Source organism: Triticum urartu, chromosome 3A (genome assembly GCF_056163025.1).
Source record: "Triticum urartu cultivar PI428250 chromosome 3A, HENAU_Tu73, whole genome shotgun sequence".
In the NCBI taxonomy this organism is placed as follows: domain Eukaryota; kingdom Viridiplantae; phylum Streptophyta; class Magnoliopsida; order Poales; family Poaceae; genus Triticum; species Triticum urartu.
In genome coordinates, this window is record NC_141875.1 from 155,342,393 (window position 1) to 155,414,481 (window position 72,089).

At 45.9% G+C, this 72,089-nt stretch overlaps 1 pseudogene; it reads right to left on the reverse strand.

Moving 5' to 3' along the window:
* Positions 1-5,345: 5,345 nt before the first annotated feature.
* Positions 5,346-39,310, reverse strand: LOC147979016 (uncharacterized; annotated as a pseudogene).
* Between the last annotated feature and the right edge of the window lie 32,779 nt (positions 39,311-72,089).

Below are 72,089 nucleotides of genomic sequence, written 5' to 3' on the forward strand. Positions count from 1 at the left end.
CAACTCTTTAGCATGTCATATTTTAATGAGTGCTCACAATCATAAAAGATGTCCAAGATAGTGTATCTATATGTGAAGACTTCTCTTTCTTTATTACTTCCTATTAATTGCAACGATGACCAAAACTATGTTTGTCAACCCTCAACAACTTGTATTCATCATATATACTTTGTCTATGTGAGCTCATTAGTCTCCGTAAGACTCACATGATCTCTTTGTTTCTTTTTATTTCTTTCTCTTTTCTTTTATTCCCTTAGGATCATAGCAAAATAATCAAGCCATTGACTCAACACTAATCTTTATTATATAGCTCACAGACTCCATTACATAGAAGGATAATAAAGCAAAACTCACAACTAGATCATACTAAGAACTTTTATTCTACTAGATCAAGATATTACCAAAAGGATCGAACTAAGAAAAATGGTAAAGATAAAAGTGATGGTGATACGATACCGGGGCACTCCCCCAAGCTTGGCAGTTGCCAAGGGGAGTGCCCATACCCATGTGATTATGTCTCCTTTGTCGATGAAGAAGGTGGAGTTGTTGATGATGGATAGTCGCACATCGAGCGTAGGAGGTCTTCTAACTTGCGGATAATGCCCTTGAGTGTGATGATATGCTCCTTCAACAAAATATTTTCACGTGTGAGATACTTATTTTGTATACGAGCTAACTCAATCATCTTGAAAGCTTCGATTTCTGTTGGGGTGAGAAGATTGTGATCTAGTTGAAGGGTGTCTTCTGTAGCCGGAACTTGGTCCTCCATGGCCTTCTTGATCCCTTCATCCTTGTTGATCTCCATGGGTTCTTCTCTCTTCAGCTCTATCTTCATTAGCCAGGCATCGTTGCCCTCATGGTTGGAAGAGGAGGGAGACGACATAGTACCTGTCCTTGACAACCCTGACAGAAAACAGCTCAAAACAAAGACAGGAGATTTTTGCGTGATACGGGAGTCAAAACCCCCGGGAGATTATATAATTAATTTTTGCCGACCAAAATACGTGTCGTGTATGAAAACGGAGTCCGGAGAGCACACGAGGTGCCTATGAGGTAGGGGGCGCGCCCAGGGGGGTGTCCTTCCCGGACTGCTTCTTATTTTTCTATTTTTCTAAATATTCCAAAACGGAGAAACGTTGCTTTAAAAACTGTTTTGGTGTTGGTTTACTTACTGTACCACATACCTATTCCTTTTCGGAGTCTGAAACGTTCCGAAAAGTGTCCCTTATGTATTCCTCCGGGGTTACAGTTTCAATAACATTGGTTTCAACATTTATGGGATTACCTGAGATATAATGTTTAATTCTTTGACCGTTTACCACCTTTGGATTTGTGCCTTTGAAGTTGTTGATTTTTATGGCACCGGAACGATAGACCTCCTCGATAACGTAAGGACCTTCCCATTTAGAGAGAAGTTTTCCTGCAAAAAATCTTAAATGAGAGTTGTATAGCAATACATAATCACCTACATTAAACTCACGCTTTTGTATCCTTTTATCATGCCATCTTTTAACTTTTTCTTTAAACAACTTGGCATTTTCGTAGGCTTGGGTTCTCCATTCATCAAGTGAGCTAACATCAAATAACCTCTTCTCACCAGCAAGTTTAAAATCATAATTGAGTTCTTTAATAGCCCAATAAGCCTTGTGTTCTAGTTCGAGAGGTAAGTGACATGATTTTCCATAGACCATTTTATACAGAGACATACCCATAGGATTTTTATATGCAGTTCTATAGGCCCATAATGCATCATCAAGTTTCGACCAATTCTTTCTAGACCTATTGATAGTCTTTTGCAAAATTAATTTGAGTTCTCTATTACTCAATTCTACTTGACCACTAGACTGAGGGTGATAAGGAGATGCAATTCTATGATTAACATCATATTTAGCAAGCATTTTACGGAAAGCACCATGAATAAAATGTGAACCACCATCAGTCATTAAATATCTAAGGACTCCAAATCTTGTAAAAATAACCTATTTAAGCATTTTAATAGAAGTGTTATGATTAGCACTACTATTTGGAATAGCTTCTACCCACTTAGTAATGTAATCAACAACAACTAAAATATGTGTATATCCATTAGAGGAAGGAAAGGGTCCCATATAATCAAAGCCCCAAACATCAAATGGTTCAATAACAAGTGAATAATTCATGGGCATTTCTTGACGTCTAATAATATTACCGATTCTTTGACATTCATCACAAAATAAAACAAACTTACGGGCATCCTTGAAGAGAGTAGGTCAATAAAAACCAGATTGCAATACCTTATGTGCAGTCCTATCTCCAGCATGGTGTCCTCCATAAGCTTCGGAGTGACACTTGCGTAGGATATGTCCCTGTTCATGCTTAGGTACACAAGTCTAATGACACCATCTACTCCTTCTTTATAAAGAGGTGGGTCATCCCAAAAGTAATGCCTCAAATCATCGAAGAACTTTTTCTTTTGCTGGTATGTGAAACTAGGTGGTATAAACTTAGCAACAATGTAATTAGCATAATCAGCATACCATGGAGCAGTATGAGAAGCATTTATAACATTTAATTGCTCATTAGGAAAACTCTCATAAATAGGTAGTGGGTCATCATGCACATTTTCTAACCTAGACAAGTTGTCTGCAACGGGGTTCTCAGCTCCCTTTCTATCAACAATATGTAAGTCAAATTCTTGTAGCAAGAGAACCCATCTAATAAGTCCAGGTTTAGCATCTTTATTTTCCATAAGATATTTAATAGCAGCATGATCAGTGTGAATAGTTACTTTAGAATCAACAATATAAGGTATGAACTTATCACAAGCAAATACAACCGCTAAGAATTCCTTTTCAGTAGTAGCATAATTTCTTTGAGCATTGTCTAGGGTTTTACTAACATATTGAATAACATTTAATTTCTTATCAACTCTTTGTCCTAGAACAGCACCTACAGCATAATCACTAGCATCACACATAATTTCAAAGGGTAAATTCCAATCAGGTGGCTAAACAATGGGTTCAAAGATCAATGCTTTCTTAAGTATTTCAAATGCTTCTACACAATCATCATAAAAAACAAACGGTATATCTTTTTGTAATAAATTAGTCAGAGGCTGAGAAATTTTTGAGAAGTCCTTAATAAACCTCCTATAAAATCCGGCATGGCCAAGGAAACTTCTTATACCTTTGATGTCCTTGGGACATGGCATCTTGTCAATAGCATCAACCTTGGCTTAATCAATTTCAATACCTCTTTCAGAAACTTTATGCCCCAAGACAATACCTTCATTAACCATAAATTGGCACTTTTCCCAATTCAAGACAAGATTAGTTTCTTCACATCTCTGCAAAACTCGATCAAGGTTGCTCAAGCAATCATCAAAAGAAGATCCATAGACGGAAAAGTCGTCCATGAAAACCTCACAAATCTTTTCACAAAAGTCAGAGAATATAGCCATCATGCATCTTTGAAAGGTAGCAGGTGCATTACATAAACCAAAAGGCATACGTCTATAAGAAAAATACCAAAAGGGCATGTGAAAGTAGTCTTTGATTGATCTTTGGCTGACACAGGTATTTGAGAGAAACCAAAATAACCATCTAGAAAGCAAAAATGTGTATGTTTGGATAATCTTTCTATCATTTGATTGATAAAAGGTAAGGGTTAATGATCCTTTTTAGTAGCCTAATTTAATTTGCGGAAATCAATTACCATCATATAACCTGTAATAGTTCTTTGAGGGATCAATTCATCTTTATCATTAGGAACGACAGTAATACCTCCCTTCTTAGGGACACAATGGATAGGACTTACCCACTGACTATCAGCAACAGGATAAATTATACCTGCCTCAAGGAGCTTTAGTATTTCCTTTCTTACCACTTCTTTCATTTTCGGATTCAGACGTCGTTGATGATCACGAACTGGTTTAGCATCTTCTTCCAAATTAATTTTATGCTGACATAGAGTGGGACTAATGCCTTAAGATCATCAAGAGTATACCCAATAGCGGCACCGTGCTTCTTTAGAGTTTTCAATAATCTCTCGTCCTCGTGTTCTGAAAGGTTAGCACTAATAATAACAGGATATATCTTTTTCTCATCAAGATAAGCATATTTAAGAGTATCAGGTAACGGTTTAAGCTCAAACACGGGATCACCCTTGGGTGGAGGAGGATCCCCTAGGATTTCAACAGGTAAATTGTTTTTCAGAATAGGTTCCTGTTTAAAGAATACTTCATCTAATTCCCTTCTTTCATTCATAAACATGTCATTTTCATGGTCTAGCAAGTATTGTTCTAAAGGATCATGTAATGCCCAGGCGGATCCCGATCTAGAATTGGGGATGAGGGAGGAGAGAGCAGAGTAGGTGAGAGACTTGGAGAAGGGGGAAAGGAGGACTCGATCAACACTCGCTGCCTCATTCGTCTTGTGAGCCGTACATATGTAGCTGCCCCACTGGGCCACCCTTACAAGGCCGCATCCCAATCACAAACCCACACACGCACTCGACCCAAGCCCAACAGTGGGTTGCAGGTTCAGATAACTGAACTGCACTTGTTAGTCCGCTGCAGGTGCATTAGCAGCATCTGCAGGCGTGACATTGCCTCCCTCTTGCGATGCAGACTCTTCCCAGATGCAAGCGGATGGGTACCGATGACGAAGGACGTCGTAGTCTTCCCAGGTTGTAGCCGATGGTGGCATGTGTGCCCATTGAACTTGCAGTTGCACCACCAGGGAATCCCCTTTCTTCATCATGCGCCGTTGTAGAATTGTCACTGGTTCGGTTTGCTCTCCGGCGAGGTCTGGTACTCGTGGCAGTTCAGAGAACACCGGAGTATAGTCAGGAGTAAATGGCTTCAATTGAGAGACGTGGAATACCGGGTGGATGCTGCTGTTTGGGGGAAGTTGTAGTCGATACGCCAGCGTGCCAATGCGTTCTGTCACCAAGAAGGGACCGAAGAACTTGTAGGCGAGCTTCTTGCAGGGGCGATTGGCGACAAAGGACTGTGCATATGGCTGCAGCTTGAGAAGGACTTGTTCGCCAACGTTGAAGGCTCGTTCTGCTTGGTGTCGATCCGCTTGTTTCTTGAAGCGAGCTTGGGAACGCACCAGCTATGCGCGCAGCAGGTCCGTGTGTGCAGTCCAGTACAGGTCGCCGGACGCCACGTCGCTGGGGAGCGCAGCGCTCAGGTGTGGTAACCCCCCCCCCAGGTTGGGCTCTCTGCCGTACAGCGCCTTGAAGGGAGAGCAATTCAGGGAGGCGTGATGTGCCAAATTGTACCAGAACTCCGCCACTTGTAGCCACTTGCGCCATTGCCGCGGCGTGTCGTGGACTGCACACCGCAGGTACATCTCCAGGCACTAGTTGACGCGCTCAGTTTGGCCGTCCGTCTGGGGGTGGTACGCGATGGAGTAGAGTAGTTTGGTTCCAGCGGCGGCGAGCAATTCGCGCCACATTGCGCTCGTGAAGATCTTGTCGCGGTCGAAGACGATCGAATGTGGTACGCCATGGAGCTTGATGATGTGCTCCCAGAAGGCACCAGCGACCTGAATGGCGGTGAAGGGGTGATGAAGCAGCACGAAGTGCGCGTACTTGGTCAGCCAATCGACGACGACCATGATTGTGTCGGAGCCTTCAGACTTCGGCAACCCTTCCACAAAATCCATGGTCAGCTCCTGCCATGGTTCCATGGGAATTGGAAGGGGTTGGAGCTTGCCGGCAGGGTGCGTGTGCTCGTGCTTGGCGTGTTGGCACACAGCGCACTGCCGGACGAAATCTTCCACGGCACGCTTCAGCCCGTGCCAGGCGAACAACTTGCGGATGCGGTGGTAGGTGGTCATGGCGCCGGAGTGACCACCCACTGCACTGTGATGGAGCGCGGCGATGAGTTTGGTATGCAACATAGAGTTTGCGCCAATCCAGAGCCGGCCGCGCTGCCTGATGACGTCGTTCTGCAATGTGCGGCCTTGGTCGTTGGTGGTGGTGACCGCGAGCTTGGCCAGCAGCTCTTGCGCGTCAGGATCAGTTTCGTAGGAGTTGGCCACCTCTTGGAGCCATTGGGGCTGGCACAGAGAGAGAGTGTCGAGCGCGAGAAGATGGCCCACGCGGGACAGCGGGTCCGCTACTCCATTGTCGACGCCTTTCTTGTAGCGGAAGGAGAACTGTAGCCCCACCAGCTTGCACATGGCTTTCCGCTGGAGGTCCGTAGCCAGCTGCTGATCTATAAGCGCACACAAGCTCTTGTGGTCAGTGACGATCTCGAACGGAGCGCGTTGCAAGTACGGCTGCCACTTGTCGATCGCCATCATCACCGCCAAGAACTCCTTCTCGTAGGTGGACAGCTTCTGATTCTTGACGCCGAATGCCTTGCGGAGGTATGTGACGGGGTGGCCGTTCTGTGTGAGCACCGCCCCCACACCCGTGTCACACGCATCGGACTCGATCGCGAATGGCTTGGCGAAGTCGGGGAGTGCCAACACGGGCGTGCTCACCATGGCTTGCTTCAGCAGCTCGAACGCTTGTTGCGTCTTGTCGTTCTAGGAGAAACCTTTATTCGTCAGGAGCTGGGTCAGCGGCTTCGCGATGATGACGTAGTGGGGAACGAATTTGCGGTAGTAGCCAGTCCGGCCGAGGAAGCCACGGAGCTCGATGGCCATCGTGGGCACGGGCCAGGCCTGCATGGCTCTGGTCTTGGTTGTGTTGGTGGCAACTCTGTCCTTGGAGATCACGTGCCCCAAGTACTCGATGTTGGTTTGCGCAAACGAGCACTTGGATTCCTTGGCGAAAAGCTGGTGTTCGTGGAGCAGTTGCAACGTGAGCCGCAGGTGCTCCTCATGTTCCTGCAAGTCAGTGCTGAAGACAAGAATATCATCAAGAAATATGATGATAAACTTATGAACGTATCGCCCGAAGACAGTGTTCATGAGGCACTGAAAAGTTGCAGGGGCGTTGCACAGACCAAATGGCACCACTCTGAAGTGATAGTGCCCGTGGTGAGTTTTGAAAGCGGTCTTCTCTTCATCCTCCTCGCGCATACAGATCTGATGATATCCAGCATGTAGATTGATCTTGGAGAAATAGGTGGCACCGGCCAGTTTGTCCAGCATCTCATCCATGACCGGCAGAGGAAATTTGTTTTTGACAGTTGCAGTATTCAATCGTCTGAAATCAACACAAAATCTCCAGCTACCGTATTTTTTCTTAACCAACAGAACTGGTGCAGCGTAGGGGCTCATGCTGTGCGCAATGACGCCAGTTTTTAGCATGTCCTGCACCTGCTTCTGAATCTCATCCTTCTGAACAGGTGAGTAGCGATATGGCTTTGTATTGATAGGAAGAGTGCCTGGTTCAAGGTGAATACCATAATCATACTGTCGACGAGGCGGTAATGTGGTGGGTTCGGCGAACACATCCTTGTATTCAGACAGCACTTTCTGAATATTTGGTGGAATTGGTTCCGGGAATGCTTTATCTGCCCGCTCAACTGTAACCAAGGCTGCAGTTCAGATGTCGTTAGCCACTTCCATGCGATGAAGTTCATATGCATCCAATTCTGTGATTGGTGGGAGATCTGCGGTTCTGACGCCCTGAAGGTGTACTGTCTTCCCTTCAGTTTGGAACATGATCGTCTTCAGTTGCCAATGGCAATTCATGGGACTGTGTGAGGCCAACCAATCCATGCCGAGGACTCCATCGTATGCTCCCAGTTGCAGTACTCTGAAATCCGTGTGAAATGTGTGTCCAGGCACCTGCCATCCCAGTTGCCGAACGATCTTGTTGCAGTGTAGCTGCTGCCCATTTGCCACTCGAACTGACACTGGTGGTAAGGCCTCTGTTTTTGCTGCCACGCGCTGCACAAAGGAGTCGCTGATGAAACTGTGTGAGCTGCCCGAATCCACTAACAACAGCATGTATTGATCTCCCACTTGTGTGCGCAGGCGAATGGTAGATGGGGCTTCTTCTCCTGAAACTGCATGTTGTGAAATTGCACAGCATTAAGGCTCGTGGGCGACAGGCGGGTCCAAGAGTTGCAGAGCATGCATTGTGTCGTCCGATAGGATCTCTCCAAAATCCCCTACTTCGATCATCAGTATTTGACCGGTGCGCTTGCACTGATGCTCGCATGAATACTTGTCTCCACAATGGAAATAGAGACCGTTGGCTCTTCTGAATTCTTTGAGCTGCCATTCTCGAGCATACCCGTCGCCTCTTGGACGAGGTTGAGTGGCTGTGCGAGCCTGTGTAGCTACTGCAGGTGCTGCTGGAGGTGGTCGCCCCACAACAACGATGCGGCTGCGTGGTGCTCTTTGTTTTTCTAGCTCTTCCTCTTGAATGCGTGCAAACACAGCAGCTCGGGTAATGCTGGTTGGGGCTTGTAACCTGACGCCCAACTACAGTTCATCCTTCAGTCCCAACAGAAACTGAGAAATGAAGAATTGGGTGCTCAGTGTTGGATCCAAGGAAAGTAGATGATACATTGAGGTTTCGAATTGCTGACGGTACTCCTGAACACTGCTAGTCTGACGCAGTTGAACAAGATGATGCATCTGCGCCTCAAACTCTTCGGGGCCAAATTCTGCTTCGACAGCGGTTATGAATGTTGTCCATGACATAGCAGGGTGTGTCTGTCGATATGCCTGTAGCCACATCGCTGCGATTCCATCCATGTACAGCCTCGCTGTTGTGACCCAATTGTGATGTGCCACTCAGTAGAGCTCGAAGTAGGAGGTGCACCGCTCGAGCCAGATGCGTGGCGCATCGCCGTCAAAACGGGGAAAATCATGCTTGGTCGGCTTGGTGTAGTGGTCGTTCCCGCGATGTTACTCGTACGCGGTTGGCGAGTGCTGGAGCAGGAGAGGGGGACCGTGGTTGACGAGGCGGGAAAACGGAAGCTGCGGGGCGCCCTCTATGTAGAGCGGTGGAGGTGGTGGTGGGCGAGTCGTTGGTGGTGGAGGGGCGGCACTTGACTAGAAGATCCAGAGGCCGACGTCGTTCCCGTCACGGATGTGCCTGGGTCGAGCGACGGAGGGGACTTGCGGGCCTCGTCCACATCTGCTTGCGTCAGATCTATCTGCTTGGCCAGATGCTTGAGCTCATTGGAGACCTAGTCGTTGTAGGCGACCTGGGCTTGGTGGCGCTCCTCCGCCGTCTTCTGGTTGGCGTCGAGGCGGCAGATGACGGACTCGAGCAGGGTCTAAAGCTTGTCTGTCGTCTCCATCATCGCATCCAGCACGCGGTGTGTCTGGGCGGAGGGTTTGGACGGCGCCGTGATCGCGCTCCGAATCGAGGCGAACCCCGAGTAGGATTTTGAGCGAGCTCGCCGGGGCGGCTCGCACCTAGCTCGGTGGATGTTACCGCTCGATCTGGAGGATTAGCGAGCAGCGGCGGCCGATCGGATAAAAATTTCTGGAGGATTTGTGGAGGCTCTGAGTACCACTGTAATGCCCAGGCGGATCCCGATCTAGAATTGGGGATGAGGGAGGAGAGAGCAGAGTAGGTGAGAGGCTTGGAGAAGGGGGAAAGGAGGACTCGATCAACACTCGTTGCCTCATTCGTCTTGTGAGCCGTACATATGTAGCTGCCCCACTGGGCCACCCTTACAAGGCAGCAGCCCAATCACAAACCCACACACGCACTCGACCCAAGCCCAACAGTGGGTTGCAGGTTCAGATAACTGAACTGCACTTGTTAGTCCGCTGCAGGTGCATTAGCAGCATCTGCAGGTGTGACAGATCACTAGGAGGTATGGCAATAGAAGCAAGACCAATAATTTCATCCTTACTAGGTAATTCTTCTTCACGGTGTTGTCTACTAAATTTAGAGAAATTAAATTCATGAGTCATATCATCTAAACCGATAGTAACAACATCCCTTTTGCAATCTATGGTAGCATTAACAGTATTTAAGAAGGGTCTACCAAATATCTCTACTCTTATAAAAAGTTGAGTTGGTGGTGATGGTGTGCCTGCCATCCTTCATTTACAACCATTCGATTTATATCCAACGCATCTGAGACAAACTATGTCAGTTTTGCAAAAAGACCCCCGCACTCCACACCTCATTTGTAGATACCCCCTGCCTCTCATGTTCAGCCATCTCTCCCTCTCACTTCATCTAGCCATCTCAGAAAAAAATAAGAAGGATCTGGAGAGGTCGCTGCTCTCGGCACCGTCTGCCCCCAACACCTCTGATGCCTTCTCTCAGGCCATATTGCCGACCACCACCACGACCCCATCCTCCTCGCCATCTCCTCCGCCCCCTTCCAAGTCATCCCGAGTTACATTCATGGTAGTCTTTAAAAAACAAACAAGATTGATACTCAAAAAATAATTCTTCAAGATCATTTTTCGCAAAGCACAACAAGTGTTATTTCTTCATGAAGTTTTGGATGTAGGTTGAACACTTGAACGCTTTTGTTTGCAAAAGATATATATTTTTTATCTATTTTGCCTACATTTACTATTCACCCGGATGCTTGTGAGCTCTAGAGAAGAATGAATATCTGAAGAAACATATCGATATTTGTTACACATGAGATGACCCCACATATTTTGTCAAATAAACAACTCCCGGATCAATGGATTTCGGTGCTCCGTGCAATGCACGGGCATCTTACTAGTAATGGGACAAAAGCTATCTTGTGGGGAACCAAGAACAAGAAAATCAGCAGGATATTTAGTTTTCCCACACAAGACTTCAACATCTCTAACAATTCCCATTGGTGAAATATTATCTCTATTGGCAAGTTTAATTGTGACATCAGTATCTTCCATCTCAGCAGGTGCAATATCATGCATAACTTCTTTGTATAAGGAATAAGGTATTGCGCTAGCACTAGCACCCATATCACATAAGCCATGATAACAATGATCTCCTATTTTAACAGAAATAACAGGCATGCCTACCACAGGTCTAGGTTTATCTTTATCACGGGGTTTAGCAATTCTAGCAGTTTCATCACAGAAATAAATAACATGCCCATCAATATTATCAGACAAGAGATCTTTAACAATAGCAATATTAGGTTCAACTTTAACTTGTTCAGGAGGTGTATATGTTTTAATATTGCATTTACGAACCACAGTTGAAGCTTTAGCATGATCCTTTATCCTAACAGGAAAAGGTGGTTTCTCAACATAAGCAGTATGAACAATAGGATCATTATAAGTGACAATCTTTTCTTCAACTTTAATAGGTGAAGCCACTTTTACTTCTATGGGAGGATGATATTTAAACCACTTCTCCTTGGGGAGATCAACATAAGTAGCAAAAGATTCATAGAAAGAAGCTACTATCTCGGAGTCAAGTCCATATTTAGTGCTAAATTTATGGAAAACATCGGTATCCATAAAAGATTTAACACAATCAAAACTAGGTGTCATACATGACTCCTTACCATTGTCGAGGTCCCAATCTTCAGAGTTGCGTTTAATTCTTTCCAATAAATCCCATTTGAATTCAATAGTCTTCATCATAAAAGAGCTAGCACAAGAAGTATCAAGCATGGTGGATTGTTATCAGAAAGCCGAGCATAAAATTTTTGAATAATCATTTCTCTTGAGAGCTCATGATTGGGGCATGAATATAACATTGATTTAAGCCTCCCCCAAGCTTGAGCGATGCTTTCTCCTTTGTGAGGCCAAAAATTATATATGTAATTGCGATCACGATGAACAAGATGCATAGGATAAAACTTCTGATGAAATTCCAATTTCAATCGTTTGTAATTCCAAGACCCCATATCATCACATAGCCTATACCATGTCGATGCATCTCCCTTCAAAGATAAAGGGAAGGCCTTCTTCTTAACAACATCTTCGGGTACACCTACAAGCTTAAATAATCCACAAACTTCATCCACATATATCAGATGCTCATCAGGATGTTTTGTTCCATCTCCTAAAAAGGATTAGATAGCAATTTTTCTATCATACCCGAAGGAATTTCAAAGCAGGCATTTTCATTTTCATTTTCATTTTCAATAGGTTGAGGAGCAACTCTTTGCTGTACTGGTCGGGGTGAAGATACCCCGAACAATCCCCTCAGAGGATTACTTTCCATAGTAACAAGTGACAGTAAATTTCAGCACACTATATAAAATTTTCCTTACCAAATTCCACCTACCAAAGGCGCTTCACTCCCCGGCAACGGCGCCATAAAAGAGTCTTGATGACCCACAAGTATAGGGGATCTATCATAGTACTTTCCATAAGTAAGAGTGTCGAACCCAACGAGGAGTAGAAGGAAATGATAAGTAGTTTCCAGCAAGGTATTCTCTGCAAGTACTGAAATAAGTGGTAATAGATAGTTTTGTGATAGGATAATTTGTAACGAGCAACAAGTAACAAAAGTAAATAAAGTGCAGCAAGGTGGCCCAATCCTTTTTGTAGCAAAGGACAAGCCTGGACAAACTCTTATATGATGTAAAGCGCTCCCGAGGACACATGGGAATATCGTCAAGCTAGGTTTCATCACGTTCATATGATTCGCGTTGGGTACTTTGATAATTTGGTATGTGGGTGGACCGGTGCTTGGGTGTTGCTCTTACTTGGACAAGAATCCCACTTATGATTAACCTCTATTGCAAGCATCCGCAACTACAACAAAAGTATTAAGGTAAACCTAACCATAGCATGAAACATATGGATCCAAATCGGCCCCTTACGAAGCAACACATAAATTAGGGTTTAAGCTTCTGTCACTCTAGCAACCCATCATCTACTTATTACTTTCCGATGCCTTCCTCTTGGCCCAAATAATGGTGAAGTGTCATGTAGTCGACGTTCACATAACACCACTAGAGGAGAGACAACATACATCTCATCAAAATATCGAACGAATACCAAATTCACATGACTACTAATAGCAAGACTTCTCCCATGTCCTCAGGAACAAAAGTAACTACTCACAAAGCATAAACATGTTCATAATCAGAGCGGTATTAATATGCATATAGGATCTGAACATATGATCTTCCACCAATTAAACCAACTAGCATAAACTACAAGGAGTAATTAACACTACTAGCAACCTACTAGCACCAATCCCAGACTTGGAGACAGGAATTGGATACAAGAGATGAACTAGGGTTTTGAGAGGAGATGGTGCTAATGAAGATGTTGATGGAGATTGCCCTCTCCCGATGAGAGGAGTGTTGGCGATGACGATGGCGATGATTTCCCCCTCCGGGAGGGAAGTTTCCCCGGCAGAACAGCTCCACCAGAGCCCTAGATTGGTTCTTCCAAGGTTCCGCCTCGTGATGGCAGACTTTTGTCCGAGAAGATGGCTTATGATTTTTTCCCATCGAAAGACTCCATATAGCAGAAGATGGCCACCGGAGGGCCACCAGGGGAACCACGAGGTAGGTGGCGCGCCCAGGGGGTAGGGCGCGCCCCCCACCCTTGTGGGCAGGGTGTGGCCCCCTGGTGAAGTTCTTGCTCTCAGTATTTTTTATATATTTCGAAAACGTCTTCCATGAAGTTTCAGGACTTTTGGAGATGTGCAGAATAGATCCCTAATATTTGCTCCTCTTCCGGCCCAGAATCCCAGCTGCCGGCATTCTCCCTCTTTATGTAAACCTTGTAAAATAAGAGAGAATAGGCATAAGTATTGTGACATAATGTGTAATAACAACCCATAATGCAATAAATATCGATATAAAAGCATGATGCAAAATGGACGTATCAGTCGACGCGGCACTTCGGGCACAATATCTGAAGGCTCCAACGTATGTTCTGCCTCCAAAGAGGACAAGGAGGAGGACAAATCCCCAGTGGGGGAAGAAATAAGAGGGCGACCTCCATACACTTGGAGGCCGAGTCGGCTAAAAGGGGAAAAGTTCCTCTTTTGGAAGAGTCCACTGCCGCCGCCGACAGCAGCCTGGCGTGGGATCCCAGGGCCCAGCCCCTGGTGAACTCGTGAGTATAAAATCCGAACACTTTATGCGTCCAGACTCATCATGGCATAATATTTTATCCTAGGCTATATTTTTTGTAGTCCGACGAGGTCCCGCACCGAACGATCCTCATCAGAGGATTCGCTGAGCTCGGATGTTGTAGAGAGTGGGACGCCCCCGAAGGCCCCTTCCCCCAAGTATGTGCATAACACCAAGGCTTCGTCCCAGAAGGACCCCGGCCAAGGAGGGGGGAAGAGATCATGAAAATGGCGCCTGGAGGTCAGACTTCGGGGGCCGGAGACATGGGGGAGAAGATTCCCATGGGAGTCGACGGCGGGAGCCATCTTGAATTCGGCTCCCAGCCGGACGCAATTCCGGAGACCAATACGGCTCCAAAATCAAGCATGCAGCCTCCCTCAGCTGGAGGGGACGTGCCCGTTCCACCGGCAATTTCTATCCAGCCAGAGGTGCCGGATGTTTTGTTGGCGGCGCTGAAGAGCACCTCCATCGTTGATGAACACCGTGCACTGATGGGTGCGGTGATTAAGGAGATTCAGTCTGCTGAGAGTGGACTGAATGAAGCCTGTATCAGCCTTATAAGAGGCTTTGAGGTATGTTTTATGAGGTTTTGAAGAGTGTCATAGTATGGATAGTAGCCCCTGATACACTGTTCGGTGCAAGAAAGGACCGGACAGAGGATCAATTTTATGTTCGCAGGAAGACTCACTTGATGACATCTATCTCTCTTCTTTTATAAGCAGGCATCTGCGGCGGCTGTTGCCTCTCATGCTGCGGAGGTCTCCGGACTGAATCAAAGTCTGGAGCAGGCCGAAGAAGAACTTGGCCAGTTGAAAAGGCAGTTGGAAGATAAACAAGGTATGCACAAGCCTTGTTCGCGTTTAATGCGAACAAATTCCCAGTATGATAAAGTATGTTTCATTATTTGCGCCAGGGGTGATGACTGAAGTCCAGGCTCTGAGGAAGGCTGCTGCCGAGGCCGAGGAAAAGACAGCGGAACGTAAGGCAGCAAAACATGGGAGCCGGGCAAACCCAACATTTGACCCAAGACATGATTCGGAGCTGATGCATATAATGCTATAGGTTCGGGGTGCCGAACTTCCATGAAGGTGTTCGGACTTTATTGCCGTATTATGGGTACAACGAAGCCCCTGGCATATTTAAAGCATATCACGGTGTACGAAGCCACTTGTCAAAAGAATTTCAATAAGAAATAACAGCAGATAAGCGTTATATAAATCCACATGTTGTATTTGAATAGTACGTCGATGCGTGTGAGTACAGGTAATGTGATAAAAAAAGAAATATGACTGTGGAACCTGCTGAGACCAGGGGGAAGAAGCTGTGTGCAGATCTGGAGTATAGTCGGATGGTCATCGCGGGGAATATCTAAGGATTCCCTTGCGCGTTCGAGCTGCTTCCATATCGCCAATCCTAGTCTGCGCAAAGTTGAACCTGCAAACAAAATGCAAGAAATGTTTGTGTGCCGCAGAGCGGTTAAGCCGCGGTATGTGGCCTGTCCTGGCTTTCGCCGGAGTGTTTAATTGAGCTCTGGACGGGGCGGGCTATCCTGCCGCGAAGTAGTTCGAAGTCCTTTGGCGGTGTCCGAGAGTCAGGCCGTCGACTCGTGGTTCGGTTGGAAGGTGCCACTTGTAGCTTCTGCTGTTAAAGCAGCGGTATACTCCTTGGTGTCGAGGGAAAGTTCGGCCTTGCCATTAACCGTGATGATACCGCACGTACCGGGCAATTTGAGCTTACGGTAGGCATAATGTGGTACCGCATTGAATCGAGCGAACGCGGTTCGTCCGAGCAGTGCCTGATAATCACTGCGAAAGGGGACGATGTCGAAGATTAACTCTTCGGCACGGTAATTGTCTGGTGATCGGAAGACTACTTCAAGGGCGATGGAGCCTGTACAGCTGGCCTCCATACCTGGTATAATACCTCTGAAGGTGGTTTTAGTGGGCTTGATCACTGAATGATCGATGCCCATCTTGTGCATTGTGACTTGGTAAAGTAGGTTTAGACTGCTCCCTCCGTCCATAAGGACTCGCGTGAGGTGGAAGCCGTCAATTATTGGGTCGAGGACTAGTGCGGCTGGATTGCCCTGATTGGTGTTAACCGGACGATCCGTGCGGTTGAAGGTGATCGGCCGTAGTTCATATTGTGGGACGACTGGTTCCATTAAGTCGACATCCCTAAGGGTGTGCGTCCGGTCCGGGATGGGAGTTTAGGTGCCGTTTACCACGTTCACCGTTTGGATTTGCGGGGGAAATTTCTTTTGCCCTCCTGTACTCGGTGATCTGGGCTCCTCGTCGCCATCGTCGCTTTGAGACCCCTTATCATTGTTTTTGGCACCTGACCTGCCAGCTTGTTTGAAGACCCAGCATTCTCTATTGGTATGATTGGCTGGTATTCCTGGGGTGCCATGAATTTGGCATGGGCGGTCGAGTATGCGGTCCAGACTGGACGGACCCGAATTGTCATTTGTGAGTGTCCCATTCTGCTGACTGGACTTAGAGCCCCTGAATCCGGCATTGACTGCCGTATCTTCGGCATTTCCACCATTTTTGCGGTGCTCGTGTTTGTTGCGTCGGGGTTTGCTGTTGCTATCTCTGGCTTCTGATGTGTCGGGGTTGCTTGTTGTGTTGTTGCTACGGGCTAGCCAGCTATCCTCGCCCGCACAAAAGCGGGTCATAGTGTCGTGAGGGCTGCCATGGATTTCGGCTTTTCTTGGCCGAGGTGTCGGGCGAGCCACTCGTCGCGAATGTTATGCTTAAATGCCGCTAAGGCCTCGGCATCCGGACAGTCGACAATTTGGTTGTTTTTAGTTAGGAACCGAGTCCAGAATTTCCTAGCTGATTCCCCTCGCTGTTAGGTTATGTGACTCAAGTCATCGGCATCCGGTGGTCGCACATAAGTGCCCTGGAAGTTGTCAAGGAATGCTTCTTCCAAATTTTCCCAACTGGCAATGGAGTTTGCCGGCAGGCTATTGAGCCAATGCCGAGAAGGTCCTTTGAGTTTTATTGGGAGGTACTTGATGGCTGATGTCTACTACACAACCTTCTTCTTGTATACGTTGTTGGGCCTCCAAGTGCAGAGGTTTGTAGGACAGTAGCAAATTTCCCTCAAGTTGATGACCTAAGGTTTATCAATCCGTAGGAGGTGTAGGATGAAGATGGTCTCTCTCAAGCAACCCTGCAACTAAATAACAAAGAGTCTCTTGTGTCCCCAACACACCCAATACAATGGTAAATTGTATAGGTGCACTAGTTCAGCGAAGAGATGGTGATACAAGTGGTATATGGATAGTAGATAATAGTTTTTGTAATCTGAAATTATAAAAACAGCAAGGTAACTAATGATAAAAGTGAGCGTAAACGGTATTGCAATGATAGGAAATAAGGCCTAGGGTTCATACTTTCGCTAGTGTAAGTTCCCTCAACAATAACATCATAGTTGGATCACATAACTATCCCTCAACATGCAACAAAGAGTCACTCCAAAGTCATTAATAGCGGAGAACGAACGAAGAGATTATTGTAGGGTACGAAACCACCTCAAAGTTATTCTTTCCATTCAATCTGTTGGGCTATTCCTATAAGTGTCAAAAACAGCCCTAGAGTTCGTACTAGAATAACACCTTAAGACACAAATCAACCAAAACCCTAATGTCACCTAGATACTCCAATGTCACCTCAAGTATCCATGGGTATGATTATACGATATGCATCACACAATCTCAGATTCATCTATTCAACCAACACATAGAACCTCAAAGAGTGCCCCAAAGTTTCTACTAGAGAATCACGACAAAAACATGTGCCAACCCCTATGCATAGGTTCATGGGCGGAACCCGCAAGTTGATCACCAAAACATACATCAAGTGAATCACGTGATATCCCATTGTCACCACAGATACGCACGACAAGACATACATCAAGTGTTCTCAAATCTTTAAGGACTCAATCCAATAAGATGACTTCAAAGGGGAAACTCAATCCATTACAAGAGAGTAGAGGGGGAGAAGAAACATAAGATCCAACTATAATAGCAAAGCTCGTGATACATCAAGATCATGCCAAATCAAGAACACGAGAGAGAGAGAGATCAAACACATAGCTACTGGTACATACCCTCAGCCCCGAGGGAGAACTACTCCCTCTTCGTCATGGAGAGCACCGGGATGATGAAGATGGCCACCAGAGAGGGATTCCCCCCTCCGGCAGGGTGCCGGAACGGGTCTAGATTGGCTTTGGGTGGCTACGGAGGCTTCTGGCAGTGGAACTCCCGATCTATTGTGCTCTCGGATGTTTTTAGGGTATATGGAGATATATAGGTGGAAGAAGTACGTCAGGGGGGCACGAGGGGCCCACGAGGGTGGAGGGCGCGCCCACGGGGTGGGTGCGCCCCCCTGCCTCGTGGCCTCCTCGTAGATCCCCTGACGTGCACTCCAAGTCTTCTAGGCTTCTTTCCTTCCAAAAATGAGTTCCGTGAAGTTTCAGGTCAATTGGACTCCGTTTGATTTTCCTTTTCTTCGAAATCCTAAAACAAGGTAAAAACAGAAACTGGCACTGGGCTCTGGGTTAATAGGTTAGTCCCAAAAATGATATAAAAGTGTATAATAAAGCCCATAAACATTCAAAACAGTAGATAATATAGCATGGAGCAATCAAAAATTATATATACGTTGGAGACGTATCAGCATCCCCAAGCTTAATTCCTGCTCGTCCTCGAGTAGGTAAATGATAAAAACAGAATTTTTGATGTGGAGTGCTACTTGGCGTAATTTAAATGTAATTCTTATTAATTGTGGCATGAATATTCAGATCCAAAAGATTCAAGATAAAAGTTCATATTGACATAAAAATGATAATACTTCAAGCATACTAACTAAGCAATTATGTCTTCTCAAAATAACATGGCCAAAGAAAGTTCATCCCTACAAAATCATATGGTTTAGTCATGCTCCATTTTCGTCACACAAGAATGCTCTCATCATGCACAACCCCGATGACAAGCCAAGCAATTGTTTCATACTTTAGTAATCTCAAACCTATAAACTTTCACACAATACATGAGCGTGAGCCATGGACATAGCACTATGGGTGGAATAGAATATAATGAGGGGGGTTATCTGGAGAAGAAAAAAAGGAGAAAGTCTCACATCAACGAGGCTAATCAATGAGCTACGGAGATGCCCATCGATTGATGTTAATGCGAGGAGTAGGGATTGCCATGCAACGGATGCACTAGAGTTATAAATGTATGAAAGCTCGACAAAAGAAACTAAGTGGGTGTGCATCCAACTTGCTTGCTCACGAAGACATAGGGCACTTGAGGAGGCCCATTGTTGGAATATACAAGCCAAGTTCTATAATGAAAAATTCCCACTAGTATATGAAAGTGATAACATGAGAGACTCTCTACTATGAAGATCATGGTGCTACTTTGAAGCACAAGTGTGGTAAAAGGATAGTAACATTGTCCCTTCTCTCTTTTTCTCTCATCATTTTTTGGGCATTCTATCTTTTTTATGGCCTTTCTCCCCCTTTTTTTGGGCCTTCTCATTTTTTAATGGCCTTTCTCTTTTTTTTATTCCTCACTTGGGACAATGCTCTAATAATGATGATCATCACACTTCTATTTATTTACAACTCAATGATTACAACTCGATACTAGAACAAAGATGACTCTATATGAATGCCTCCGGCGGTGTACCGGGATATGCAATGAACCAAGAGTGACATGTATGAAAGAATTACGAACGGTGGCTTTGCCACAAATACGATGTCAACTACATGATCATGCAAAGCAATATGACAATGATGAATGTGTCATGATAAACTGAATGGTGGAAAGTTGCATGGCAATATATCTCGGAATGGCTATGGAAATGCCATAATAGGTAGGTATGGTGGCTGTTTTGAGGAAGATATAAGGAGGTTTATGTGTGATAGAGTGTATCATATCACGGGGTTTGGATGCACCGGCGAAGTTTGCGCCAACTCTCAATGTGAGAAAGGGCAATGCACGGTACCGAAGAGGCTAGCAAGGATGGAAGAGTGAGAGTGCGTATAATCTATGGACTCAACATTAGTCATAAAGAATTCACATACTTATTGCAAAAATCTACAAGTCATCAAAAACCTCGGCACTACGCGCATGCTCCTAGGGGGATAGATTGGTAGGAAAAGACCATCGCTCGTCCCCGACCGCCACTCATAAGGAGGACAATCAAATAACACATCATGTTTCAAATTTGTTACATAACGTTTACCATACGTGCATGCTATGGGACTTGCAAACTTCAACACAAGTATTCCTCAAATTCACAACTACTCAACTAGCACGACTTTGATATTATTACCTCCATATCTCAAAACAATCATCAAGCATCAAACTTCTCTTAGTATTCAATACTCTATATGAAAGTTTTTACTAATCTTGTATACCTAGCATATTAGGATTTTATGAAAATTACCATGCTATTAAGACTCTCAAAATAATATAAGTGAAGCATGAGAGTTCATCTATTTCTTCAAAATAAAACTACCACCATGCTCTAAAAGATATAAGTGAAGATCAATAAGTAGTCGAATAATTATGCAACTATGTGAAGACTCTCTAACATTTAATAATTTCAGATCTTGGTATTTTATTCAAACAGCAAGCAAAGAAAAATAAAATGAAATGGCGCTCCAAGCAAAACACATATCATGTTGCGAATAAAAATATAGCTCCAAGTAAAGTTACCGATGAACAAAGATGAAAGAGGGGATGCCTTCCGGGGCATCCCCAAGCTTAGGCTCTTTCTTGTCCTTAAAAATTACCTTGGGGTGCCTTGTGCATCACCAAGCTTAGGCTCTTGCCACTCCTTATTCCATAGTCCATCGAATCCTTACCCAAAACTTGAAAACTTCACAACACAAAACTTACCAGAAAACTCGTAAGCTCCGTTAGTATAAGAAAATAAATCACCACTTCAAGGTACTATAATGAACTCATTATTTATTTATATTGGTGTTAAACCTACCGTATTCCAACTTCTCTATGGTCTATAAACTATTTTACTAGCCACAGATTCATCAAAATAAGCAAACAACACACGAAAAACAGAATCTGTCAAAAACAGAACAGTCTGTAGTAATCTGGATCAAACGTATACTTATGGAACTCATAAAATTCTCAAACAAATTGCTGGACCTGAGGAATTTATCTATTAATCATCTGCAAAAATAATTAACTAAATAGCACTCTTCAAATAAAAATGGCAGCAATTCTCGTGAGCGCTATGATACGTCTCCAACGTATCTATAATTTTTGATTGCTCCATGCTATATTATCTACTGTTTTGGACTATACTGGGCTTTATTTTCCACTTTTATATTATTTTTGGGACTAACCTATTAACCGGAGGCCCAGCCCAGAATTGCTGTTTTTTTCCTATTTCAGTGTTTCAGATAAACAGAATATAAAACGGAGTCCAAACGGAATAAAATCTTCGGAAACGTGATTCTCTCACCGAACGTGATCCAGGAGACTTGGACCCTACTGCAAGGGATCAAAGAGGTGGTCACGAGGGTGGGGGGCGCCCCCCCTAGGGCGCGCCCCCTGCCTCGTGGGCCCCTCGGTGCTCCACCGACGTACTCCTTCCTCCTATATATACACGCGTACCCCCAAACGACCAGAACAGGAGCCAAAAACCTAGTTCCACCGCCGCAACTTTCTATATCCACGAGATCCCATCTTGGGGCCTGTTCCAGAGCTCCGCCAGAAGAGGGCCGTCATCATGGAGGGCTTCTACATCATCCTAGCCCCTTCGATGAAGTGTGAGTAGTTTACCTCAGACCTTCGGGTCCATAGTTAGTAGCTAGATGGCTTCTTCTCTCTCTTTGAAGCTCAATACAAAGTTCTCCCCCTCTCTCATGGAGATCTATTCGATGTAATCTTCTTTTTGCGGTGTGTTTGTTGAGACCGGTGAATTGTGGGTTTATGATCAAGTCTATCTATGAATAATATTTGAATCTTCTCTGAATTCTTTTATGCATGATTGGTTATCTTTGCAAGTCTCTTCGAATTATCCGTTTGGTTTGGCCAACTAGATTGGTAGTTCTTTCCATGGGAGAAGTGCTTAGCTTTGGGTTCGATCTTGCGGTGTCCTTACCCAGTGACAGAAGGGGCAGCAAGGCACGTATTGTATCATTGCCATCGAGGATAACAAGATGGGGTTTATTTCATATTGCATGAATTTATCTCTCTACATCATGTCATCTTGCTTAATGCGTTACTCTGTTTTTAACTTAATACTCTAGATGCATGCTAGATAGCGGTCGATGAGTGGAGTAATAGTAGTAGATGCAAAATCGTTTCGATATACTTGTCATGGATGTGATGCCTATATACATGATCATGCCTAGATATTCTCATAATTATGCACAATTCTATCAATTGCTCAACAGTAATTTGTTCACCCACCGTAGAATAGTTATGCTCTTGAGAGAAGCCACTAGTGAAACCTATGGCCCCCGGGTCTATTCTCATCATATCAATCTCCATCACTTTTATATTGTTTTGCTATTTACTTTGCTTTTACTTTTTACTTTGCATCTTTATATCAAAAAATACCAAAAATATTATATCTATCAGATCTCACTCTCGTAAGTGACCGTGAAGGGCTTGACAACCCCTAATCGCGTTGGTTGCGAGAAGCTATCGCTTTGTGCAGGTACGAGGGACTTAAGCGTGGGCTCCTACTGGATTGATATCTTGGTTCTCAAAAACTGAGGGAAATACTTACGCTACTCTGCTACATCATTCCTTCCTCTTTGGGGAAAACCAACGCAAGCTCAAGATGTAGCACGCTAAAGTTTCTGTTTTTTACAGCATGATCAACAAGACTTTCCCCAAGTCTTCCCAAAGGTTCTACTTGGCACAAACACTAATTAAAAGCATAAAAAGACATCTAAACAGAGGCTAGATGAATTATTTATTACTAAACAGGAACAAAAAGCAAGGAACTAAAATAAAATTGGGTTGCCTCCAAACAAGCGCTATCGTTTAACGCCCCTAGCTAGGCATGATGATTTCAATGATGCTCACATAAAGGATGAGAATTGAAACATAAATAGAGCATCATGAAGAATATGACTAGCACATTTAAGTCTAACCCACTTCCTATGCGTAGGGATTTTGTGATCAAACAACTTGTGGGAACAAGAATCAACTTGCATAGGAAAGCAAAACAAGCTTAACTTCAAGATTTTAAGCATATAGAGAGGAAACTTGATATTATTGCAACTCCTACAAGCATATGTTCCTCCCTCATAATAATTTTCAGTAGCATCATGAATGAATTTAACAATATAACCAGCACCTAAAGCATTCTTTTCATGATCTACAAGCATGCAAAATTTACTACTCTCCACATAAGCAAAATTCTTCTCATCAATAGTAGTGGGAGCAAACTTAATGAAATAACTATCATGGGATTGAAATTTGAAATCAAGATGACAAGTTTCATTGTTATCATTATTCTTTAAAGCATATGTGTCATCACAATAATCATCATATATAGGAGGCATGCTTTCATCATAATAAATTTGCTCATCAAAACTTGGGGGACAAAAAATATCATCTTCATCAAACATAGCTTCCCCAAGCTTGTGGCTTTGCATATCATTAGCATCATGGATATTCAAGGAATTCATACTAACAACATTGCAATCATGCTCATCATTCAAATATTTAGTGCCAAACATTTTATAGATTTCTTCTTCTAGGACTTGAGCACAATTATCCTTTCCATCATACTCACGAAAGATATTAAAAAAGTGAAGCGTATGAGACAAACTCAATTCCATGTTTTTATAGTTTTATTTTATAAACTAAACTAGTTATAAAACAAGAAACTAGAAGACTCGATTGCAAGATCAAAATATATACCTTCAAGCGCTAACCTCCTCGACAACGGCGCCAGAAAAGAATGGCATGTAGATCGTCACCGCGGGCCATGTGAATGTGGAGGAGGAAATCTTCGATCCACACCATGGGGTCTGTTGTACCATCATATGATTCGATGTTCACGGTTTTAAAACCTTCTGGGAATTCATGATCCATTACTTCATTAGTGAAGCATAGGGGGTGTGCGGCGCCTCTGTGCCGGGCTATATCACGACGCAGTTCATACGAGTCTTGTCTGCTGTATTCGGCCCGGCCAGATTTTCTTTTAGCATATCTGGCGTGACAGTCATCGTCACGCGTTGGGGCGCGCCCCCATGATCCATAGATCGATCTTACATGTCCTGCCTTGTTTTCCAATACGTCTCGCGGGTCCTGCGTATTACCCCGGGCCTTGGTATTTTTGTTTAACTGGCGACGGGGTGCGAGCTGGACTTCGGCCTGGTATGTCGCTTTGTCTCGGCCACGAGGTGGTCGGTCAGACGCATCATACATTGGGAGCGTAGGCTTTAATGCTTCCTCCTCGAGTTGGGGTAGCAACCTGCGCTTTGGGTAACTTTTGGTTGGGTGCTTGAGTTCGTATTCCTCGGCTGCCAGGACCTCAGTCCATCTATCCGCTAGCAGATCTTGGTCAGCTTGAAGCTGATGTTATTTTTTCTTCAGGCTTTTTGTTGTGGCTATAAGACGGCGCTTGAAGCGCTCTTGTTCAGCCGGATCCTTAGGCACGATAAATTCATCGTCGCTGAGGCTCACCTCGCCTTCGAAGAGAGGCATGTAATTGCCATCCTCTGATTCTCCGTCTGCTGCCTGTTCCTTAGGGCTAGCTTGCCCATCCTCCCGCTCGAGGCCTGGCTGGAGGGGATTGTCTTCGTCTTCGGCGCTATTCTCAGCATTATTATCTCTTGTGCCGGTATTGCTGCTTTTGCTATGGCGGGGCTTAGAGCGGCGCCGATGATGCCGGTGCTTAGATTGCTTCTCGAGGGGATTATCCTCTGTTGCCTTATTGCCATCGCTTTCTTTGGGGGTGTCCACCATGTATATATCATATGATGAGGTGGTTGTCCAGTGCCCTGTGGGCGGTGGTTCCTGTTTTTCTCATGCATTGTCGTCCATACCGTCGATGTCTTCAGAGCCGAAATCAAGCATGTCGGTTAAGTCGTCGACAGTGGCTATTAAGTGGATGGTGAGTGGGGAATGAATTTCTTTGTTGTCCGCTTCCCACTCAAGCCGTACATAGTTCGGCCAAGGGTCTCCTGACAAGGAGAGAGACCTCAATGAATTTAGCACGTCACCTAAGGGCGAGTGCTAGAAGGTATCCGCGGAGGTAAACTCCATGATCGATGCCCAATCAGATACGATAGGCACGGACGCAGGCGATTAGGAGCCTGTGGCCGGGGAAGAATCCAAGGGTCCGGCAACACAGGTCTCATAGGAGGTGAAGTCAGTATTCGGCTCTATCGCCGCTGGGTGTGCGGCCTCCGTGGCGGGGTCCATCCACCCATCCTCGGACGGCGTGATCTGCTCCGGATTGAGGGCTGGAGTAGCCACAGGTGTGATCTCCCGAACACCGTCCGGCAGCATAGCTAAGTCATGCTCGTCGCGACTGTGCGGCGCACCTAACATGGGCTCAAATCCATCTAAGATCAAGTCTCTATGGATGTCGGCAGTATAGTTCAAGCTTCCAAACCTGACCTGATGGCCAGGGGCGTAGCTCTCGATCCGCTCCAGATGGCCAAGCGAGTTGGCCTGCAGTACGAAGCCGTCGAATACGAAGATCTGTCCGAGGAGAAAAACCTCACCCTGGATCGCATCGTTGCCGATGATCGAAGGAGCCATCAAACCTTATGGTGATGACATAGTGGAACTCTCAATGAAAGCTCCAATGTCAGTGTCAAAACCGGTGGATCTCGGGTAGGGGGTCCTGAACTGTGCGTCTAAGGCGGATGGTAACAGGAGGCAGGGGACACAATGTAACGCCCCGAGACCGATGTGCCAGGTGTCGTCCAGTTATTCGCTGTTGTTGCATTGTCTTTGCTTGCGTGTCATGCATTGCATTCATCTTTGCATCATGTGCATTGCATCTTGTCATCATGCCATCATGTCATTAATCTTTGCAACTCATATTAATAAACCGTATGGATCTTCGCTCCATTTAAATCGAGGGAATTCACATGGTGTTTCTCTTTATAACATACCCTCCCAATATTTAGGGAGCTATATAAAAACCATTCCATTAATTTGGAATCACCATAACACACTTACAGCTAAGTTCCATGCCTTTTTCCTTCTCAACTCTTGGCCTCTAACTTTGCCACATGTCCTTTCGTCATTTTCCGAAGCTCCACCTAATTTCTCAACATTTTTGGGCACTCCTAAAACCTATCCTAGTTCAAACCTTTTGAATTAAATTCAAAGAAATTTGAATTTATTCTTTCAATCTTGGTCTTTCCTAATTTTCTCGGACCTAACATATTTTTGTGAGTCCAAGAAAATTTACCGCTTGTCCAAATTCTTCTTCAACCTTCTCCTCTGTCCTTTTTCCTTTCTTTTAGTTCTCTGTTTTTTTAAACAAAGGAGTGGGGGAGAGAGAGTAGCCCAGCTGGCCACTTGGGCCTCAGTCCAGGCCGGCCCGCTTCCCAGTCCCGCTTTCTAACCCTAGTACCGCAGCCCGATCCCCATCTCCCATCTCCCCCTCCTCTCGCTAACCTCGCGCCGCCAGGAGAGAACGCACGTGCCCGAACCACCATCTCCCTCGATCCACATCTCCTCGATCCCCATCTCCCTCGCGCCGCCACCCACAGGACCCCGACGCGCACGTCTCCTCCCTGACTCTCCCTCGCCTATGCGCACCTCACACCGGCGAGCACGTCGCCCCTCCGCGCGGCCCCCTTCCTCTACTACTCCTCCTTCCACGCCCTGCTGCAGCTGCTCTTCCCAGCGTCGCCCGTCGCCGCCACCGGGCCACCTCGCGCGCGCCGCGACCTACCTCTGCGCGTGCGCCGCCACGGGTCGGAGCTCGCTGGACCCGCGTGCCATCGCCTTTGTCGCGCCTCCCTCTTCTTCTTCTGTTGTGCAGCGCCACCGCAGTACCGCCCTGACCTTTGCATCGCCAGTGTCCCTGCCTCGCTGACCCGTTGCGTGGGCCAGCAACGACCGCGTCGTTGACTCCGGTCGAGTCCCTGCACCGGCGACCTCCGTCTCCAGCCGTTGCCGGCAAGCAAGCCGCTGCCGTCCACTTCGTCGTGTTCCCCTCCGCATGCGTCCGCCATGTTCCATCTCTGTTAGGGCCTGCCTCCTGCCGCTGATGCGCTGCGGGACCTCGATGCCGAGTGCCTCGTCGTTGGATTACTCATAGTCACCACCGACCCCGATTTGTGTATCTTTTGCTGTCGGATGCGCCAAGTCCAGCCGGTCCAGGAGCACCTCAAGTTCGACTACACAAAACTCCAAGTCCGAAGACAACCATGGACATGATCTCACCTAGTACCACTACGGGTTCGTCAAGACCGCAAGTACCCTTTTGATTGCCAGGACCGAGACCCCAAGTTCAGCTACGTCTTGCTGCTCCGATCGAGACCGCCAAGTACCATGATGGACCGTCAAGTTCCACAAGATACTAAGTACCGCTACCCTCGACCCGAACATCTACGAACCCTGTATGTCGTGACCGTTGCCAAAGACCGTCGGGTGAACAACTACCGTCGCCACGAGAAGGACAACTTCCCACAACGACCCGTGAACAACTACTTCCACGATGACCGAGTACCACTACTTCCCACGACGATCGTGAACGACTACACCACTTGACCCGAACCGCTCCGATAACACACCCTTCGAAGGTATAACCCTCAAGACGACGCCCGTGAACGAATGTTGTGTGTTGTATGAGATGCTCGTGCTTGCTCCATGCTCGAATTGTCGGTGCACGTCACCCCTCTTTTTGCCATGCCACCAACTCGTGGGACACCCGGAATCCGGGATCACTCCCTACCATCCTTTCATGTCATGTTCCGCACACTTCTCCTTTGCATCGGTATCTCAATCGAGTTACCGGAACCGGAACGTTATCGTGGCACCGTTTTCGTTATCGTTGCCGTGGCACCCTTTTTCCTTTCCACCATGGTGACAAATGTTTCATAATGCTCTTGTCAACTTTTAATAAAAATAGCATAAACTTGCACATGTCATCCGCATCATGATAACAACTTCAAGATTGGTTAAAATTGTTGTTGCACCAAATTGATAATTGCATATGGGGATTTACCGGTTTTGTTGTTTATTATATCCGGCCCCATTTAAATTGTTTAGATGGTATAGTTTGTTATGCTACACCTCTTGCCATGTTAACCAACATTTAATATTGTTGAGTACCTAACCGAGAGAGAACTAAATAATTGATGTGGTGTTCCGTCAATATGCAACTCGTTGCATATTGAGCTCCACTTAATTTGTAGTATTACTTTTGCACTTTGCCATGCCATGCTTCCTTAAACCGGACATGCATCATACTTGGTTGTGCATCATGCCATGATTATGTGGTGGTTGTTTACTATGTTGTTTGCTGCTTTTCGGTGTTGCTTCTTCGGGTTGGTTCTGATAACGTCACGTTTGTGAGGAACCGTTCGACTACGTCCGTTTGACTTCTTCATGGACTCGTTCTTCTTCCTTGCGGATCTCAGGCAAGATGTCCATACCCTCGAAATCACTTCTATCTTTGCTTGCTAGTTGCTCGCTCTTTTGCTATGCCTATGTTGCGATACCTACCACTTGCTTATCATGCCTCCCATATTGTTGAACCAAGCCTCTAACCCACCTTGTCCTAGCAAACCGTTGTTTGGCTATGTTACCGCGTTGCTCAGCCCCTCTTATAGCGTTGCTAGTTACAGGTGAAGATTGAAGTTTGTTCCTTGTTGGAACATGGAGATGTTGTTCCTTGTTGGAACATGTTTACTTGTTGGGATATCACAATATCTCTTATTTAATTAATGCATCTATATACTTGGTAAAGGGTGGAAGGCTCGGCCTTATGCCTAGTGTTTTGTTCCACTCTTGCCGCCCCAGTTTCCGTCATATCGGTGTTATGTTCCCGGATTTTGCGTTCCTTACGCGGTTGGGTTATAATGGGAACCCCTTGACAGTTCGCCTTGAATAAAACTCCTCCAGCAAGGCCCAACATTGGTTTTACCATTCGCCACCTAGCCTTTTCTTTCCCTTGGGTTCTGCAGACTCAAGGGTCATCTTTATTTTAACCCCCCCGGGCCAGTGCTCCTCTGAGTGTTGGTCCAACCGAGCGATGTCTGAGGCTACCAGGGGCAACTCTGGGCTGGCTTACCCGACGTCTTGCTCATCCGGTGTGCCCTGAGAATGAGATATGTGCAGCTCCTATCGGGATTTGTCGGCACATCTGGGTGGCTTTGCTGGTCTTGTTTTACCATTGTCGAAATGTCTTGTAATCGGGATTCCGAGCCTGATCGGGTCTTCACGCTAGAAGGAATATCCTTCGTTGACCGTGAGAGCTTGTTATGGGCTAAGTTGGGACACCCTGCAGGGATTTGAAATTTCGAAACCCGTGCCCGCGGTTATGGGCAAATGGGAATTTGTTAACGTCCGGTTGTAGAAAACCTGAAGGTGACTTTAATTAAAATACATCAACTGCGTGTGTAACCGTGATGGTCTCTTTCCGGCGGAGTCCGGAAAGTGAACACGGTGTTGGAGTTATGCTTGACATAGGTTGTTCTAGGATCACTTCTCGATCATAGATTCTCGACCGTGCTTTGCCTTCTCTTCTCGCTCTCTTTTGCGTATGTTAGCCACCATATATGCTAGTCGCTTGCTGCAGCTCCACCTCATACTTTTACCTTACCCATAAGCTTAAATAGTCTTGATCGCGAGGGTGCGAGATTGCTGAGTCCCCGTGGCTTACATTTACTTCCAAAACCAGTTTGCAGGTGCCAATGAGTCAGTGCCGATGACGCAACCAAACTCAGGAGGAGCCCGATGAAGATCTTGTCCTTTATGTTGCTTCGTTCTAGTTGTTCAGTAGTGGAGCCTAGTTGGGGTCGATCGGGGATCTGTGTAGCATTTGGGGTAGTCTTCTTTTATTTTGGTTCCGTAGTCAGTCCTTGCTTGTATCTGGTTGATGTAATGCTTTATCCATGTATTTGTGTGAAGTGGCGATTGTAAGCCAACTATGTATCTCTGTCCCTTATGTATTACATGGGTTGTGTGAAGATTACCTCACTTGCGACATTGCTTTCAATGCGGTTATGCCTCTAAGTCGTGCTTCGACACGTGGGAGATATAACCGCATCGAGGGCGTTACAAGTTGGTAATCAGAGCCTTCCCCGACCTTAGGAGCCCCCACTGCTTGATCAAATTAGTGGACGAGTTGAGTCTAGAAAAATGTTTGGAGTCATTTAGGAATTATATGTCGAAGAGTTTAGGAATTCTTTTTACTCCCCAGTCCCTTCCTCGCTCTGGTAAGGCATCCTGACGTAGAGTTTTGACTCTTCTCTTCTCAAATTTCCCTAGAAAAATTTAGGATCACGCGGGTATCTTGGAATCGTTCCGATGGTTTTGTGACGAGAACATTGTTCTTGGTGCCTCCTGACATTTAGGGGTTGTGGCAGTGTCCCGGGGAGTTGAGCTCCGAGGTGTTGTCGTCACAATTTTATCGTTGCAGTTCTGGAATACCTAAGTTTAGTTTCGCCGACATCGAAAATCTCTTTTATGCAGTTGTTGGTGAGATAACCTCGACGCCACCCAGTACTAGGGCGGGAGTTCGGGAGTATTGCCATAACTTGTATAACGGTTGCTTTTCGAAGGTTGAGGTAGATGATTTCCGAAGGTTTCTTGGTTATGTGTTGAAGGATGGATACAGCTGGATGTAGGATTTGTTAGTTTTGGGTGAGATATTATGCTTCCCCTGTATCCCCAACACCTGATTGCACAACCGGAAAGTTCCGGGAGTTTATAAGTGGGAATTCAAGTAGCTCTTAGGATATCTTTTCGACAGATGTATGATATGAAATTGGGGTTCGACGTCTAGTGGTCCGCCTATCCACGGTTGGTTTTACAGTGGTCTTGTTGTGTCTTAAAGAGTCCTTGGCTATGCCGACTCGGGGACGCTTCGTATGTCATGCGTACTGCCTTGTACATGATGGTACTGTATGATCGAGCCCGTGTAGGCCCCACCACGAAAACTTCGGACGAAATCTCTATTATATGTTTGTTCCGGCTTATTCTGCAAGCCAATCCTTTGTTTTGTTTTGAGTTGTGGTATTCGAGTTGCTTCGAAGGCAAATGTTGATTCCATACCTTCCCCACATGGTGTTCTCATACTCCGATGTGAATACTAATCCTTCTCGATCATCGAGTCTGTCATGTCAATCCTTTTCAACCGGTGTGTCTCTCTTCAAGTGGATCCGATCACTTCAACATTCGCAAGATCAATTATCAGTTCTTCTCAACGGTGTTCGTTTCATCCGTCTCCAAGTTGCCTGTGTTTTTCCCGCCCACCCACCCTTTTTCCTCAAGGACTAAGATTTCTTTATCAAGTATCCTTTTATTCTTGTGAAGTCTCGCCATTCTTTTCCGTCAATATTCTTATCCGGTGATTCTCATGAAGATCCTAACGGAGCTTCAAGTTATCATTCTTTGTTTCTTCTCTTCTCCGGTGGTTTCAATTCAAGTTGTGTTGATCATACCCTTTTCCTCGTTTCAAATACCTTCTCATGCCGGTGCACTTTATTATCATTCCACTTCTTGCTATTTATTGTTCCGGAGTGCTCAAGATATCTCGGAGATTCGTGTTTCCACTCCGCTTTCGTTCCAGTTTTTGCGAGGATGTTACCTCATTCAAGCCATTTATTTCAACCGGCGCAATCCCTCTTTTAAATTGTTCAATGGTGTTTCTTTTGAGTGGCCCTAACCCACAGGTCTTTTCTCAGGATCTTACCTGACCCTTCTTATTTTCCCGGAGCTATCCTCAAATTCTTAAAGTTTGACGTGAGAATGAATTGTCATCAGTCAAATGCCTTTCTCCAAGATCTTTCATTTCTTTTCGCCATTGGATCAACCTTTCTATTCTTCATCACAGAGTGCCTTAACAATTCTTGGTCGTGTTTCTCGTCGTCATTCTCTGCTTTTGAAGACCGAAGAAGATTTTTCCTCTAAATCTTGCTCTTTTCTCTTCAAGATTCATAGTTATAGCTTTTGCCATTCTCTCATCATTGTATTCGATTGTCAGAATTCTTTTCACCCTTCCGAAGCAATTCAGGAGTCTTTTCAGTTTGATTCTCCGAAGGCCATCATTTCGGGTTTATTCATTCTCAGCGCGTAGCTATCATTCTCCAAATCTTACTGGTGCATCGTTCAAATATCCTCTAATCGGCTCGTGATCTCTTTGTTCTCATGTATCTAAATCCTCTCAAGCATCGTCGTTCATTTGCTAATCCTTCCTGGTGTTTCTTCATGTTTTATTCGTTTTTTTCTTCAATTCTTACGGCGGTTCATTCAAGATTCTCTTCCTTTGTTATCGTATCAATTTATTCGACGTTCCAATCCTACCGGTGGTTCGTTGAAGACCTTCCCAAGTTTATGTTATATCTCTCTTAATCCTTGCTACGAGAATAAGTAGTGTGCCAAATCCGTTGATTGTCATCAATTTAATTGGTGAAGGATAAGCATAATGTAATTCTTATTCTTGTTTCATCGAAGTGAGTAATTCCTTATTCCGGAGGCTCATCAAATTCTCGCTTTCAATTGTTGTCATCTTCTCTTTTTCCCGGAGTTCCAAGTTCTCTCAATTATTTCATCATGAAGCCCCATCTAAATCATTGAGGGTTCAACTGGTGTTTTCAACTTCTCCTTCATTCTGTTTTGATCATCCTTTCGTTACCGGAGTTCTTCATGGAGGTTCTACTTGATGGTTCATCAAGGATTTAAATCCTTCTCGAAGTGTTCATCAAGATTCTTTTCAGAGGAGCTCAAACATTCTGGAGTGCAATTATCTCAACCGTATCATTTGAGGTGGTATTATGTCATTCTTGATAATTTGAGTTCAGGTCTCATGATTCACAGGTTGTTAAGAATGAGATATTTTAAATCCATCAACCTCTTCGTTGGAGTTATCTTGGGTTATATTTCTCCTAAAGCCTTCCCTAAGGATTCTTGCTATCTATGGTGCTTATAAAGGACCCAAGATCTTCTTTATCCTCCCGGTGAAATATTTTCTCGTCTCCTTGTTCATTCCAATCCAATTCTTTTCCCGTGAGTGGCAGGTTGTCACCCCATAATTTTGAGATGTATTCCATAAGACCATATCAAGCTTATTCTTTTCGTTGTTGGTTTTCCAACAACTCCGTTATAGCTGTTGTTGTAAGCGTGCTCCCTCGAGATCTTGTTTCACTTCGTTCATTCCATTCCACTCTTTCTTTTGTTCCGGAGGCATTGTGATGGTGCTATCTTCAACATTTCTTCTTGTTCTTGTCAGGACCTTGTTCTTTTCATGCCTATCCATTTAACCGGAGAGTTGTGCCCTCTGCTCGGTTCTTTTCATCTTATCAAGTCTTGTATCACTTTTCAACCGGAGTGCTGTCCGACTTTGTTCTTCCTCGTTCCTCTTTCCTAACGGAGTGTTTTCAACTTCGTTCATCTCCGTTGCTTTCTTTCTGTCTTTTGCTCAACCTCGCAAGGTTCTTTGGTTTCACTCGTTTGTCAAAGAAGCAACTTAGTTTTACCTCTTCTCTTTCTCTTCCGTTTGTCCCTCCGGTGACATTCTAGATCTCGGGACGAGATCCTCTCGTAGTGGTGGAGTGTTGTAACGCCCCGAGACCGATGTGCCAGGTGTCATCCAGTTATTCGCTGTTGTTGCGTTGTCTTTGCTTGCGTGTCATGCATTGCATTCATCTTTGCATCATGTGCATTGCATCTTGTCATCATGCCATCATGTCATTAATATTTGCAACTCATATTAATAAACCGTATGGATCTTCGCTCCATTTAAATCGAGGGAATTCACATGGTGTTTCTCTTTATAACATATCCTCCCAATATTTAGGGAGCTATATAAAAACCATTCCATTAATTTGGAATCACCATAACACACTTACAGCTAAGTTCCATGCCTTTTTCCTTCTCAACTCTTGGCCTCTAACTTTGCCACATGTCCTTTCGTCATTTTCCGGAGCTCCACCTAATTTCTCAACATTTTTGGGCACTCCTAAAACCTATCCTAGTTCAAACCTTTTGAATTAAATTCAAAGAAATTTGAATTTATTCTTTCAATCTTGGTCCTTCCTAATTTTCTCGGACCTAACATATTTTTGTGAGTCCAAGAAAATTTACCGCTTGTCCAAATTCTTCTTCAACCTTCTCCTCTGTCCTTTTTCCTTTCCTTTAGTTCTCTATTTTTTTAAACAAAGGAGTGGGGGAGAGAGAGAGTAGCCCAGCTGGCCACTTGGGCCTCAGTCCAGGCCGGCCCACTTCCCAGTCCCGCTTTCTAACCCTAGTACCGTAGCCTGATACCCATCTCCCATCTCTCCCTCCTCTCGCTAACCTCGCGCCGCCAGGAGAGGACGCACGCGCCCGAAGCACCATCTCCCTCGATCCACATCTCCTCGATCCCCATCTCCCTCGCGCCGCCACCCACAGGACCCCGACGCGCACGTCTCCTCCCTAACTCTCCCTCGCCTATGCGCACCTCACGCCGGCGAGCACGTCGCCCCTCCGCGCGGCCCCCTTCCTCTGCTACTCCTCCTTCCACGCCCTGCTGCAGCTGCTCTTCCCAGCGTCGCCCGTCGCCGCCACCTGGCCACCTCGCGCACGCCGCGACCTACCTCTGCGCGTGCGCCGCCACGGGTCGGAGCTCGCCAGACCCGCGTGCCATCGCCTCTGTCGCGCCTCCCTCTTCTTCTTCTGCTGTGCGGCGCCACCGCAGTACCGCCCTGACCTTTGCATCGCCAGCGTCCCTGCCTCGCTGACCCATTGTGTGGGCCAGCGACGACCGCGTCGTTGACTCCGGTCGAGTCCCTACATCGGCGACCTCCGTCTCCAACCATTGCCGGCAAGCAAGCCGCTGCCGTCCACTTCGTCGTGTTCCCCTCCGCATGCGTCCGCCATGTTCCATCTCTGTTAGGGCCTGCCTCCTGCCGCTGATGCGCTGCGGGACCTCGATGCCGAGTGCCTCGTCATTGGATTCCTCATAGTCACCACCGACCCCGATTTGTGTATCTTTTGCTGTCGGATGTGCCAAGTCCAGCCGGTCCAGGAGCACCTCAAGTTCGACTACACAAAACTCCAAGTTCGAAGACTACCATGGCCATGATCTCACCCAGTACCACTACGGGTTCGTCAAGACCGCAAGTACCCTTTTGATTGCAAGGACCGAGACCCCAAGTTCGGTTACGTCTTGCTGCTCTGATCGAGACCGCCAAGTACCATGACGGACCGTCAAGTTCCACAAGATACTAAGTACCGCTACCCTCGACCCGAACATCTACGAACCCTGTACGTCGTGACCGTTGCCAAAGACCGTCGGGTGAACAACTACCGTCGCCACGAGAAGGACAACTTCCCACAACGACCCGCGAACAACTACTTCCACGACGACCGAGTACCACTACTTCCCACGACGATTGTGAACGACTACACCGCTTGACCCGAACCGCTCCGATAACGCACCCTTCGAAGGTATAACCCTCGAGACGACGCCCATGAACGAATGTTGTGTGTTGTATGAGATGCTCGTGCTTGCTCCGTGCTCGAATTGTCGGTGCATGTCGCCCCTGTTTTTGCCATGCCACCAACTCGTGGGACACCCGGAATCCGGGATCACTCCCCACCATCCTTGCATGTCATGTTCCGCACACTTCTCCTTTGCATTGGTATCTCAATCGAGTTACCGGAACCGGAACGTTATCGTGGCACCGTTTTCGTTATCGTTGCCGTGGCACCCTTTTTCCTTTCCACCACGGTGACAAATGTTTCATAATGCTCTTGTCAACTTTTAATAAAAATAGCATAAACTTGCACATGTCATCCGCATCATGATAACAACTTCAAGATTGGTTAAAATTGTTGTTGCACCAAATTGATAATTGCATATGGGGATTTACCGGTTTTGTTGTTTATTATATCCGGCCCCATTTAAATTGTTTAGATGGTATAGTTTGTTATGCTACACCTCTTGCCATGTTAACCAACATTTAATATTGTTGAGTACCTAACCGAGAGAGAACTAAATAATTGATGTGGTGTTCCGTCAATATGCAACTCGTTGCATATTGAGCTCCACTTAATTTGTAGTATTACTTTTGCACTTTGCCATGCCATGCTTCCTTAAACCGGACATGCATCATACTTGGTTGTGCATCATGCCATGATTATGTGGTGGTTGTTTACTATGTTGTTTGCTCCTTTCCGGTGTTGCTTCTTCGGGTTGGTTCCGATAACGTCACGTTTGTGAGGAACCATTCGACTACGTCCGTTTGACTTATTCATGGACTCGTTCTTCTTCCTTGCGGATCTCAGGCAAGATGACCATACCCTCGAAATCACTTCTATCTTTGCTTGCTAGTTGCTCGCTCTTTTGCTATGCCTATGCTGCGATACCTACCACTTGCTTATCATGCCTCCCATATTGTTGAACCAAGCCTCTAACCCACCTTGTCCTAGCAAACCGTTCTTTGGCTATGTTACCGCGTTGCTCAGCCCCTCTTATAGCGTTGCTAGTTGCAGGTGAAGATTGAAGTTTGTTCCTTGTTGGAACATGGAGATGTTGTTCCTTGTTGGAACATGTTTACTTGTTGGGATATCACAATATTTCTTATTTAATTAATGCATCTATATACTTGGTAAAGGGTGGAAGGCTCGGCCTTATGCCTAGTGTTTTGTTCCACTCTTGCCGCCCTAGTTTCCGTCATATCGGTGTTATGTTCCCGGATTTTGCGTTCCTTACGCAGTTGGGTTATAATGGGAACCCCTTGACAGTTCGCCTTGAATAAAACTCCTCCAGCAAGGCCCAACATTGGTTTTACCATTCGCCACCTAGCCTTTTCTTTCCCTTGGGTTCTGCAGACTCAAGGGTCATCTTTATTTTAACCCCCTCCCCCCCCCCCCGGGCCAGTGCTCCTCTGAGTGTTGGTCCAACTGAGCGATGTCCGAGGCTACCAGGGGCAACTCTGGGCTGGCTTACCCGACGTCTTGCTCATCCGGTGTGCCCTGAGAACGAGATATGTGCAGCTCCTATCGGGATTTGTCGGCACATCTGGGTGGCTTTGCTGGTCTTGTTTTACCATTGTCGAAATGTCTTGTAACCGGGATTCCAAGCCTGATCGGGTCTTCCCGCTAGAAGGAATATCCTTCATTGACCGTGAGAGCTTGCTATGGGCTAAGTTGGGACACCCCTGCAGGGATTTGAACTTTCGAAAGCCGTGCCCGCGGTTATGGGAAGATGGGAATTTGTTAACGTCCAGTTGTAGAAAACCTGAAGTTGACTTTAATTAAAATACATCAACCGCGTGTGTAACCGTGATGGTCTCTTTCCGGCGGAGTCCGGAAAATGAACACGGTGTTGGAGTTATGCTTGACGTAGGTTGTTCTAGGATCACTTCTTGATCATAGATTCTCGATCATGCTTTGCCTTCTCTTCTCGCTCTCTTTTGCGTATGTTAGCCACCATATATGCTAGTCGCTTGCTGCAGCTCCACCTCATACCTTTACCTTACCCATAAGCTTAAATAGTCTTGATCGCGAGGGTGTGAGATTGCTGAGTACCCGTGGCTCACAGTTACTTCCAAAACCAGTTTGCAGGTGCCGATGAGTCAGTGCCGATGACGCAACCAAACTCAGGAGGAGCCCGATGAAGATCTTGTCCTTTATGTTGTTTCATTCTAGTTGTTCAGTAGTGGAGCCCAGTTGGGGTCGATCGCGGATCTGTGTAGCATTTGGGGTAGTCTTCTTTTATTTTGGTTCCGTAGTCGGACCTTGATTGTATCTGGTTGATGTAATGCTTTATTCATGTATTTGTGTGAAGTGGTGATTGTAATCCAACTATGTATCTCTGTCCCTTATGTATTACATGGGTTGTGCGAAGATTACCTCACTTGCGACATTGCTTTCAATGCGGTTATGCCTCTAAGTCGTGCTTCGACACGTGGGAGATATAGCCGCATCGAGGGCGTTACACACAATGTTTACCCAGGTTCGGGCCCTCTCGATGGAGGTAATACCCTACTTCCTGCTTGATTGATCTTGATGATATGAGTATTACAAGAGTTGATCTACCACGAGATCGTAGAGGCTAAACACTAGAAGCTAGCCTATGATTATGATTGTTGTTGTCCTATGGACTAAACCCTCCGGTTTATATAGACACCGGAGGGGGCTTGGGTTACACAGAGTCGGTTACAAGGGAGGAGATCTACATATCCGAACTGCCAAGCTTGCCTTCCACGCAAAGGAGAGTCCCACCCGGACACGGGACGAAGTCTTCAATCTTGTACCTTCATAGTCCAATAGTCCGGCCAAAGTATATAGTCCGGCTGTACGAGGACCCCTTAATCCAGGACTCCCTCAGTCAGCCCTGCGCAAGGGGGAGGTCTCCCCCATTTCCTCGGGGGCCGCCTCTAGGTCGCGCTCCTCGTCCTCCTCCTCCTCTTCATCCCTGCGGGACTCACCAGAAGATACGTCCGCCGTCGTCGTCGCCACAGGGACCTCAGAAGGCGCCGACAGCACCAGGCCGCACCCATCAAAGGTGGGCATGGCGGCCACAACCTGCGCCCCGTCCTTCCGGAGGAACAAGGGAGCGTGGGGATTCGGCAGATACTCTTGGTCGTCTCCGACCAGGAGACGGAGTTGGACAAGGCCTTCGGGCTCAAGCGGATCTTGTCTTCTCCATCCTCAAGCATCCACAGGGGGCGGGTGCGCGCCTGGAGAGGAGCCACCCGCTGCGCCAAGAATTCCTTCAGGAGCATGGCCCCCGTCAGTTTCACCGCCTTCGCGCCTCCCGGCCTTAGGTCGGCGTTCATCTTCTCCAGCACCAGCTTAGCCCGCTCGTAAGTAAGCTTTGCGCAGGACCACCCCTCATCAGGCCGGGGCATCCCTGTCGGCATCTTCAGCCATGAGTGGACACACTTGGCATCCATCATCACCCACTTGCTCCTGAAGCCATCGGCCTTCTTCTCGGTCATCAAAATCGCATTGGCCTTGCCAGCTGAGATGAAGTTGGCGCACCCCGTGGTGTGGCCTTCGTTGATCCGGAGGTAGAAGAAGTAGCGCAGCAATGCCACAGACGGCATCACCCCTACGTACGCCTCGCAGTAGAAGGCGAAGATGGACAAGAGAAGAACAGAGTTGGGATGGAGATGAAGAGCCTGTAACCCATAGTACCGGAGGACCGCGTAGAAGAAGTCGGAGAAGGGGGGAACGAGGCCGGCGGCGATGCTGCCCATGAAGAAGGGGTAGAAGGAGCTCTTCGGAGCCTCGGGCACGGCGGAGCCTGCCCGGAGCGCGGTCTCCCCCTTCTCGTTGTTCTCCCCCACTGTCAGCAGCCGCGTGACAGCAAGGTTTTTCGCCGAGACGTTGGGCGCCTCCAGGCCCGGCATGTACCAGGTGGGTGGCGAGTCAACCTTGGTCTTTCGTACGCCATTGGACGGAAGCATGGAAGGAGATCGGAGCAGATCTGGAGGTTTTGGAAGCAAGAGGCAAGAATTGGGATCTAGAGCAAGGCGGAGGAAAGCAATGAAGACAAGCGTAGCCCACACCAGTCTTTTGTCAAGTCGGGCAGTTGTCGAGGCTGCATGGGGAAGCGGAGACACCCACATCCAATCAGTCGCCACACGTCGACCAAGGCCACAGGCTTTTGGGGCCCGCGGCGCTCCGCACTTGCCCTTTCGCTTCGCCTCGAAGCCAAGCCCGAGCGTGCCTTGGGCCCGAGGGCTACTGTCGGCGTTCTGGGAACGGGGGTCCCCAGACTTGCCTGCCTGCGGCCCGCGGCGTGGCTCCTCCAGTGGCCCCGTACGGCCCATATTCACCAGCAAACATTCAAGACCCTTGCGAGGGGCCAAGCCTCGCGAGGCAGACGATGCAAGACCTCCTCAGGGGCAGCCTCACTAGGCTGGCTCGCGAGGGGCGGAGAGACCAAGGCAAGGCGAACCTCGCGAGGTTCCAATGACGCAAGCCATGACGATGAAGACCAGGCGGGCGCCAGCGAGCACAGTGTCCTTGTTTCCTATTTGCTTCTAAGGGGGCAAGCACAGGCGAGGAGTTCCAAGGCATCAGGCAAAGGTTTCCATATCAGTGCAACAAGACCAAGACCAGCAGGACGGCAGGACGGAGGTCACCGTGGATCCCAAGACGGCATCACCACCAGAGCCTTTGACATGCGAAGACTACTTTTGTCAGGATAACTTGTACTAGTTGTCTCCCTTCAAATTGGCCGTTGTGGGATCCCTTCCCGCTCAATATTTGGGAAGAGGACCAAGACCTCTATAAATAGGACTAGCCACCACCATAGCTAGAGAGGACCTCATCTTAGATCGGAACCATTCCATCCTTAGCCTCACACCAGTTCACTAAGCACAAGAACACCTCTCCTCAGGAGGTTGTTCTTCCCTTGCAACTGTTCATCCTCAGCCCAAGAGGCAATCCACCACACCACACTGGAGTAGGGTATTACACCACAACGGTGGCCCGGATCAGTATAAATCTTGTGTCTCGTGTTCTTTGGGTCTGTCAAGCTAGGCCGTGAGATCGTTGAGTGTGCGAGCTAGAGAGGGGGGAGATCTTCGTGCACACCCCAGTGTTCGAACCTCAAGGGTTTTACCGGAACCCAGAATCCGACAATGGCGGCCAGAGCGGTGAAGTTATCCAGACCCTTGCGCCCATAGGGGATGTATCATCCTCCCCGTTGTAGTTCCACATGGGGAGTCCTCTAGTTCCTTGGACACCGTGCGTTATGGAAATCACCATGACTTCAATTATGGACAGTCTGGACTGGGCAAGTACCTTTACCTTGTCCATTAACTTCTTAACTTCCGCACTGTCTTCCTCCTCGAGGCTCCAAGGGTGCCAGTTGTGGCATTTCCTTAGCAGGCCATGGGAAAAATTAGATAGGCTGCGTCGGATTGGGTCCGAGAGGACGACTTCTTCAATATAAAACCACTCCGAGGGCCACTCCTCGGATGTCTTCTTCGGAGTGCTGGACAGATATCTTGTCCCGGCTATACGCCATACTTCGGCACCGCCCACCTCGAATATGGATCCCTTTTGGGAGCGAGGGACGAGGTAGAAGAGCTTCCTCCATAGCTCGAAATGGGCCACGCAGCCCAGCAACAGCTCACAAAGAGCAACATAGCCCGTGATGTGCAAAATGGAGCCCGGTGTGAGATTGTGCAGTTGGAGGCCGTAGTACTCCAGGATACCCCGAAGGAAAGGATGGATTGGGAATCCAACGCCTCTCAAAAGAAAAGACACGAAGCACATGCCCGCCCCTTCTAAAGGATTCAGGAAATTTGCTGCCAGGGCCTCGCCAGTAAAGGATGTTAATCCTGCCCGAACGGGGACTGGATCCACAGGGGGGAGATAGCCCTGCACCTGGAGCTTGGTCAGTTGGGCATGGGTTACAGAGCAGCTCTCCCAATCACCTTTTTGAGGGCCGTAGGGGCGGGAGGAAGAACTAGGAGTGCTAGCCATGGTTGCATGGTTCCTCGAGGCAAGCTCGAAGGATTCTCGCCTAGCGTGGAATGGTATCTGAGATTTCATCTCTTCAAATAGGTGCCTTCCGTATGCTGTCAAGGGGTTATCTGTAAAAATGCTTGGGCCCTTTGTATTCGCTTGCCACGTGGAAGATGAGGCGGCGGAAGCGCAAAAACCGAAGGGTACAGCATTTAATGAAAACTGAGCTGTTCGAAGAATTCACTTTACCAAGACCGAAGATGTAGGGGCCGAATATAGCCCCTCGGTTCAGATGCTTTGAAGTATTCGGTGGAGGAACCCGTAATGCAATGCCGAAGACAACTTGCACGTCGGACACGTCGTCATTGAAGACTGGTTCGGGGGCTACTGAGGGAGTCCTAGATTACGGGATCCTCGGGCGTCCAGGCTATGTGACATGGGCCGGACTGATGGGCCATGAAGATACAAGATGGAAGGCTTTTCCCCGTGTCCGGATGGGACTCTCCTTGGCATGAAAGGCAAGCTTGGCGTGCGGATATGAAGATTCCTTTCTCTGTAAACCGACTTTGTACAACCCTACCCCCCTCTGGTGTCTATATAAACCGGAGGGTTTAGTCTGTAGGGAATAATCATAATCATATAGGCTAGACAATTAGGGTTTAGCCATTACGATCTCGAGGTAGATCAACTCTTGTAACCCCTATACTCATTAGTCAATCAAGCAGGAAGTATGGTATTACCTCCATCAAGAGGGCCCGAACCTGGGTAAACATCGTGTCCCGTGCCTCCTGTTACCCTCGATCCTTAGGCTTACAGTTCGGGACCCCCTACCCGAGATCTGCCAGTTTTGACACCGACAGCGGCCACGACCCCGCTTGGGCGGTGGTGAGTCGGGCCCCTCCTTGCGCACCTTCCCCTTCTCCGCAGCCGTGAATCTCTTCGTCGGTGCCATGGGTGTCGCAGCAGGATGGCGGAGCAAAGAGGAAGAAAAAGAAGCAAACGGAGTGGAGGAGAGGATGAGCAACGGGGGATCCGCCCTTCTCCTCATTTATAGCTAGAGGGAGGCCAACCGCCAGCCTCCATGATCTAAGGTAATGGTGATTTTCTTCTGCATGCAGCAGGGACTCATCAAGTCGGACGGTTGCCGAGGCAGCATGGAGAAGCGGAGACGCCCACGTCATGCCAACCGCCATGTGTCAATCAAGGCCGCAGGCGGTTGGGGCCCGCAGCGCTCCGCACTTGCCCTTTGGCTTCGCCTCGACGCCAAGTTCGAGCGCGCCTTGGGACAGGGGGCTACTGTCGGCGTCCTGGGAATGGGGGTACCCAGACTTGCCTACCTGTGGCCTAGGGCGTGGCTCCACCAACGTCCTGGTACGGCCCACCTTCGGCAGCAACCACTCAAGGCCCTCGCGAGGGGCCAAGCCTCGCGAGGCGGATGACACCAAGACCTCCTCAGGGGCGGTCTCGCTAGGCTGGCTCCCAAGGAGCGGAGATATCTATGGAAGGGGCACCTCGCGAGGTCCTTGTGATGTGAGCCATGATGAACAAGGCTAGGCGGGCGCCAGCGGGCGCAGAGTACCTATTTCCTCTTTGGTTCTAAAGGAGCAAGCGCGGCCGAGGAGTCCCGAGGCATCAGGCAAAGGATTCCATATCGGTGCAACAAGACCAAGAGCGGCAGGACGGAGGTCACCGCGGAGACCACGGTAGCATCACCACTAGAGCCTTTGGCAGGCGAAGACCACCTTTTGTCAGGATAACTTGTACTAGTTTTCTCCCTTCAAAACTGGCTGTTGTGGGATCCCTTCCCACCTAACATTTGGGAAGAGGACCAGGGCCTCTATAAATAGGGCTAGCCACCACCATAGCATAGGGAGAGGACATTCGGACCATTCTCAAGCACACCAAATCATCGAGCCCAAGAACACCTCTCCTCAGGAGGTTGTTCATTCATTGTACTGATTCATCCTCAGCCCACGAGGCAATCCACCACACCACACTGGAGTAGGGTATTACAATACAACAGTGGCCCGAACTAGTATAAACTCTTATGTCTCTTGTTCCTTGGGTTCGGCGAGCTAGGCCTTGAGATCATTGCCAGAGCAATCTAGGGAGAGATCTTCGTGCGCACCCCATAGTTCGAACCTCAAGGGTTTGCCGGAACCCACAATCCGACAACAGCTTTCGAACGCGGGCGAGGGGTTAATGCACTATGCAAAGAGGGGTTACGCGGACATGGTCAAGTGTGTGGTTGGACTGAGAATGGTCAATGGACACAAAGCGGTCTGGCAACATTGCCACGGAGAACACAAGGGAGAAGAGAACAGTCTGATGGAGACAAGGAAGAAGCGGCAACCCCGAACGGATGCAAGTTTTATGAAAACATGAGAATGCAATGCTCATGATGACATGATGAATGCAACAAGCAAAAAAACACACGGCAACAACGAAAAACATGGAAGCCATCTGGAGCGTCGGTCTCGGGTCATCACAGGTATGTCCCTCAGAAATGAAACCAAGGTTATCGAACCAGTAGGAGAACCAAGCAACACAATGTAAACAGCACCTACACACAAATAACAACTACTCGCAACCCAACGTGTAAAAGGGGTTGTCAATCCCTTTCGGGTAGCGGCGCCCTAAGATGGGCAAACGTACGTGAGAGAGTTGTAAATATTGATAGATCGAACGCCAAATAAAATAAATTGCAGCAAGGTATTTTTGTATTTTTGTTTAGTAGATCTGGAAATAAAAGTCAAATAAAATAGATCGCAAAGGCAAATAATGTCAGAAAGAGACCCGGGGGACGTAGGTTTCACTAGTGGCTTCTCTCAAGAAAAATAGCAAACAATGGGTAAACAAATTACTGTTGGGTAATTGATAGAACTTCAAATACTCATGACGATATCCAGGCAATGATCATTACATAGGCATCACGTCCAAGATTAGTAGACCAACTCCTTCCTACATATACTGCTATTACTCCACACATCGACCACTATCCAGCATGCATCTAGTGTATTAAGTTCATGGAGAAACGGAATAATGCAATAAGAACGATGGCATGATGTAGACAAGATCTATCTATGTAGAGATAGACCCCACCATTTTATCATTAGTAGCAACGATACATACATGTCGGTTCCCCTTCTATCACTGGGATCAAGCACTGTAAGATCGAACCCACTACAAAGCACCTCTTCCCATTGCAAGATAAATAGATCAAGTTGGCCAAACAAAACCCAAATATTAGAGAAGATATAGGAGGCTATAAGCAATCATGCATAAAAGAGATCAAAGAAACTCAAATACTTTCATGGATATAAAAAGAGATAGATCTGATCATAAACTCAAAGTTCATCGATCCCAACAAACACACCGCAAAAGAGTTACATCATATGGATCTCCAAGAGACCATTGTATTGATAATCAAGAGAGAGAGAGGGAAGCCATATAGCTACTAACTACGGACCCGAAGGTCTACAAAGAACTACTCACGCATCATCGGAGAGGCACCAATGGAGGTGGTGAACCCCATCCATGATGGTGTCTAGATTGGATCTGGTGGTTCTAGACTCTACGGTGGCTGGAATTGATTTTCATCGACTCCCCTAGAGTTTCTGGAATATTGGGGTATTTATAGAGCAAATTGGCGGTCCGGGGGGCACCCGAGGTGGGCACAACCCACCAAGGCACGTCTGGGCCTCTTGACGCGCCCTGGTGGGTTGTGCTCTTCTCGGAGCACCCCCAGGTGCAGCATTGGCACATTAGGTGTCTTCTGGTCCATAAAAAATCTCCGTAAAGTTTCATGGCATTTGGACTCCGTTTGGTATTGATTTTTTGCGATGTAAAAACATGCAAAAACAGTAACTGGCACTTGGCACTATGTCAATAGGTTAGTACCAAAAAATGATATAAAATGACTATAAAATGATTGTAAAATATCCAAGATTGATAATATAACAGCATGTAACAATCAAAAATTATAGATATGTTGGAGACATATCACCCCTCTGGTACTTTCTTCGCCCAATATTTTTTATATATTCCAAAAACATGCTCCATGAAGTTTCAGTACTTTTGGAGTTGTGTAGAACAGGTCTCTAATATTTTCTCCTTTTCCAGTCCAGAATTCCAGCTGCCGGCGTTCTCCCTCTTCATGTAAACATTATGAAATAAGAGAGAATGGGCATACGTATTGTGATATAATGTGTAATAACAGCCCATAATGCAATAAATATCAATATAAAAGCATGATGCAAAATGGACGTATCAGAGGCCAGATGACGTAGTCGACAGGAGGCGGAGGCCAGACGCTGTTGTCGGCAGGAGGAGGAAGTGGAGCATGTCGCGAAAGTCGAAGAGATGCTTGATAACCCACATGTATAGGGGATCGCAACAGTTTTCGAGGATAGAGTATTCAACCCAAATTTATTGATTCGACACAAGGGGAGCCAAAGAATATTCTCAAGTATTAACAGTTGAGTTGCCAATTCAACCGCAGTTGAAAGACTTAATATCTGTAGCAAAGTATTTAGTAGCAAAGTAGTATGGAAGTAACGCTAACGGTGGCAAAAGTAACAGTAGCAGTTTTGTAGTGATTGTAACAGTGGCAACGAAAAAGTAATTAAGCAGAGATCAATATGTGAAAATCTCGTAGGCAATGGATCAGTGATGGATAATTATATCGGATGCGATTCCTCATGCAACAATTATAATATAGGGTGACATAGAACTAGCTCCAGTTCATCAATGTAATGTAGGCATGTATTCCGAATATAGTCATACGTGCTTATGGAAAAGAACTTGCATGACATCTTTTGTCCTACCCTCCCGTGGCAGCGGGGTCCTATTGGAAACTAAGGGATATTAAGGCCTCCTTTTAATAGAGTACCGGACCAAAGCATTAACACTTAGTGAATACATGGACTCCTCAAACTATGGTCATCACCGGTAAGTATCCCGATTATTGTCACTTCGGGGTTAACGGATCATAACACATAATAGGTGACTATAGACTTGCAAGATAGGATCAAGAACTCACATATATTCATGAAAACATAATAGGTTCAGATTTGAAATCATGGCACTCGGGCCCTAGTGACAAGCATTAAGCATAGCAAAGTCATAGCAACATCAATCTCAGAACATAATGGATACTAGGGATCAAACCCTAACAAAACTAACTCGATTACATGATAAATCTCATCCAACCCATCACCGTCCAGCAAGCCTACAATGGAATTACTCGCGCATGGTGGTGAGCATCATGAAATTGGTGATGGAGGAAGGTTGATGATGACGATGGCGATGGAGCCCCCTCTCCGGAGCCGCAAACGGACTCCAGATCATCCCTCCCGAGAGAGATTAGGGCTTGGTGGCGGCTTCGTATCGTAAAACGTGATGAATCCTTCTCTCTGATTTTTTTTCTCCCCGGACGTGAATATATAGAGTTGGAGTTGAGGTCGGTGGAGCACCAGGGGGGCCACGAGGCAGGGGGGCACGCCTAGGGGGGTAGGCACACGCCCACCCTCATGGACAGGGTGTGGGCCCCCTAGCCTTGATTCTTTCGCCAGTATTTTTTATATATTCCAAAAATATTCTCCGTTGATTTTCAGATCATTCCAAGAACTTGTATTTCTGCACAAAAATAACACCATGGCAATTCTGCTGAAAACAACGTCAGTCCGGGTTAGTTCCATTCAAATCATGCAAGTTAGAGTCCAAAACAAGGGCAAAAGTGTTTCGAAAAGCAGATACGATGGAGACGTATCAACTCCCCCAAGCTTAAACCTTTGCTTGTCCTCAAGCAATTTAGTTGACAAACTGAAAGTGATAAAGAAAAACTTTTACAAACTCTGTTTGCTCTTGTTGTTGTAAATATGTAAAGCCAGCATTCAAGTTTTCAGCAAAGATTATGAACTAACCATATTCACAATAACATTTAGGTCTCATGTTTACTCACATCAATGGCATAATCAACTAGCGAGCAATAATAATAAATCTCGGATGGCAACACTTTCTAAAAACAATCATAATATTATATAACAGGATGGTATCTCGCTAGCCCTTTCTGAGATCGCAAAACATAAATGTAGAGCACCTCTAAAGATCAAGGACTGACTGGAAATTGTAATTCATGGTAAAAGAGATCCAGTCACAGTCATACCCAATGTAAACTAATAGTAATAAATGCAAATGACAGCGGTGCTCTCCAATTGGTGTTTTTTAATAAGAGGATGATGACTCAACATAATAGTAAATAGATAGGCCCTTCGCAGAGGGAAGCAGGGATTTTTAGAGGTGCCAGAGCTCGGTTTTGAAATAGAGATGAATAATATTTTGAGCGATATACTTTCATTGTCAACATAAAAACCGAGAGATCTCGATATCTTCCATGCTACACACATTATAGGCGGTTCCCAAGAAGAATGGTAAAGTTTATACTCCTCCTACCACCAACAAACATCAAACCATGGCTTGTCCGAAACAACGGGTGCCTCCAACTAACAACAATCCTGGGGGAGTTTTATTTGCAATAATTTTGATTTGATTTGAGCATGGGACTGGGCATCCCGGTTACCAGCCATTTTCTCGTGAGTGAGGGGCGGAGTCCACTCCTCTTGAGAATAACCCGCGTAGCATGGAAGATATAGACAGCCCTGGTTGATACATGAGCTATTCGAGCATACAAAACAGAATTTCATTTGAAGGTTTAGAGTTTGGCACATACAAATTTACTTGGAACGGCAGGTAGATACCGCATATAGGTAGGTATGGTGGACTCATATGGAATAACTTTTGGGGTTTATGGAATTGGATGCACAAGCAGTATTCCCGCTTAGTACAAGTGAAGGCTAGAAAGAGACTGGGAAGCGACCAGCTAGAGAGCGATAATAGTCATGAACATGCATTAAAATTAATCAACACTGAATGCAAGCATGAGTAGGATATAATTCACCATGAACATAAATATCGTGAAGGCTATGCTGATTTTGTTTCAACTACATGCATGAACATGTGCCAAGTCAAGCCACTCGAATCGTTCAAAGGAGGATACCACCCTATCATACCACATCACAACCATTTTAATAGCATCTTGGCACGCAAGGTAAACCATTATAAACTCCTAGAAAATTAAGCATGGCATAAGCAACTATAATCTCTAATCGTCATTGCAAACATGTGTCATTCATAATAGGCTGAATCGGGAACGATGAACTAATCATATTTACAAAAACAAGATAGGTCGAGTTCAGACCAGCTTCTCTCATCTCAATCAGTTCATCATATATCATCATTATTGCCTTTCACTTGCATGACCGAACAGTGTGGATAATAATAATAGTGCACGTGCATTGGACTAAGCTGGAATCTGCAAGCATTCAATTCAAGGGAGAAGACAAGGTAATATGGGATCTTTGTTGAATCAACAATAATGCATATAAGAGCCACTCAACATTTTCATTAAGGTCTTCTCCTCTCGACCCCCAAAGAAAAAGAAATGAAACAAAACTATTTACACGGGAAAGCTCCCAACAAGCAAAAGAAGAACGAGAAATCTTTTGGGGTTTTCTTTTAATTACTACTACAGGCATGGAAAGTAAACTAGCTAAAAGCTTCAACTAAGTTTTTTTGTTTTTCTTAATGTTTTTCAAACACACAAGAAGAAAGCTTAAAACAGAAATTAAACTAGCATGGATAGTACAATGAAAAAGTATGAGCACCAACAACTGGCATGAGTGTGTGAACATGAATGTAATGTCGGTGAGAAATACGTACTCCCCCAAGCTTAGGCTTTTGGCCTAAGTTGGTCTATGCCCAAGGATCAAAGTGGTCCCCTCCATTGTACTGAGGAGGGTCCTCGGGGTGCCACTGGTTGGCGATCTCCTCCGGATCCCACTGATAAACAGACTGACGTTGAGGATCAAGTGGTGGCTCCGGCTTTGGAGCTGATGTCAGGCTCCGATATGCATGAACGACCTCCGGCAAAAGAAGGTAAGTGCCTGAAAATATGTTGAACAAAGAGGGAGCAGGCAAGGTAATGGTCTCAAAGTAATTTTTATGAAATATCAGTCTATAGTTAAGCATCTTCTTCTTATTCTTAACAATAAAATCATGTGCTACCATACTCTTATAATCTAGAAAATTAGGAGGCGGTAACTTTTCCTCTTTCTCATAATGCCTAATAGGTATGTTAAAGTGTGCAGCAAGGCGCGAAGCAAAGATGCCTCCAAAGATGGGACCCTTTGTATGGTTCAGATTTAACCGTTTAGCAACAATAGCGCCTAAACTGAAAGTAGCATCACGAAATAAGGCATGGCGCAAAATAACAATATTAGGGGCACTAAGGTTTCCACTGTTCCCACGACCAATCAAGCATCTACTAGCAAATATTGCAAAGTAACGTAGAACAGGAAAATGTATGCTAGTAATTCTTGTACCGAAACTTTCCTCATTTCCCCTACAGCAATCATATCAATAAACCCTTCCACATCATTACGATGTGGTTCCTCTATGTTGCCCTCAAAGGGAAACTTGCAAACCGCACAAAAGTCATAAAGTGACATCTCCTTATACTCATCATACAAATAAAAATCCACAGAAGGTGGCGACCTCCTAGCATGGAAATGAAAATTTTGCACAAAAGTATTAGTGAGTAGGAGATACTGTCCGCGCTGGTCGCGGAGGAAGTCGATGAGGCCCGCATTCTTAGCCAAATAATAAAATTCATCATGAATCCCGGCTGCTCTCAGGAATTCATGACAAGGCCATTCACACAGCCGAACCTCCGCAGTGCGGGGGAGATTATATTTGGGCTTGTTATTCTCTTCACTTTGCTTATCCTTCGAACTCCGGCTCGAAGAGCCCTCAATAATCTCTTCATCATTTCCTCTAAAAAATTCTGAAATTTTTAGTGACTCAAAATAAAAGTGAATCAAACTCAACAAGATTGATAGAAACTACTCCTGCAAGTGCCTAGAGGCCATATCATGCATTAAAACTACTTGGGATCATATAAATTTGACATGAAAGCTCAAGAACAGGGTCACCTAAGAAGCAAAAATTTCAATAAATAAAGCACTAGAACAAAAACTAATTAGACCATTGGAGGAGTCACATACCGAAGAACAATCCCCCAAAGCAGTTTTGTGAATGGAGCTTTGAGCAAGGAGATCGAAAATGGCAGCAAGATGAGCTAGAACTCGGGTTTGAGCTGGTGGATGGTTTTTTCTGGAGGAAGACAAAGTGTGTGGGTGCAAGAATAAGTGGAGGGGGCCCATGTGTGGTCCATGAGGCAGGGGCGCGCCCTCCACCCTCGTGGGCACATGGTGAGGCCCCCTGGTGTGTTCTCAGTGCCAATAATTCTTAAATATTCTAGAAAAAATCATATTTCATTTTTGGGGCATTTGGAGAACTTTTATTTTCGGGGTATTTTTTTATTGCAAGGATAATTCAGAAAACAGACAGAAAATACTATTTTTGCTTTATTTAATCTAAATAACTGAAAGTAAAAAAGAGGGTACAGAGAGTTGTGTTTTCTAACTTCGTCCATCTCATGCTCATCAAAAGGAATCCACTAACAAGGTTGATCAAGTCTTGTTAACAAACTCTTTTCGAATAACATGAAACCGGAGAATTTTCGAATAACACTAGGTTACCTCAACGGGGATATGCACATCCCCAACAATAAGAATATCATATTTCTTCTTGACAGTAGGAAGAGGAAATTCAAAACCTCCAATAATAATCATTGAAATTTTTCCAATAGAATTGATATTGAGGACTTGAGGTTGTTTCCTCGGAAAGTGTACCGTATGCTCATTACCATTAACATGAAAAGTGACATTGCCTTTGTTGCAATCAATGATAGCCCCTGCAGTATTCAAAAAGGGTCTACCAAGAATAATAGACATACTATCGCCCTCGGGAATATCAAGAATAACAAAGTCCGTTAAAATAGTAACGTTTGCAAGCACAACAGGCATATCTTCACAAACACCGACAGGTATAGCAGTTGATTTATCGGCCATTTGCAAAGATATTTCAGTAGGTGTCAACTTATTCAAATCAAGTCTACGATATAAAGAGAGGGGCATAACACTAACACCGGCTCCGAGATCACATAAAGCAGTTTTAACATAGTTTCTCTTAATGGAGCATGGTATAGTTGGTACTCCTGGATCTCCTAGTTTCTTTGGTATTCCACCTTTAAAAGTGTAATTAGCAAGCATGGTGGAAATTTCAGCTTCCTGTATCTTTCTTTACTAGTAACAATATCCTTCATGTACTTAGCATAAGGGTTCATTTTAAGCATATCAGTCAAACGCATACGCAAAAAGATAGGTCTAATCATTTCAGCAAAGCGCTCAAAATCCTCATCATCCTTTTTCTTGGATGGTTTAGGAGGAAAAGGCATGGGTTTCTGAACCCATGGTTCTCTTTCTTTACCGTGCTTCCTAGCAACAAAGTCTCTCTTATCATAACGTTGATTCTTTGATTGTGGGTTATCAAGATCAGTAGCAGGTTCAATCTCTACATCATTGTTATTGCTAGGTTGAGCATCAACATGAACATCATCATTAACATTATCGCTAGGTTCATGTTGATTACCAGATTGTGTTTCAGCATCAGAAATAGCAATGTCATTGAGATTCTCAGGTGTGTCAGCAACAAGTTCACTAGAAGCATGCAAACTCCTATCATTTTTCTTTTTCTTCTTCCTAGAAGAACTAGGTGCATCAACATTAGTTCTCTGAGAATCTTGATCACTCCTCTTAGGGTGGCCCTTAGGATACAAAGGTTCCTGAGTCATTTTACCCCTCTAGTCATAACTCTAACAGCATTATCATTTCTCTTATTATTTAATTCATTGAGCAAATCATTCTGAGCCTTAAGTACTTGTTCTACTTGAGTGGTAACCATAGAAGCATGTTTACTAATAAGTTTAAGTTCACCTTTAACTCTAGACATATAATCACTCAAGTGCTCAATCATATAAGCATTGTGTTCCAATGTCTACCAACATAAGCATTGAAGTTTTCTTGTTTAACAATAAAATTATCAAACTCATCTAAGCATTGGCTAGCAGACTTATAACAAGGAATATCACCTTCATCAAATCTATAGAGAGATTTTACCTTTACTACCTGTGTCTGGTTATCAATACCATGTATTTCTTCAATAGGTGATAAATTCTTAACATCTTCAGCTTTAATACCCTTTTCTTTCATAGATTTCTTTGCCTCTTGCATATCTTCAGGACCGAGAAATAGAATACCCCTTTTCTTCGGAGTTGGCTTAGGAGTTGGTTCAGGAAGTGTCCAATCATTTTCATTACTCGGCATATTATTCAATAGCAATTCAACTTGATCAACAATTCTTTCCCTGAAAACACAACTAGCACAACTATCTAGGTGGTTTTTGGAAGTATCAGTTAGTCCATTATAAAAGATATCAAGTATTTCATTTTTCTTGAGAGGATGATCAGGCAAAGCATTAAGTAATTGGAGAAGCCTCCCCCAAGCTTGTGGGAGACTCCCTTCTTTAATTTGCACAAAATTATATATTTACCTTAAGGCAGATTGTTTCTTATAAGCAGGGAAATATTTAGCAGAGAAGTAATAAATCATATCATGGGGACTACGCACACAACCAGGATCAAGAGAATTAAACCATGTTTTAGCATCACCCTTTAATGAGAACGGAAACAACTTAAGGATAAATTAATAGCGAGTTTTCTCATCATCAGTGAACAGGGTGGCTATATCATTTAATTTAGTAAGATGTGCCATAACAGTTTTAGATTCATAGCCATAAAAAGGATCAGATTCAACCAAAGTAATTAACTCAGGATCGACAGAGAAATCATAATCCTTATCGGAAATACAGATAGGTGAAGTAGCAAAAGCAGGGTCATATTTCATTCTAGCATTCAAAGATTTTTCTTTAAGCTTAGCTAATAATTTCTTAAGATCATATCTATCATTGCAAGCTAAAAAGTATCTAGCAGTTTCTTCATCCATAACATAACCCTCAGGCAGAACAGGCAATTCATATCTAGGGGGAGAATCTTCATCATCACTTTCATCAATATTATCAGTTTCAATAATTTCATTCTCTCTAACCCTAGCAAGTTGTTCATCAAGAAATTCACCTAGTGGCACAGTATTATCAAGCATAGAAGTAGTTTCATCATAAGTATCATGCAAAGCAGAAGTGGCATCATCAATAACATGCGACATATTAGAATGAATAGCAGGAGTAGGTGTCGCAAGTTCACTCAAAACAAAAGGTGAATCAAGTGCAGAGCTAGATGGCAGTTCCTTACCTCCCCTCGTAGTTGAGGGAAAAATCTTGGTTCTTTTATCTTTCAAGTTCTTCATAGTGATCAGCATATATAAATCCCAAGTGACTCAAAGAATAGAGTTGTGCTCCCCGGCAACGGCGCTAGAAAATAGTCTTGATAACCCACAAGTATAGGGGATCGCAACAGTTTTCGAGCATAGAGTATTCAACCCAAATTTATTGATTCGACACAAGGGGAGCCAAAGAATATTCTCAAGTATTAACAGTTGAGTTGTCAATTCAACCACACCTGAAAGACTTAATATCTGCAGCAAAGTATTTAGTAGCAAGGTAGTATGGAAGTAACGGTAACGGTGGCAAAAGTAACAGTAGCATTTTTGTAGTGATTGTAACAGTGGCAACGGAAAAGTAACTAAGCAGAGATCAATGTGTGAAAATATCGTATGCAATGGATCCGTGATGGATAATTATGTCGGATGTGATTCCTCATGCAATAGTTATAACATAGGGTGACACAGAACTAGCTCTAGTTCATCAACATAATGTAGGCATGTATTCCGAATATATTCATACGTGCTTATGGAAAAGAACTTGCATGACATCTTCTGTCCTACCCTCCCGTGGCAGCGGGGTCCTATTGGAAACTAAGGGATATTAAGGCCTCCTTTTAATATAGTACCAGACCAAAGCATTAACACTTAGTGAATACATGAACTCCTCAAACTACGGTCATCACCGGTAAGTATCCCGATTATTGTCACTTCGGGGTTAACGGATCATAACACATAATAGGTGACTATAGACTTGCAAGATAGGATAAGAACTCACATATATTCATGAAAACTAATAGGTTCAGATCTAAAATCATGGCACTTGGGCCCTAGTGACAAGCATTAAGCATAGCAAAGTCATAGCAACATCAATCTGAGAACATAATGGATACTAGGGATCAAACACTAACAAAACTAACTTGATTACATGATAATCTCATCCAACCCATCACCGTCCAGCAAGCCTACGATGGAATTACTCACGCACGGCGGTGAGCATCATGAAATTGGCGATGGAGGAAGGTTGATGATGATGATGGCGACGGATTCCCCTCTCTAGAGCCCCGAACGGACTCCGGATCAGCCCTCCCGAGAGAGATTAGGGCTTGGTGGCGGCTCCGTACCGTAAAACGTGATGAATCCTTCTCTCTGATTTTTTCCCCGAACGTGAATATATAGAGTTGGAGTTGAGGTCGGTGGAGCACTAGGGGGCCCACGAGGAAGGGGGCACGCCCAGGGGGGTAGGCGCGCCCCCACCCTCGTGGACAGGGTGTGGCCCCCCTGGCCTTGATTTTTTCGCCAGTATTTTTTATATATTCCAAAAATATTCTCCGTTGATTTTCAGGTCATTCGAGAACTTTTATTTTTGCACAAAAATAACACCATGGGAATTCTGTTGAAAACAGCATCAGTCCAGGTTAGTTCCATTCAAATCATGCAAGTTAGAGTCCAAAACAAGGGCAAAAGTGTTTGGAAAGTATATACGATGGGAACGTATCAATGCTCGTGTTTACGGATGAGGAGGAGGAGCCGGAGCCCTCCAACGCGCCCATCTACCCGACGCCATGCACCGATGTCGTCGGCATCTCCGACAATTATGTGTAGTGGCTAGCGTTACATAGTGCGTAGGTTTTTTTGCATGGTTTGTAAGAATCTAGGGGATGAAATATGAGAGACTCTGATGCAGAGGAGCAAATTTGAGGTCTCACCGGTCACTGTCCGCGGACGCGCCCTGTCACGTCCCGAGTGTTTGAGGAGTCGGATTTGCAAGTCTGGCCATATATGCTCTTATGGGAGAGGGGGGGTATTTTTTAGCAAAAGTGTAAACAATTTCGGTTTCTTGTGATGGTTCACTTTTGTCACGTAAAGTAGATTTTTGTCACTGAGATGGTTTTTATTGTGACGTCCATTTGTCAAGGATCAACTTTTCAACGATGCTATTGTTGAGGAACGTAGCATGCAATTTCAAAAATAATTCCTATGATCACGCAAGATCTATCTAGGAGATGCATAGCAACGAGAGGGGAGAGTGTGTCCACGTACCCTCGTAGACCGAAAGCGGAAGCGTTAGCTTAACACGATTGACGTAGTCGAATGTCTTCTCGATTCAACCGATGAAGCACCGAACATATCACACCTCCGAGTTCTGCACACGTTCAGCTCGATGACGTCCCTCGAACTCTTGACCCAGCAAAGTGTGTAGGGAGGGTTTCGTTAGCACAACGGCGTGGAATGGTGATGGTGATGTGATCCGTGCAGGGCTTCGCCTAAGCACTACGACAATATGACCAGAGGAGTAAACTGTGGAGGGGGCACCGCATGTGACGCCCCCGATTCAATCGTACACTAATCATACACGCAAATGTGTACGATCAAGATCAGGGACTCACAGGAAGATATCACAACACAACTCTTGACACAAATAAAATAATACAAGCTTTATATTACAAGCCAGGGGCCTCGAGGGCTCGAATACATAAGCTCGAAAACAAACAAGTCAGCGGAAGCAACATTATCTGAGTACAGACATGAGTTAAACAAGTTTGCCTTAAGAAGGCTAACACAAAAGCAACATCGATCGAAAAGGCAAGGCCTCCTGCCTTGGAGCTTCCTAACTACTCATGGTCGTCGGCGGCCTCCACACAGTAGTAGGCACTCTCGGTGTAGTAGTAGTAGTCGTCGTCGTCGAAGGTGGCGTCTGGTTCCTAGGCTCCACCATCTGGTTGCGACATCCGAAAAGAAAGGAAAAGGGGGAAAAGAAAGCAAAGCAACCGTGAGTACTCATCTGAAGTACTCATCAAGCAAGGATCTACACTACATATGCAACCGTATCAAAGGAAGGGTTGTATATGTGGACGGGGCTGCAGAAATGCCGGAATAGAGAGAAGGCCTAGTCCTACCGACGACTAGCATCTTCAGCATCTTCAGAGGTCTTGCAGCATTAGAAGAGTGTGGATTAGCATAATGTAAAGTAGTAGTGGTGTCATCATCCTTGCCCAGAGATCCTTTCTCGACTCCCTGCAAGAAAGTAGTCCCAGAGCCATACTACCCATTTCTCATCTCAAGTATCCAGTTCTAGTTGTATCGATCAGGATACAACACCGAGTGTCCATTACCGTAGGACATGCTATCGATATATGTTTTCTTCCCTGCAGGGGTGCACCAACATACCCATCACGCTCGATCAACTGCGACCGGACACACCATCAGGTCATGACCGCCCTCGGCTGATCAACACACTGTAGTCCTACCTAGGCTCAACAGAGAGACCAGCACGCCAGTTGTAACACCCACGATGCGGCTATATCTCCCATGTGTCGGAGCACGACTTAGAGGCATAACCGCATTGCAGGCATGTCGCAAGAGGGGTAATCTTTACACAACCCATGTACTGAACAAGATAGAGATAAAGAGTTGGCTTACAATCGCCACTTCACACAATACATAAATATAGCATTACATCATCCAGATACAATCAAGGTCCGACTACAGAACCAAAATAAATACAACCCCAAATGCATAAGATCCCCGATCACCCCAACTGGGCTCCACTACTGATCGTCTGGAAAAGAAACATAGTAACATCCTGAGTCCTCATCGAACTCCCACTTGAGTTCAGTCGCATCCCCTGGAATGGCATCATCGGTACATGCATCTGGTTTTGGAAGTAATCTGTGAGTCACGGGGACTCAGCAATCTCACACCCTCACAATCAAGACTATTTAAGCTTAAGGGTAGGGAAAAAGATATGAGGTGGGGCTGCAGCAAGCACTAGCATATATGGTGGCTAACTTACGCAAATGAGAGCGAGAAGAGAAGGCAAAGCACGTTCGAGAATCTATGATCAAGAAGTGATCCTAGAAATACTTACGTTCAAGCATAACACGAGACCGTGTTCTCTTTCCGGGCTCCGCCGAAAAGAGACCATCGCGGCTACACACGCGGTTGATCCATTTTAATTAAGTTAAGTGACAAGTTCTCCACAACCGGACATTAACAAATTCCCATCTGCCCATAACCAAGGGCACTACTTTCGAAAGTTCAAAACCCTGCAGGGGTGTCCCAACTTAGCCCATCACAAGCTCTCACGGTCAACGAAGGATATTCCTTCTCCCAGGACGACCCGGTCAGACTCGGAATCTCCGTTACAAGACATTTCGACAATGGTAAAACAAGACCAGCAAAGCCGCCCAAATGTGCCGACAAATCCCGATAGGAGCTGCACATATCTCGTTCTCAGGGCACACCGGATTGTCGAAGATTTTTGTAGGCCAACCCAGAGTTGCCCCTGGTGGACACCGGCTGCTGACAGGTTGGACCAACACTCAGAGGAGCACTGGCCCGGGGGTTTTAAAATAAAGATGACCCTTGAGTCCACGGAACCCAAGGGAAAAAAAGGCTAGGTGGCAAATGGTAAAACCAAGGTTGGGCTTTGCTGGAGGAGTTTTATTCAAGGCAAATTGTCAAGGGGTTCCCATTATAACCCAACCGCGTAAGGAACGCAAAATCAAGGAACAGAACACTGGTATGACGGAAACTAGGGCGGCAAGAGTGGAATAAAACACCAGGCATAAGGCCGAGCCTTCAACCCTTTACCAAGTATATAGGTGCATTAAAGTAAACTTGATATAATAGTGATATCCCAACAATAATCATGTTCCAACAAGGAACAAACTCCAATCTTCACCTGCAACTAGCAATGCTATAAGAGGGGCTGAGCAAAGCAGTAACATAGCCAAACAACGGTTTGCTAGGACAAGGTGGGTTAGAGGCTTGACATGGCAATGTGGGAGGCATGATAAAGCATGTGGTAGGTATGGAGGCATAGGCATAGCAATAGAGCGAGCAACTAGCAAGCAAAGATAGAAGTGATTTCGAGGGTATGGTCATCTTGCTTGCAAAGTTCTCCGAGTTGACGTAAGCTTAATCCTCATAAGCGTACTCAACGGGTTCCTCGATCACGTACTCGTCTCCCGGCTCTACCCAAAATCAAGAACACAAGCAAAGGGAACCACGATCAACCACGGTGCAATGCGCAAGCAGCATCATGCAAAACATGGCATGATATGCGGGATGTGATATGCAATGCATATGCGTGCTCCGGAAGGAAAAGATTGAACCAGGCCTCAACTTGCCAAACCAAGTGTGCCTCTGTAAAGATGAGTTGATTTCGGTCGAAATCGATATAAAGATCACCGGAATCGGATGCACGGTTTGCAAATGGCAAGCAAAACAAATAATGGCACTATTCTGCGACTAACAACATGATGCCATCTAAAATGCAACAAAAAACTAAGCTACTACACTCTAACATAACAACAAAGCACATGCCAGTGATCCACTCAAGATTCTTGAAAAAAGATGAACACTGAGCTACGACTAAATCACACAATAGCAGGCTCAAACAAGCATGGCAAAAGTGCAAAAGATAACAGGATCACAGACTTAGTGAAAATAACAACATGCCAGGAATTAACATCAGGAAGCAATGTTTAGAACAAGATAACAACAAGCTACAGGAACATATCATGGCAAATAAAGGCATGGCATGAATCTACTCAAAGCATATAACAAAAATCCCTTACTGACAATACGCCAAAAGGGATCATAAAATATGATGGCACCCATGTAAACAACCTCGGCAAAATTGATTAACATGTAAACAATCTGCCAGGAACATTTTATAGCAAAAGTAGAGCAAGATTGAGTCATGCTAGGGTACTCCATAATTGCAAACAAAGACATGGATGGATAGAACATAATAATATCTCAAAATCATCCTTACTAATCATGCTCAAAAGAGGCATGGATCACTCTGTAGCAACATGAATACATGGCATAAAAATAACATCAGGGAAATGACTTAGAAGAATTCTAAGTCCCTGAAATCAGCAACATCACGAGATCTACTTTATATGCTTGTGCTAGTCACCACATTGATCACAAAAATACATGGCATACTCCCCTGTAAAGATGGCATGGCATAGCCCAAAACACATGTTGGGCTCAAGTTCATAGGAGGCACATAATAATCATGGTATAAATGACAAATGATCATAATCTGTTAAGAAACAGAAACTAACATTTTATAGCACTCTTGAAACAGCATTTTAGGCATCAAGATGGACTCAAACAAGCATGGTGCAATGGAACAAAATGAAGAGCACATCGAGACAAACAATTTGATATATCACACACGCAAAACGGAGCTACGGATGATGAGATATGGTATGATGAAGATAGCTAAAAATGCAGAAAAAGGACTTATGCAAAATCAACCTAGGGTTTTCCCGATCCAGATCTGGATGCACGCGAACCGAGGACCACCGGGGTCTCGCCGGAGACGACGAGGACGGCGGCCGGCGAGGTCGAGGTCGCCGGATCCAGCCCTCCCGCGGCCGGATCTGGCCGGAGTACGGCGGGGCGAGGTGCGGGGCCGGCGAGGACGCTGAGGCGGTGGGGCGGCACGGACGTCGAGGCGAGGTGGCGGCCGGCTGGCGAGCGGGGCGGCGGAGTCCGGCGAGCGGCGCGGCGGAGGCGACGGCCGTGGCGCGCGGCGGCGCAGGCGGGCGGGGGCGGCGGCCTGGTGCGATGGCGGCGGGGAGACGCGGGCCGGGGAAGGCCCCGCCTTGGCCTGGCGGGCCGGCGAAGTGGGCGCGGGGCGCGGGCGACTCACGAGGCAACACGTGGTGGCGGCGCAGCGAAGTTGGACATGTCCGGCGGCGGCGGGGAAAGGATTCTAGGGTTTGGACTGCGGGAATTTCGAAGGGGAGCACCTATTTATAGATTCTGGGAGTTAGGAGAGTCCAAATGAGGTTCGGTTTTCGGCCACGCGATTGTGAGCGAACGGCCGAGAGGATGGAGGGGGTTTGGATGGGTTTTGGGCCACTTTGGAAGGGTGTTGGACTGCAATACACACGAGGCCTTTAAGGTTCCTCGGTTAATCGTTGGAGTACCAAATGAACTCCAAATGGCACGAAACTTGACAGGCGATCTACCGGTAGTGTACCAAGGCCGCTTGGAAAGTCTCGGTCCAATCCGAGAAGTTTTAACACTCGCACAAAAAAGAGGAAAAGGGGACGCTGGAGGACGTAGGAGTGCCGGAATGCAAAGCGGACAACGGGGAAAATGCTCGGATGCATGAGACGAACACGTATGCAAATGCGATGCACATGATGACATGATATGAGATGCATGACATGGACAAAATGCAAAACGAAGACAAAACCCAACCGCGAGGGAATATCATAACTTAGTGCCGAAAATGGCAAGAGTTGAATACAAATATGGCAAGTTACAGACGGGGCGTTACAACACTCCACGACTACGAAAGGATCTCGTCCCGAGATCTAGGACTGGAAAAACTCCGAACATTCAGAACGGAGGTGGTCCTCGCGTTCCCAGGTGGCTTCACGGTCAGACTGATGTGACCACTTCACTTTCAGGAATTTGATAGACTTGTTGCGAGTCTTGCGCTCAGTTTCTTCAAGGATAGCAACGGGATGCTCATGATAAGACAGGTCTTCTTGGAGATCAATCTCTTCGAAGTTGATGGTGCGGTCAGGAGTGTTGAAACAATTGCGAAGCTGAGACACGTGAAACACGTCGTGCATATTTGCAAAGTTGGACGGAAGCTCAAGTTGATAGGCGAGATCGCCTCTTTGCCAATGATCTTGAAAGGACCCACGTATCTAGGGGAAAGCTTCCCTTTGATACCGAAGCGACGAGTACCTTTCATTGGAGAGACGCGGAGGTAGACATGGTCTCCGATCTCGAAAGCCAAGTCACGATGCTTGCTATCATAGTAACTCTTCTGGCGCGATTGCGCGGCTTTGAGATTTTCACGAATGACTTTACACATTTTTTCAGCCTCTGTGATCAAGTCATTGCCAAGAAGTTGGCATTCACCAGTCGCTGACCAGTTAAGAGGAGTACGACACTTTCTGCCATAGAGAATCTCGAATGGGGCCTTGCCCAAACTCACTTGAAAGTTGTTGTTGTAGGAGAACTCGGCATATGGAAGACAATCTTCCCACTTCATGCCAAAAGAAATGACACAAGCCCTGAGCATATCTTCAAGAATTTGATTGACTCGCTCGACTTGGCCACTAGTTTGAGGATGAAAGGTTGTGCTGAAGCGGATGTTGGTGCCCATGGCCTTCTGGAAGGAATCCCAAAACTTAGAAGTGAAGATGCTTCCACGATCTGAAGATATCAACTGCGGAATGCCGTGCAAAGAGACAATCCTGGAGGTATATAGCTCTGCCAACTGAGCTGCTGTGATAGATTCTTTGATAGGAAGAAAATGAGGCACTTTAGTGAGCTTGTCGATGACAATAAAGATAGCATCATTGCCACGCTTGGACTTGGGAAATCCAGTCACGAAGTCCATCTCAATATGGTCAAACTTCCATTCTGGAATGGCAAGAGGTTGGAGGAGACCAGCTGGCCGTTGGTGTTCTGCTTTCACTCTTCTGTAGACATCACATTCATTCACAAACTGAGCAATCTCGCGCTTCATTCGAGTCCACCAATACGACTGCTTGAGGTCATTGTACATCTTTGTACTTCCAGGATGAATAGATAGGAGTGAATTGTGAGCCTTGTTCATAACAACTTTACGAAGGTCACCCTTAGGAACAACAATTCGATCCTCGAAGAATAGAGTATCTTTGTCATCAAGGCGATAGCACTTGTACTTGGGTTGGCTCTTGGCAATCCCAATCTTCACCTTCTTCACCATAGTATCAAGAACTTGAGCCTCACGAATCTGATCTTCCAAAATAGGAGAGACTTGGAGGTTGGCAAGGAATCCTTGAGGAACAACTTGAAGATTAAGTTTGCGGAAAGCTTCACAAAGATCCGGTTGGAAGGGCTTGAGAATCAAACTATTGCAGTAAGCCTTCCTGCTCAAAGTGTCAGCAATTACATTGGCCTTGCCTGGAGTATATTCAATACTCGGATTATACTCTTGAATCATCTTGACCCAACGAGTCTTCCTGAGGTTGAGGTTGGGCTGAGTGAAGATGTACTTGAGACTCTTATGATCAGTGAAGATGTCCACTTTTCTTCCCAACAAGAGATGTCTCCGTGTTAAAAGAGCATGGACAACTGCAGCCAACTCGAGGTCATGAGTGGGGTAGTTCTTTTCATTGGGCTTCAACTGGAGAGAGGTATAGGCCACAACTTTCTTCTCTTGCATTAACACAGCACCGAGACCTTGAAGGGAAGCATCACAGAAAACCTCAAATGGTTTGGATTCATCAGGAGGAGTCAGGACTGGAGCTGTGACTAACTTCTCTTTGAGGGTGTTGAAAGCGATGTCACATTCAGGCGTCCAGACATACTTCACATGCTTCTGGAGGAGGTTGGAAAGAGGCTTCGCGATCTTAGAGAAATTCTCAATGAACCTTCGACAATAGCTTGCAAGCCCAAGGAAGCTGCAAAGTTGCTTCACATTCTGAGGCGGTTCCCAATTCACAATTGCAGATACCTTCTCAGGATTAACAGCTATGCCCTTGGCGGAGATGATAACCAAGGTAGAGAACCTCATCGAGCCAAAACTCGCACTTTGAAAACTTCGCATAGAACTGATGTTCTCTGAGTTTGTCCAGCACCAATCTCAAGTGCTTGACATGATCCTCCTTGTTCTTGGGAAAGACCAAAATGTCATCGAGATAGACCAAGATGAAGTCATTTGTGTAAGGGTTGAAGATGAAGTTCATCATGCGAGAGAACGTAGGAGGAGCGTTGATAAGGCCGAAAGACATGACAGTGTATTCATAGGAACCATAGCTTATTCTGAATGTTGTCTTGGGGATATCTTGTTCATGAATGCGAATCTGATGATAGCCCATACGGAGGTCAAGCTTGGAGAATACTTGAGCACCTTTGAGTTGTTCAAAAAGCTCGTTGATGTTGGGAAGTGGGTACTTGTTCTTTATGGTCTTCTTGTTCAATGAACGGTAGTTGACACGGAGTCGGTCCGTGCCATCCTTCTTCTTAACAAAAAGAACACCACAACCCCATGGAGAAGAACTTGGTCAGATGAGACCCATACGCTCTTGAATATCGAGTTGTTTCTTCAGCTCCTTCAACTCTTCTGGTCCAAGCTTGTAAGGACGTTTACAAACAGGTTCCGTGCCAGGCTCAAGATCGATGACGAATTCAACTGGCCGGTGAGGAGGCATTCTTGGAAGCTCTTCTGGAAAGATGTCTTGATATTCACAAACAACTGGAATCTGAGAGATGGCATTCAACTCGCCCTTCTCATTAAGAGAAAACAGCCGAATGGTATCATCACGAGTGGCAAAGACAATCACATCCTCAGACGAGTGTGTCAATTGAATCTGCCTGGCAGCACAATCAAGTTGAGCCTTGTGCTTAGAAAGCCAGTCCATGCCGAGAATTAGATCAATATCCGAGTTACCAAGGACCATTGGAGAAGACAGAAACGTATAGTCGCCCATCTTGACAGTAACATTCGGAACCATGGAGTTAGCGTTCATGCGTTTACCCGATGAGACAACTGCTAACGGACTAGGCAAAACTTGGAAAGCCAACTCATGCTTAGATGCAAATGGTATTGAGATGAAACAATGCAAAGCACCAGTGTCAAAAGGAACTTTTGCAGGATTATCATTAACAGGAAGGTTACCCATGATCACTTCTGAAGAGTCCTCTGCCTAAGCTGCATTCATCAAGTTGACCTTTGCAAACTTGGGATTATGCTTGGCCACTGCATTGCTAGCAGATCTCACGAGGAGGAGGCGGAAGATGCCTCTGGTTGAAGCATTTGTTTGCATAGTGACCTTTCTGCTGACACTTATTGCATGTAATCTCTGAGAGCGGCCGGTGATACGGAGCACTTGACCTTGGAGCATGAGACGAAGTTTTGTTCTGAAAGCCTGGGTTGGGTGGGTGGGAAGATCCATTGCCACCTTTGCTCTTCTGCTGATAAGGCTGACGGAACAGAGGAGGAGGAGGCAACTAGTACTTTTGCTGCTTAGCTGCCACTTGAGTTGAAGAAGAAGGAGTTGCATCCCCGACTCTCTTCTTGGAAGCATCGCACTTGAGCTGAGCAGCTTCTTGCTTCAGTGCCATGTTGTAGAATTCATCATACTTTTTCGGCTCAAAAAGCACGAGGGCTAGTTGCAGATCTTCTCTGAGGCCACCTCTGAATTGATAAATCATGCTCTTCACATCAGGGACGTCTTGCTTGGCAAAGCGAGCGAGCTTCTGGAACATGATGTTGTATTGGTAAACAGACAAACTGCCTTGCTTCAGATTGCGGAACTCCTCACGCTTACTCTCAACAATACTCTGAGGAATGTGGTGAGCTTTGAAGTCTTGGTGGAAATCATCCCAGGTAAGCCCACGACCTCCTCTGGAATCTTTGTATTGTTGATACCACTCAGCAGCTTGGTCTTTGAGTTGGAACAAAGCAAACTTGACAAAGTCCTCAGGCCTGACGTTGCTACACTCAAAATGTTTGTAGATATCCACGAGCCAATCATCAGCTTCTGTGGCCTCGACACAGTTACTGAAGGTCTTCAGCTGGTTTGCGAGGAACTGGTTGAGGGTAGCAAACTGAGTTTGATTGTTGCCATTGCCTTGATTTCCTTGGTTGCGCTCTTGCAAGAGTTGCATAATCAACTGCGTGTTGGCGTTGGTAGCGGCCATCACAGCTTGCCATGCCTCCGGAGGTGGAGGTGGTGGCGGAGGTTCCGAATTCTGACGCGTTGGAGGAGTCATCCTGAAGAGGGTGCATCCGTTAGCATCTTGAAAGACATATATTCAAGCTGAATCAAAAGGATCGAAATTGCAACATAAAGCCTTAACATTCGAACAAGAATGAACGAATGAATTCCAAAGTAAATGATCACACTTCCATAAAGTTGAGAAGCCACTTAGATAGAGGTAGATGAATAAAACAACAAGGTACGGACATGAACAAATACTTGGTAAGGATTACCCAATCACAAACCAAATATTTGTGGGAAGAAATACTAGAGCTACATGAATTCCCACCTATGAAACTCCCAAAATTTTCTGGTTATGCAATCAGGTGTTGGGGATACAGGGGAAGCATAATATCTCACCCAAAACTAGCAAATCCTACATCCAGTTGTATCCATCCTTCAACACATAACCAAGAAACCTTCGGAAATCATTTACCTCAACCTTCGAAAAGCGTCCGTTATACGAGTTATGGAAATACTCCCGAACTCCCACCCCAGTACTGGGTGGCGTCGAGGTTATCTCACCAACAACTACATAAAATAGATTTTCTATGTCGGCGAAACTCAGGTATTCCAGAATTGCAACGATAAAATTGTGACGACAACACCTCGGAGCTCAACTCCCCGGGCCACTGCCGCAACCCCTAAATGTCAGGAGGCACCAAGAACAATGTTCTCATCACAAAACCATCGGAACGATTCCAAGATACCCACGTGATCCTAATTTTTTTGAGAAATTTGAGAAGAGAAGAGTCAAAACTCTATGTCAGGATGCCTCACCAGAGCGACGAAGGGACTGAGGAGTAAAAAGAATCCTACTCTCCGATATATATAAATCTAAAAGACTCAAAACATTTTTCTAGACTCAACAACGCCAGCGATTCGATCAAGCAGGGGGCTCCTAAGTCAGGGAAGGCTCTAATTACCAACTTGTAACACCCATGATGCGGCTATATCTCCCACGTGTCGGAGCACGACTTAGAGGCATAACCGAATTGCAGGCATGTCGCAAGAGGGGTAATCTTTACACAACCCATGTACTGAACAAGATAGAGATAAAGAGTTGCCTTACAATCGCCACTTCACACAATACATAAATATAGCATTACATCATCCAGATACAATCAAGGTCTGACTACGGAACCAAAATAAAGACAACCCCAAATGCATAAGATCCCCGATCGCCCCAACTGGGCTCCACTACTGATCGTCTGGAAAAGAAACATAGTAACGTCCTGAGTCCTCATCGAACTCCCACTTGAGTTCAGTCGCATCCCCTGGAACGGCATCATCGGTACCTGCATCTGGTTTTGGAAGTAATTTGTGAGTCACGGGGACTCAGCAATCTCACACCCTTGCGATCAAGACTATTTAAGCTTATGGGTAGGGAAAAGGATATGAGGTGGGGCTGCATCAAGCACTAGCATATATGGTGGCTAACTTACGCAAATGAGAGTAAGAAGAGAAGGCAAAGCATGTTCGAGAATGTATGATCAAGAAGCGATCATAGAAATACTTAAGTTCAAGAATAACACGAGATGGTGTTCCCTTCCCGGGCTCCGCCGAAAAGAGACCATCACGTCTACACACGCAGTTGATCCATTTTAATTAAGTTAAGTGACAAGTTCTCTACAACCGGACATTAACAAATTCCCATCTGCCCATAACCGCGGGCATGGCTTTCGGAAGTTCAAAACCCTGCAGGGGTGTCCCAACTTAGCCCATCACAAGCTCTCACGGTCAATGAATGATATTCCATCTCCTAGGACGACCCGATCAGACTCGGAATCCCGGTTACAAGAAATTTCGACAATGGTAAAACAAGACCAGCAAAGCCGCCCGAATGTGCTGACAAATCCCGATAGGAGCTGCACATATCTCATTCTCAGGGCACACCGGATTGTCGAAGATTTTGGTAGGCCAACCCAGAGTTGCCCCTGGTGGACACCGGCTGCTGATAGGTTGGACCAACACTCAGATGAGCACTGGCCCGGGGGTTTTAAAATAAAGATGACCCTTGAGTCCGCGGAACCCAGGGGAAAAAAGGCTAGGTGGAAAATGGTAAAACCAAGGTTGGGCTTTGCTGGAGGAGTTTTATTCAAGGCAAACTGTCAATGGGTTCCCATTATAACCCAATCGCGTAAGGAACGCAAAATCAAGGAACATAACACCGGTATGACGGAAACTAGGGCGGCAAGAGTGGAACAAAACACCAGGCATAAGGCCGAGCCTTCAACCCTTTACCAAGTATATAGGTGCATTAAAGTAAACAAGATATAATAGTGATATCCCAACAATAATCATGTTCCAACAAGGAATAAACTCCAATCTTCACCTGCAACTAGCAACGCTATAAGAGGGGCTGAGCAAAGCGGTAACATAGCCAAACAACGGTTTGCTAGGACAAGGTGGGTTAGAGGCTTGACATGGAAATATGGGAGGCATGATAAAGCATGTGGTAGGTATCGAGGCATAGGCATAGCAATAGAGCGAGCAACTAGCAAGCAAAGATAGAAGTGATTTCGAGGGTATGGTCATCTTGCCTGCAAAGTTCTCCGAGTTGACGTAAGCTTGATCCTCGTAAGCGTACTCAACGGGTTCCTCGATCACGTACTCGTCTCCTGGCTCTACCCAAAATCAAGAACACAAGCAAAGGGAACCACCATCAACCACGGTGCAATGCGCAAGCAGCATGATGCAAAACATGGCATGATATGCGGGATGTGATATGCAATGCATATGCGTGCTCCGGAAGGAAAAGATTGAACCAGGCCTCAACTTTCCAAACCAAGTACACCACTGGAAAGATGAGTTGATTTCGGTCGAAATCGATATAAAGATCACCGGAATCGGATGCACGGTTTGCAAATGGCAAGCAAAACAAATAGTGGCACTATTCTGCGATTAATAGCACGATGCCATCTAAAATGCAACAAGAAACTAAGCTACTGCACTCTAACATAACAACAAAGCACATGGAAGTGATCCACTCAAGATGCTTGACAAAAGACGAACACTGAGCTACGGCTAAATCACACAATAGAAGGCTCAAACAAGCATGGCAAAATTGCAAAAGATAACAGGATCACAGACATAGTGAAAATAACAACATGCCAGGAATTAACATCAGGAAGCAATGTTTAGAGCAAGATAACAACAAGCTACAGGAACATATCATGGCAAAGCAAGGCATGGCATGAATCTACTCAAAGCATATAACAAAAGTCCCTTACTGACCATAAGCCAAAAGGGATCAGAAAATATGATGGCACCCATGTAAACATAGCAAGTTTCGTTAACAGATTCAGACTTAGCAGAAAACTGGACATGGCAAATACAGAGTTACGTAGGCATGTTTGCGAGCTCGATGCACTCACCACAAGGCATTGCATGACAAACTAAGCGTACATCCAGCAAGAAGACATGTTCAAGTAGCTAACCATGGCAAGAACCAACTCATAGCATGCATGGATCAACTACAACAACCTCAGCAAAATTGATTAACACGTAAACAATCTGCCAGGAACATTTTATAGCAAAAGTAGAGCAAGATTGAGTCATGCTAGGGTACTCCATAATTGCAAACAAAGACATGGATGGATAGAACATAATAATATCTCAAAATCATCCTTACTGAACATGCTCAAAAGAGGCATGGATAACTCTGTAGCAACATGAATACATGGCATAAAAATAACATCAGGGAAATGACTTAGAAGACTTCTAAGTCCCTGAAATCAGCAACATCACGAGAGCTACTTTGCATGCTTGTGCTAGTCACCACATTGATCACAAAAATACATGGCATACTCCCCTGTAAAGATGGCATGGCATAGCCCAAAACACATGTAGGGCTCAAGTTCATAGGAGGCACACAATAATCATGGTATAAATGACAAATGATCATAATCTGTTAAGAAACAGAAACTAACATTTTATAGCACTCTTGCAACAGCATTTTAGGCATCAAGATGGACCCAAACAAGCATGGTTCAATGGAACAAAATGACGAGCACATCCAGACGAACAATTTGATATATCACACACGTAAAACGGAGCTATGGAGGATGAGATATGGTATGATGAAGATAGCTCAAAATACAGAGAAAGGACTTGGGCAAAATTGACCTAGGGTTTGCCTGATCCAGATCTGGATGCACGTGAACCGAGGACCACTGGGGTCTCACCGTAGACGACGAGGACGGCGGCCGGCGAGGTCGAGGTCGCCGGATCCGGCCCTCCCACGGTCGGATCTGGCCGGGGGACGGTGGGGCGAGGTGCGGGGCCGGCAAGGACGCCGAGGCGGCGGGGCGACGCGGACGTCGAGGCGGGGCGGCAGCCGGCTGGCGAGCGACGCGGCGGAGGCGATGGCCGAGGCGCGCGGCGGCGCAGGCGGGCGCGGGCGGCGAGGAGACACGGGCCGGGGAGGGCCCCGCCTGGGCCTGGCGGGCCGGCGAAGTGGGCGCGGGGCGCGGGCGACTCACGAGGCAACACGTGGCGGCGGCGCGGCGAAGTTGGACATGTCCGACCGTCTCGGACGTGTCCGGCGGCGGCGGGGGAAGAATTCTAGGGTTTGGACTGCGGGAATTTCGAAGGGGAGCACCTATTTATAGATTCTGGGAGTTAGGAGAGTCCAAATGAGGTGCGGTTTTCGGCCACGTGATCGTGATTGAATGGCCGAGAGGATGGAGGGGGTTTGGATGGGCTTTTTGCCACTTTTGAGGGGTGTTGGGCTGCAATACACACGAGGCCTTTACGGTTCCTCGGTTAACCGTTGGAGTACCAAACGAACTCCCAATGGCACGAAACTTGATAGGCAGTCTACCAGTAGTGTACCAAGGCCGCTTGGCAAGTCTCGGTCCAATCCGAGAACGTTTAACACTCGCACACGAAAAGAGGCAAAAGGGGACGTCGGAGGACGTAGGAGTGCCGAATGCAAAACGGACAACGGGGAAAATGCTCGGATGCATGAGACGAACATGTATGCAAATGCGATGCACATGATGACATGATATGAGATGCATGACATGGAAAAAATGCAAAACGAAGACAAAACCCAACCACGAGGGAATATCATAACTTAGTGCCGAAAATGGCAAGAGTTGGAATACAAATATGGCAAGTTACAGACGGGGCGTTACACCAGTCTACATCCTAAATGCGAAGAGTTCATGGGCCAATCGTCCTTTGCAATCTTGCGTGTTGCGAACGCGGCCAGTGAGCAGACTGATACGTCTCCATCGTATCTACTTTTGCAAACACTTTTGCCCTAGTTTTGGACTCTAACTTGCATGATTTGAATGGAACAAACCCGAACTGACGCTGTTTTCAGCACAATTACCATGGTGTTATTTATGTGCAAAAAGAAACGTTCTCGGAATGACCTGAAACTTCACGGAGCAACTTTCCAGAAAATATGAAAAATACCTGCAAAAGATGAAGGCCAGAGGGCCCACCACCTCTCCACGAGGGTGGGGGGCATGCCTGCCCCCCTAGGGCGCGCCCCCTACCTCGTGGGCCCCCTGTTGCCTCTCCGACTCCAACTCCAACTCCATATATTGTGTTTCGGGGAGAGAAAAATCAGAGATAAGAAATCATCATGTTTTACGATACGGAGCCGCCGCCAAGCCCTAAAACCTCTCGGGAGGGCTGATCTAGAGTCCGTTCGGGGCTCCGGAGAGAGGAATCCATCGCCATCGTCACCATCAACCATCCTCCATCACCAATTTCATGGTCCTCACCGCCGTGCGTGCGTAATTCCCTCGTAGGCTTGCTGGACGGTGATGGGTTGGATGGGATCTATCATGTAATCGAGTTAGTTTTGTTAGGGTTTGATCCCTAGTGTCCACTATGTTCTGAGATTGATGTTGCTATGACTTTATTATGCTTAATGCTTGTCACTAGGGCCCGAGTGCCATGATTTCAGATCTGAACCTATTATGTTTTCGTCAATATATGAGTGTTCTTGATCCTATCTTGCAAGTCTATAGTCACCTATTATGTGTTATGATCCGTTAACCCCGAAGTGACAATAATCGGGATACTTACCGGTGATGACCGTAGTTTGAGGAGTTCATGTATTCACTATGTGTTAATGCTTTGTTCCGGTTCTCTATTAAAAGGAGGCCTTAATATCCCTTAGTTTCCGTAAGGACCCCGCTGCCACAGGAGGGTAGGACAAAAGAAGTCATGCAAGTTCTTTTCCATAAGCACGTATGACTATATTCGGAATACATGCCTACATTATATCAATGAACTGGAGCTAGTTCTGTGTCACCCTGGGTTATGACTGTTACATGATGAACCGCATCCGGCATAATTCTCCATCACCAATCCATTGCCTACGAGCTTTCCATATATTGTTCTCCACTTATTTACTTTTCCGTTGCTATTGCTATCATCACTACAAAATACCAAAAACATTACTTTTACTACTGTTACCTTTTGTTACCGTTATC